General features: G+C 43.1%; 4 protein-coding genes, 1 long non-coding RNA gene and 1 other non-coding gene across 15 annotated transcripts in view; 3 read left to right on the top strand and 3 right to left on the bottom strand.

Annotated features, from left to right (window-relative positions):
- The window catches only part of LOC118287939 (cytochrome c oxidase subunit 7A-related protein, mitochondrial), a 4519-nt gene extending 2006 nt beyond the window's left edge, over positions 1-2513 (bottom strand). Inside the window, exon 1 of the mRNA XM_035613593.1 lies at positions 2335-2513. Within this exon, the coding sequence (XP_035469486.1) occupies positions 2335-2406 (72 nt within the window). The 5' untranslated portion in view covers positions 2407-2513. The remainder of the gene's footprint in view (positions 1-2334) is intronic.
- Positions 2514-3817: 1304 nt separating this feature from the next.
- Positions 3818-8842, bottom strand: kcng3 (potassium voltage-gated channel, subfamily G, member 3). Its single transcript, XM_035613017.2, has 2 exons — positions 7538-8842; positions 3818-5996 (listed from the first exon to the last, which is right to left on the bottom strand). Exons 1-2 carry the CDS (start codon positions 8161-8163, stop codon positions 5354-5356), a joined length of 1269 nt encoding a protein of 422 aa, XP_035468910.1. The 5' UTR covers positions 8164-8842; the 3' UTR covers positions 3818-5353.
- Positions 8843-8969: 127 nt separating this feature from the next.
- Positions 8970-33424, top strand: mta3 (metastasis associated 1 family, member 3). Of its 4 annotated transcripts, none has more exons than XM_035613016.2 (19): positions 8970-9183; positions 11268-11335; positions 12736-12829; positions 15135-15261; positions 15482-15545; positions 16520-16637; positions 16988-17090; positions 17498-17597; positions 17870-18058; positions 19862-19936; positions 21075-21133; positions 21258-21376; positions 21817-21974; positions 23484-23706; positions 25531-25623; positions 25752-25913; positions 26525-26556; positions 26648-26766; positions 32831-33424. In XM_035613016.2, exons 1-19 carry the CDS (start codon positions 9156-9158, stop codon positions 33000-33002), a joined length of 2103 nt encoding a protein of 700 aa, XP_035468909.1. In that variant the 5' UTR covers positions 8970-9155; the 3' UTR covers positions 33003-33424. The 4 variants fall into 4 exon arrangements, with proteins under 4 accessions (XP_035468909.1, XP_047183605.1, XP_047183606.1 ...); XM_047327649.1 differs by lacking the exon at positions 32831-33424 and adding an exon at positions 27979-28072 and having other exon boundaries at positions 8972-9183; XM_047327650.1 differs by having other exon boundaries at positions 8974-9183; positions 26648-26776; positions 32831-32950.
- LOC124849420 lies at positions 23756-30289 on the bottom strand. Of its 2 annotated transcripts, none has more exons than XR_007029827.1 (2): positions 30253-30289; positions 23756-23811 (listed from the first exon to the last, which is right to left on the bottom strand). It is a non-coding gene; the product is annotated as an uncharacterized LOC124849420 (long non-coding RNA). The 2 variants fall into 2 exon arrangements; XR_007029828.1 differs by having other exon boundaries at positions 30247-30288.
- A 4899-nt stretch (positions 33425-38323) lies between the features above and the next one.
- trnai-uau lies at positions 38324-38417 on the top strand. The gene is made up of 2 exons: positions 38324-38361; positions 38382-38417. It is a non-coding gene; the product is annotated as a tRNA-Ile (tRNA).
- A 5284-nt stretch (positions 38418-43701) lies between these two features.
- ppm1bb (protein phosphatase, Mg2+/Mn2+ dependent, 1Bb) lies at positions 43702-64265 on the top strand. Of its 6 annotated transcripts, none has more exons than XM_047327494.1 (6): positions 43702-44120; positions 52596-53438; positions 55017-55134; positions 55689-55800; positions 56398-56455; positions 62472-62696. In XM_047327494.1, exons 2-6 carry the CDS (start codon positions 52608-52610, stop codon positions 62616-62618), a joined length of 1266 nt encoding a protein of 421 aa, XP_047183450.1. In that variant the 5' UTR covers positions 43702-44120; positions 52596-52607; the 3' UTR covers positions 62619-62696. The 6 variants fall into 6 exon arrangements, with proteins under 6 accessions (XP_047183450.1, XP_035467838.1, XP_035467842.1 ...); XM_035611945.2 differs by lacking the exon at positions 62472-62696 and adding an exon at positions 58319-61906; XM_035611949.2 differs by lacking the exon at positions 62472-62696 and adding an exon at positions 62715-64265 and having other exon boundaries at positions 43703-44120.
- Positions 64266-70922: the final 6657 nt, after the last annotated feature.

Here is a 70922-nt window from a genome sequence, read left to right on the forward strand (position 1 = left end):
GCGAGAGTGTGTGTGGAGGCAGATTGAGTGGGAGCAGCGAAATTAAATCTGACAAATGAAAACACAGAGGGCACAGAAAGCAGCAGATTGACATGTCATTTAAGAGAAGACTTAGCTGAGAGTGCACCATATTAAATGTGCGCCTGGCCAAGGAGGGGGGTAACCACAGCGGCTATCGCACTCAAGGTTGGATATTAATCACTTGCATCTAGAAGGCATCAGGCTACCTGTGTTTTTCATTTTTAAGGGCAATGAGATCTATTTGACATCTTAAGTTGAGGTCAGAGTGAACAACCATGACACCCGATCACAGGATAGCTTCGTTTTGAAAGTAAACAGCCTCTGAACGCCAGAAGACTGGTTTTCTAGGGACGATACAACAACCCCACTGCCACTGTTGAGCGCTCATTACTTAAAAAAGGGGAAATCTTTCATTTTACAACAAGCGCATGTAAATCAAATCCGATCACGATGGAGAAATCATGGTCTGTGTTAAAAGTTCGGCTAGTTTAGCTTGCGTAACTATTGTTCTTTTTTTATATTTTCTATGCAGTGGGATTTTCTTTTCGCAAGCGCAGTTCTCTTTTCCCAACTCCTTACAGATTATTCTACACATCCCTCCTCGACCTCATGCAGTTTTCCATCGGGGTCACGATAGTGATAAGGAAAGAAAAGTGATTTTTTGGGGTATTTTTACAGCATCCCAAATCTCTGAGGGCCTTAAAAATTCTCTATTGTATTATTTACATTTGGGTGTTGTCTAATATGGCTCTGGGCGGAAGGTAAACAAAATTGAGTATCGTAGACAATATAGACTAAAAACACACATGATGTGTGGTGGTTGAATCCCAATGGAACATGTTTTGCCAACACCTATGAGCAGTAAACGGACTGAATTGAAGCAGAACACATTATCTCACCACCTGTTGCTGTTTTATTATCAGCCGACAAGAGATTATACTAAACGACCCATATGGCACCTGCACTATTTTTAAACAGGTTTCCCCCATCTTTACTGGTGATAAACTGCATATTAATGAAGAACAAACACTGCGTCATGTAACCTTACTGGCTTGATCTCAGTGAGTCTTTTTTCTTTCTTTCTTACAGAACATACCTTACTCGCTAATTTATTCACTGCAGGGTAATTTAATCTAATCAGCAAGTTTTAAATTGTTTGCCATGAACAAGAGGAAGCATAAAGTACCACAAAAGGGAAGAACTTAGAACTGCAAAAACTTTTAACGCCACCACCTTGGACCCAGAGAAACAGGGATGGATATTTCACAGTGATTTCTGACATACTATTGTAGAATGTTATGATAATATTATCAGCAGATAGTTCAGTCATGTAAATAACTTAGTTGCAGCCGTGTGAATACACAGCACCTCAAGGTTGGGCTGGCTGATAAACTCATTTGGACAATTCCATGAGGTTCAGTTTTCTTTTCTTTTTTTAGGGCGGCTGTGGCTCAGGAGGTAGAGTCGTTCATCCATCAGCCTGACGGTTGGCAGTTCATTTTCAGCTTCCGCCAGTCCTTGGCCACGACACTTGACCCTAAATTGGCTCTGCCGGCTCATCCGGCAGCATATGAATGATAGGGGGAAAACACTGCGGTGAATAGCAGCGCTGTGTGTATGGGTCAATGTGACTTTCCTGTGAAGCGCTTTGATTGGTCTATATGACGAGAAAAGGGCCGTATAAATACAGTCCATTTTAACAACGCGGGCGAGCAGTTTAATAACGAGGAGTCCGCAACACAAAGGACAAGAGGAGCAAATAATAAAGGTCACATCTGGTCGAAGCTCTGACAGGCCATTGAATTTCGAAATTGGCTGTAAAAATTCACGTGAAGGGAAAATCACGTCCACAGATAAGGAGAAATGACCTTTTGGGGATGAAGGTTAAAATGATGCTTCTGTAATAAGACAGTGATGGGAGAAACAGGCAGAGGCCACAGCTTGGATGCCTGTGTTTCTTTTTTTTTAATTTAACGCCACATCGCTGTGTAAAAAACTACACGTGACTTCAAATGACATATTTGAATAATAAAATGGCGGACTTTATTAAAGATGTAGCTGATGTAAAAATAGATCATGTGTATCGTGTAATAGAACACAAAAATATCGTCAATAACTGTTAACATTTCAGAAATGATTGGTAATAAAGACTCTACACAGTAGATCTAAATGCTTTTTAAAGACTTTTGCGTCACTGAAAGTGTATTTTAAAAAGGCCGGACAGCGCACGGAACGAGAATAATCCAACATGGTGACGTGAAGGTCACCGCTTTGCGCTTATTGGCTCGTGTTCCCGCGTCTTTCCGCTCTCACCTGGGGGCTGTAGGCGGCCGTGGGGGCAGATCCCGTCAGCTTTTGGGTAATGCCGCTGAACTTGTAGTACATTTTACTGCTGAAGGACGGGGAAGTGTGTCGTCCGCGGTTAGCTGCTGCGAAACCACCCGTCGAAGGGGTCCGTCCTGCGGCGTCCGGCGACTGAAAGTGACGTAGGAGACAACCGGCGACTGAAAGTGACGTAGGAGAGCAGCTGGCCCCTCCCCTGGCTTTAAAGGAAAATTCAGATGCAGATTATGCACTGTGCTTTATGGGTTGTATGGACCATTTAAAGGTATTTCAAGGGGTAAAAAACTGCATGGGTTATAATCTATGACAGAGCAGGTAAAACAATGCAGTTATAAGGATAATTGCGATCATTATTTATTTTATACATAACTCATTACGATATATCATCATGTTAATTACAGTGTAGTGATATTAGACATACAAACGCATAAAAACCTTAAAAACAATAGGATTGCATTTCCTGTGGGCAAACCATGCCTGATGACGCTATAAACGGCAAACACAACGGCCACAATTGTGATTATTCGCTTACAACAAATGTTAAAGTTTCACAAAGTCATATCTTTGATATTACTATGGACATTTAATTGTGTAAATCTGCCCTTTACGAGAGTTTCAGCCGCAGAAGATCATTTTTTGGCCCCGAAAGTACTCAATTACAAATAAAAGTCGTTGATTCAAAACCCTGTGAATGTGCCATGAATGTAGGGAGTCAAAAGTCAAGAGTGTGGGCTTTTGTGGGAGTAAATCAAGCACTTACAAGCATTGTACTCAAGTATAATCTTTGATGTGCTTTACATGAGAATTTCCTTTTCATGCTACATTATTCTTATCAAAATTTCATAGTGAAGTATTGCAGTTCGTTTTCCAATCTGACAGCATTGTAAATGTTTACTTTTCAGTCTAAGAGTTTACTTTTACAATATTCATTTGAAGTAGTTGTGTTCTTTTACTTAAATAGGATTTTTTTAAATGCAGGATTCGTACTTTTAATGGGGTAGCCTGATCTTGCAGTGTGCAATTGGTACTTTTTAATGAAGTTTCTAAAGAATCATCAGAGAACTTCTTAAAAAAAAGAAAAAAAGAGAAATATGAAAAAATGCAGTTGCCTCCAAATGCACACCTATAAGGCACTTTGTGCTCATTTTTCACCCACGTGTGTATTTTATATAACTAGACTTTGGCACAATGCTCACCCAGTATAAATCAAATGAGTTTGTTGAATGCTTTTGCCAGTGGGCTCCTCACACTGAATGTTATGTTCCATTGTCCAGAGGAGGCCTGGATGTGTAAACTGTCTGTCATCAAATCACATCTTTCGGTCATACCCTGTAACCAATTAGTTTTGTTCATGATGTTTACCCTATAATCAATATCACGACACTGTTAAAACAGTTGATGGAGTATGATAACTCTTACATGTGACCATTTGAACAGTAATTATTCAGAGTCATTTCACACAGTCATTTTTTAATATAAAACCTCATACATTGATCACATTAATTACAAGTAAATTACATAACTCTCTGGTGAAAAAGTTTTGACTGATTTTTTTCAATTAGGCCGGGCTAAAATTCCCTCAGCTATAAGCTTTGCCAAGAGTTGAAAAATTACGTTGTCATACGCTAGGTCATAAAATAAATTATAACACATCAAAATCACAACAAGGATATTGAGATATGTACTGTCAACAAAACATCTTAAACGCATACAAGGTCGCACATTTTATGAGGAAATAACAAATGTGGTCTTAAAATTGAATGAATGGACTTAGTCAATTGGCGTATGTGTGTGTGTGTAAAAAGAGGATGGTTGATGGCAGCAGGAGGAAGAGGAGAGGAGATTCAGAGAAAGACTGTTGTGTGGGAGAGGTGTTGACTTGTTTGTTTGGATCATCTGTCTCTTCAACAAATCATATCATCATGGCAAACCAAGGCCAATGCCAACATTTCTAAATCATGGATGTCAAAACCATCATCTGTGTCTGTTTATACTCCACTGTTCATCCCCCCCCCCCCTTCCTTTTTTTGAAATCTGAGATGCAGAATAAAGATGCTGCATGCAAGCCAGGAGGGCTGCAGGATGTGGCCTATATTTGTGTGCGCACAAATCAACCCGCCATTATGATTGACATGTTGTAGGATGAGGTTGCCTTGGAGACACAGAAATACAAAATGCCTTCCATTCACTCATGATTGAGAAGCAATACATTCTCCAGCTATTCAGCTTGCACTCAGGCTTGCACGGCATTCTGTCATAATTCCCATAATTTTCCCCCCTGCATTTCACAGTCCATCTGCCCTTTCATATCTATCGCCCCTATATTTGTCTGCCACCATGTACTCCTTGCTGACCTGTCACTATATTTAATTATCCCTGGCTTAAGCTACTCCTACACCCTAAGCCTTCTGTGTACCTCTTCTCCATCCACACTTTGCACTCGCTATATTTCCCAGGTTGAACAGAATGCATCTAGGTCACACATCAATCTTGTGTAACTTGTACCATCTGGGTGCAAAGCTTAGACTAAGTGAAGGGCTGATGGTCAGACATTTAAACAAAAACACACACATAAACAAACACACACACACACACACACACAGAGCACTCGATGCAGCATACAAAGAAGCAGCCGTCTCTGACAATGTTGTAACCATGGGAATACAGTGTAAACAGCAGCCACCGTCAAAACTGCACTGACTTTGTCTGCGTGTGTATTAAATAAATAATTATTTGTGTTTTCCTATTCTACTGTTCAAACTGTGTCGTTAAGGAGACGGGCGCAGAGCATGCTAGTGGAAAACCTTGACTGGAGCTCATCAACAAAACAAGCAGGAGCTAGAAAAGCCTAATAAAATCCCGGGCAGGAAACGGGGGCAGGGAGCAGAGTTTATCAATATTTCATGATGGGATCAGCAAATTCCAGCGTTTGTTGAGTTTCTGTCTAGTGAAGGCAGAGCCCCAGCTGTTTGGTAAAAATGTAATTTCATCACAGCATCTCCACTGACAGGCTTCGTGCATATCTGGCAGAGCGAAGTTTGAGTTCATGGTAACACTGTACAAAACTGTGGTAGATGAATGTGATGGGCAGTGCCAGGAGCACAATGCCACTCACTACACACATTCCCCCAAGCACCCGTCCTCCAACTGTCACAGGGTACACATCGCCGTACCCCACCGTCGTCATAGAGATGATGACCCACCAGGCGGCAGCCGGGATGCTGGCGTAATCCTGGTTTTGTGTTCCCAAGTCCAAGCCGTGCTCCAGCAGCTGGGCCAGAGCGCTGTATATCGCCATGGCGACAAAGACAAAAACCATCAGCATGACCATCTCCCTGTAGCATCGCCTGAGTGTCATCCCCAGCGTCTGCAGGCCCAGGAAGTGTCTGGCCAGCTTCATGAGCCAGAACACTCGCATCATCCTCAGCACTCGCAGAAACACCCCGGCAACCCCGAGCCCGGCCCCCGGCATCCCGGCCCGGGCCAGCGCCATGGTGACATAGTAGGGGCTGATGGCAATCACGTCGATGATGTTCAGTGGCCGGCGGAGAAAGTCCCACTTGTCCCTGGCTACCAGAAAGCGCACGATGCACTCTGCAGTAAACCAGCCAATACAAACGGCCTCCACTATCCTACAGAGGAGAGAGGAGAGAAACTGAGTGTAAACAGGAAACGGCAGAGGGGCGACAGAGAAATATATGGATGATATAAGACACTGTTTGATATCATATCATATGAAGGAGACAGAAGCAAAGCAGGCATGATATAAATTATGGGAAAAAGGGTAGAAATCAGAGGATATTCATGGATGACAAGACCAGAGTACAAATACGCAGTGAGGGAGGAAGATGAGACATTTGCTGGGAAACTGCACAGAAGGATGAATCATAAACTGTCAAACAGAGTGAAAGCAAGCAAGCACGCGATTACCCCATTGATTAAAGTAATCAAAGTGAATTACAGTGAGGTTGGAGTGTGTGTATTTAAGCCATGAGGCCAAGCAAACACCACAGAGCCTGAGGATAACTACATCAAAACAATTAGTCCAAAACTAATTATAGAGCAACTGAAAGAGTTCCAATGGCATGGAACTACATTTGAATCATTTCGACCCCGAGCATAAACTACACTTTCAGTTGATTATCTAACCACTGCAATGGATCCAAAAAACTGAAAACTATGTACAGCCTGAGTGAACATAACCGAGCCTTATATAGAAAGAGAGGCCGCCTCAGGCAGACTACACAGAGAACAGGCTGAGAACAGGTCAAAATAATGTGGAAGCAGAGGTGCAGTTTTTCACCAATGCGTCCCAAAAAAAAATTGCTAAAGGAAAAAATAAAAAATCGTCCAAAAGCTGAAAGAAGGTGATCACTGCAAGTGTCTTGAATGTTTGCTTAGTTTAAAAACAGATCCTCAACCTACTATCAACTCATTATCCACTGGAAAATTATGAATCTGGCATTTATCTCTCCAACATTGTTTGTCCTCCTTGTGTACTGTGCAATATAAAGTAACCAAGGACTGTGTAGAGGAGGGGGAGAGATTCTGGATGAAGACTGAGCAAAGAGGGGATTTCTGTGTAATAATTAACACGACACCTTTTTTGTAGATAATCTGGATTGGTTATTGATTTGCTTCCTTGGGAACTTGTCTGACATGTGAGGATCCCACTGTTTCCCACTTGTCATTAAGTTGTATTGACTTGAGGGCGTCAGTTCACTAAGCACAAGGATACATTTCTGCAGCTATAACTGATGCCAATGTTTCCAATCCTGTTCTAAATAAATGGCCTCAGAGAACGGTTTCATTGTGATAAAAAAGAACATCAAATCATAAAATAGGATTAAAAAAAAACATGAAAAACGCCTCCATGTATTTCAACCTTCTGGGAAATAAATGATGAGTGCGCAACGAGTTTGACCGTTGCCTGCAGGCGTTGGCACGAGATTGTCAAGTGGTCATGAGCATGTTCATTTATTTATAGTGTGTTTTATCGGGACAGGAACGCATCCTTGACATGATTTTGACTGGTGAGCCCACTTTACGCAGCAGAATATACCGAGCACAGTCTCACTCTGTGGGATATTCGCCTGAACATTTAGCAGCATGCATATAAAAGGGTATCGTCTCCTCTTTCTAAACTTCCCTGACCCTTGACTATAACGCCTACCTGTGCTCCTCCACAGTATTTCTCTTGGCCGTATCCCAGTCCGGCAGGGTGCTCGCGCAAAGCATTATCATGGACACAATCACAAAGATCACGGACACTGAGGCCAGAAGCTGCGCCACAAGCGACGAGTTGGGCTCCTCGAACGCCTTGCGCATCATCTCAAGCCATCTGGCGCGACCCGTGAGCGCAGTGGCGCGCGCCGACTCGCCCGGGCTCTGGGGCTCGCCCCCCGGCACTCCCATGTCCCCCTCTGACACGTCGTCCAGTCCGATCTCGGACATCCTGTCGTCCAGGCGCTTCTGGCAGCAGGAGTCCAAGTGCGCGCTCTCCAGCCCCCAGTAGAGCATCTCCGTGTAGAAGGAGAGCTCGCACACTCCGGGGACAAAGCGGAGTGTACCGGAGCGCACGTACAGCATGATGAACACGAAAGCCTGCGCGTGGCGGTCGAAGAAGAACTCATTGCGGTCCCGGTCGTAGTCGTCGCACAGTTCGAGGACCTCTTTCTCGTTCGCGCAGGCATGCAGGCGACTGACGCGCCGGAGAGGGAAATCCCTGATCACCTCACGGGTGAAGGCGTAGCGGGTCCCCCCTACGTTGAGCACGCAGATGCTCTTCCCAAACTTCATCTCGCCAACCTGTCACCCCACTAGAACTCCTCGTCACAGTCCATCCTCCCTTCCATGGGAGTTTGGACACTTGGGGAGTAGAGGGGAGGGTGGGATGTCACAAGTCCTCCCGTGGCCCCCGGGGCGTGGTTCCCACTGAGCGGAGGTTAGCCCCCCTGCATCCGCCGAGCTCCGAGCTCCGTGGCTGCTGGAAAAAAAACTCTTTTCCCTCCGTCTCTGACTCTCCTCTGTACTTGTCCCTGCGCAGCCTGTGGAGGAGACTCTCTCCACCCCGGTCGGGGCGAGCCAATCCCGTCTGTGATGTCACATGCGCGCGCACGGACCCACGCACGGCAAGACATGAAGCAACCAAGGCGGGGGAAACTACAGAAAAGTGGATGTGTCACAATAGCCCAAAGAAATAACAAAATAACAAAATCCCATTATACATAAACAATGAATAGTAAACAAGAACAAAAATGAACTCTTTTTATAACAGTTTGAGAGATTTTGCACAAAAGTGTAAAGTGCGCGACAATAAACCACCGCGGTTACAACACTATTAAACTTAATGTTATTTTATTAAAGGTGATTCAGGTCACATACGGGGAAGATTTGCATCACCTCGTGTGGATATGGTCAAGAGTATGTGCGTGTGTTTGCGCGTGCGTGTGTGTGTTTGCGCGTGCGTGTGTGTGTTTGCGCGTGCGTGGCCCCCCTTCCCAACGTCAGCAGTCAGTGGTTTTTCAGGTTGATCCGACTTGTGTGGCTGCTGTTGAGTTCACTGTATTGTGAAGGGTGCCGTGTATCGTATCAGGAGGGGAGGGGGGGGGGACCGAATTGCCCAAATTCTCCCAATTGAGTGCACATCCGGAATCTCGACGATCACACTGTATCGCACCCTTTTGCCTTTTTTTAAGAAGCATATATATGGGTTTTTTAAATTACTATTATTAATTTATTCTATTCCGGGCGAGTTTTATGGTTCACGTTAACACTCCGGGAGGGCAGAAATGGCGGCCAACATGTACCGGGTCGGAGGTATGTATGTCAATGTGGACCTTTTTTTTCTCCCTTCTTCTTATCAAGCAGAAAACCCTTTCCAGCTTCTCGCGTCCTCTCCCCCCCCCCCCCCGCACCCTCCCGGGGGGATAAATGTGACCTTATCGGGGCTCGTTTGCGTTTAATCGCGAGGTGCGTTCCGCGGTACAGTAGCACAGATGCACTAAGTTGGCGCAGGAAGGTGAGAATTTCTAAATATTTGGGATTCAAAATGGGCCAGGCCTCTCGGCGTCGGTCGTGGCCACAGCTGCTAGCCGCTAGCTTAGCTCCCAATGTAAACATTTTTCCCCCCTGCCTGTCGGCACCGTTTGGCTGCGCTTCGGCTTTTTCGCCGACATGTAGACCGGACGGGGGGGTGGATGGGAACCGAGCCGCAGTGGCTCGAGTGGCAGACGTGTGCGTGTTTTGTTTAAAAGGTTGTTAAAACGTTTGCCCCGCAGAGTCGGAGGCTGCCTTTTGTATTTGCCTCTTCTGGCACGCAGCCATTAGTGCGATACCTTAATTTAGCTAGCGCTAGCACCAGCGCTGGCGTCGCTAATTAGCATCACCGCAGCCCGGGCGCTCGTTTTTAACACCGTTTATAACATTTCGTTACTGTACAATATTGGCAACAGGAAGCGCCCGGGTTCGCTCCACTGCCCGCCCACGTCAACTGCAAAGTGACATTAATCGGCACACTGGCTTCGGCGGTTCGCTAGCTCGTTAGCAGTCCGCTGGAATTCAACATCGAATGATTGTCTCGATTCATGGCGTCGTTGCGTCTGGAGAATTAAAACCTTGCACTTTTCTTTTTTTCTTTTTATTGTATTCACACTCATACCCGAGCTTCAGAAGCCACATCGCGGCTTGGAGAGGCACCGGTGCTTGACGTGACACACAAACAATAAAAGTGTGATTTGCCCAGGTGATGTTGCTTTCGCTTGCGACAGCTTTTTTTTTTTTTCCCACTGGAGAATCAGTAAATGTTCGAGTTCATCACGATGTTGTCCGCACGCTCACCTCACCGCCCGTGAAGTGCTCCTGCTGCCTTCAGGTGCTCTCCGTAAACTCCCAACTGCTTGAACTTTAACTTGCGAGTTGCATTCATGTTCTTCAGGAGGTGTAGCACATCTGTGGTACAACACATCTGTTCTCTAAATACATGCAGCTGATCACACGAAGGGCTGCAACAAACCATCTTTTTCTGAAGTGATTAATCTGTTATTATGTGATTATCAAAAAAAAGGCACAACACTTTTTGACAAAGCCAAGAGTGATGTCTTAATTTGTTCAACCATAAGTCCAAATACTCAAATCCATTAGTTCAGTAAGTCATATGAAAAAGGAAAAGCAAACAACTGTCATTGTTTTGCTACTTATTCATGAGAAAAATTACTTAAAACAAACAATCTGTTTAAAAAAAGCGACTAATTGTTCCAGCTGTAGTTCGGTTACTGCCACACTGTGAAATGAAAGGAAAATAATGAACCTGTCTAGGCTGTAACAAATTATTTTACCACTATTAGGATGAATGTTATCTGAATCCAGAGGCAAACAACTGCGATATTTACATTTCCTGAATTTAACTGAGAGGTCCCAATGTGTCAACGCTGATATTTACCTCTTGACTAGGTTGTTTGTGTGTCCGGGACACTGGTAATTACAAATATTGAAGGCAGCACTTGAAGGCAGCATTTGCCATGGACTGAAGTATTCCAAAGTTTCCCCTTAGAACCAGGATGGATTTCGGTGTCCTCAGGTTGAGGTGAATATAGATTACGCAAGATTTTGTTGTCTAACGTAGTGGAAAATAAACAAGTATGAAATAGCTGTGTCCCCTATCCCCAAATTATTAAACTGTCTCACAGTCTGCAGAAACCCTGCAAGCTCACATGTCTATTGCTTTGTGTTGACATTGAAGTCCTGATATATTCTGATATTCTCAGTGGTGTTTGCATATAAAAATTACATATTAATGGTCTGCTGATAGGTTTTTAACCGAAGTAGCCAGCGCTGATTTCGATATTCTATGTGTACAGATATACATGCTTCTAATTTGTAATTTTTTTAATTTATTTTTGCAGATTATGTATTCTTTGAGAACTCTTCCAGTAACCCATACCTGATCCGCCGGATAGAAGAACTCAACAAGGTACTGAAGTGGTTGTGTGTTCATGCTTCTTTAGCCCCGAGGGGTGAATAACAAGGATTCCTCTCTGTCCCTGCACCCACCCCCCCTTTGCAGTGGTGCATGCATTTTGTGACTAAACGTGTTTCTTATTTCATTAAAAGAGACGGGCGTCGTCCCCCCTACTCCTAAACGCCATTTCTATCACCTGAACACGCCTGTCGTGTTGTGTGTAGTTGGAGAAAACTGTTGTGATGATTATTTTAGGAGCTCAGAAAGCTTTCGAGTTAAAGATGCAAAACTGTTTTTTTCGGCGGATACTGACTTTGGAGAGCGACTTGCTTTTCTCTGCCAATGTACGATAAGTAGTAGAGTAGCCTCTTTAGATTTATTTCATAAGAGTGTGTGTCGATTATGTTAGTTGTACTAATTAGAGTCCGTCAGATATGGAGGGGGGGTGCATATATTGATATGTGGTAGTACGTGATTTCTGATATGGATACATCAGTTGATATATAACATTTTAATCATTGAGATTTCGTTATCAAACCTTTATGACAAAGAAATATAATTGAGGCATGATGTTTTAGTTTTACCATAAACTTTATTAGAAATAACTATAAATAAGAAGAAAACACAAATACAACCAAATATATAGAACTTGGAATTTAGAAAATAAACAATTTAATTTCATGTAAAATGTCAACAAATGCAAATTGCATTGTTTATTCTCTGCATTAAAAGATTTCATATTGGTAAAGGGTTGGCCTTGTCTGTGAAAGGCCAACCCATATATCGGTCAGGCTCTAGTACTAATGGAGATAGTTTAAAAAATACCACAAAATGGTTGTTATCAGGCTTGTCAGAAAAAAGCTTTTTCTGTGTTATATTTGCACTCATAAGTGCATGCCATAAGTAGGCGGTGTGGGTGGGAAAATGTCAGATCAAGTCATTATTAGCCTAAAAAAACAACAACAACATGATAAGGATGTATATTGTAACGTATAGCCAGGTGAGATTGTAATTAAGTGACAAAGGTTGTGGGTTGAACCAACAGGAACTCCCTGTAGTGTCAGTGTGCGACCACTGCTGCCTGTATGAAGCTTATAATGTTCACTGAAAGAATGGTTGATGAAATGTAATGGACATCTTTGCGGCTGTTTACCCTCCATCAATAATGGCATTTAACACTGGCTGGTGTTTTTAAGCCTGTCAGCCTAATGACACAGTGAGACTATCAATCAATAATTTGATCATAAGTGCTGTTGTTGCCCTGGTCAGCCTGTCATAGCAGCTTGAGGAGGCTTGACAAGCATACAAAAAAGAAAAAAGCCAGGTCTCTTGGGAAATCAGATGTATACAGGGAGGTGCGGCCACTTCATTCAGTCAACCTCGGATCTCCCTCATCTCTCTCTCTGTTTCAGACGGCCAGTGGCAATGTGGAGGCCAAGGTGGTTTGTTTCTACAGAAGGCGAGACATCTCCCACAGCCTCATCCAGCTCGCAGACAAACATGCAAGTGAGTCGACACAAATCCAGACCCCATGTGAAAGTTCCCGTCCTGTGTAGGACAGTTCAGTGTTATAAACGATGAGGTCTAGTTTCTTTAAAAATCTGCATATGAATCTACATTAAACTTCAATGTAAACCAGGGAAAACAAGTGGAATCACAGATTTGTAAAATATTAGAACATTTATTGGCAACAATTATACTTTTGAAGTTATTTTCACGCAAAAATGGCAAACTTTTGATGGTGAAGTGTGGTGTTTTTCTGCTTTTCTTTGTTTCGCATCATTGTAAAGTTAATATCTTTCAGTGTGGGACTGTTGGTTTGCTTTGAGAAGTGATAGTTATGTACCCAATATACAGACATGAAAACAAACTGCAGTGGCACAGGATGAATACATTATATTGACAAAATTAGAAAATAATTGGCAGATATTTATCTGCTGATAATTGCTCTTTTTCCCACTAATCGTTTCATTCTTGAACTGAAAATCAACCCATCATCTTAAGAGTAATACGGTAGTCAGCCGATTAATAGATGATGAAATTAATTGTTAATTGCAGCTCTACTCAAATGTCTTTACAACTGTATTTAAAAATTGCTTCAAATCTATTATCAAACTTGTGGATCAGTGATTAATGGACATGCACAATTTGCAAAAAGAAACGTTTGTTATCAAGACTCTTTTTCCCCCTCTTTCATTGCAACCACGGCCCCAGAGTGGAACCATTTAGTGACAGCATTTTTGGAGGTGGTGCAACTGAAACATAAATAGGCACACCATTGTGGTTTTTAAAGTGTGCCACTGCTCATATTTATATATCATATTAATCTCTGAATTACTGAAGGGTGTATAACTGGAGCGTGAGTGTGGCTGTAAGAAGGTGTAAGGGAAGAAAGGTGTTGTAGTCACAACAACAGAAGCTCTGTGTAGGAAGCTTTCTGCCCATTTCATCTTGGCCCTTCAACAGAAAGACAAATTGTTACTTAAGGTTAAAAAAAAATATCCCACTGGGCGAGAGTCTTGGCAATTTTCATGAAAAGGATACTTGAAATAAGGGAGTCAGCAAAGTGGAAAAAAATACCAGCTGGTCAGTAGAAAAGACAGAAGCAACAACATAATTTAACACTGCCTACCACACTGTAAAAATAATTAGCACGATTTATGTCTTAGATTAGAGCACCTGCGCTGTTAGTGGAGCTATTATGGAGCCATATCAGCGAAAATGTGCTTAGTCTCTTATGTTTATTAATTACTGCAGAGACCAGAGCTGTAGGCCAAACATTATCTCTACTGTACATGAGAGCGAACACGTCGGGTTCACCCAAGTCAAAAAAAGCAACAACCCACATCTTCCCACCCACCCTCACTGGTATCAAAGCAAGCAGATATTTTTGATTTTATTTACAGAGATTTGAAGTTATGTGCGGCAGAGATTGCTGCTGCCTTGGTAGAGTTGAATAGAATCAAGTTTGTGGTACCCAAAGCACTGAAATAGCGGTTTTGAATAACAAAGCCTGTGAGCTCATCCTCTTTTACTCTTCCCAACTTGTAATATACGAATGGATCCATTTACTCACCCACTGACAGAATCCTGAAACACGTCCGTATCTTAATGCGAAGGCCCATGAATTAGCAACCAGCTGCTAATATCTGTGATGAATAAGAGATGGACTTCCTGTAGTTGCCTTCCAGTACTTTGCCAGTGGAGAGCTTTCAGTTAGGGAGTAGCAGCAATCAAAAACGTTCTTAAGAAAATATATACTGGCAATGTGAAGCTGCACATGACGTCTGTGTAGTAATAATAAATTGCTGATTAAATCTTTACTTATCTTAAGTATATGCCTGAACTTTTTAACAGTGTGTTAAAATGTTTATCTGCTGCAACACACCAGCTAATCCAGCATTTACGGCTGAACATTGTTCTCTCAATTACATTTCTGGTTATAGTCCTGAGCATATTAACTGTGGTGCCTTTAAATAGATGCAGCAATAGTGATTGAGAAAGTCCCCTGGAGACTTTTTTCCCAGCCTATTACTTCATATCTTGACGTCTGCACATATGTAAAACATCATTAAACAGGCTTCATATAAAATCTGTGAGATAAATGGACGAATTTGTCTGAAACCATTTTGTGGCTTAAATCATCTGTCTGTAATTAATCTGTCACGAGTTTGCCATCCACGTATTACTTGTCATTTTTCTTCACTCTGCCTTCTGTGACACGTGGCCATTTAATAACTACACTGTCACTTTGAATATGTTATCAGAGGTAATTTTGAGTGTGTGTGTGTTTGTGTTTGTGCACTTGCAGAGGAGTTGGAAGAGGAGAAGGAGAGCCCAACGGAAACAGACCATACAGAAAAACAGAAACACCAGCTTCGCCACAGAGAGCTCTTCCTCTCCCGACAATATGAGAGTCTACCCGCGACACACATCAGGTACCGTGTACACACACACACACACACACACACACACACACACACACACACACACACACACACACACACACACACACACTACACCCTATTGCTAATCATCCTCAGGCAGTGCTCATGGGTAGTCACTCATCCAGCCATGAACACACTTATCAAACACTGCTCAACTCACGTGTCTGTGTTTTACACAGTGCTTGTTCCCTCTCTCTTTTTTCTCTGTCAGGGGGAAGTGCAGTGTCGCATTACTGAATGAGACTGAAGCCGTACTTTCATACCTTGACAAAGAGGTGAGCCAGAGAAAAGAAAACTTCTGCATCTCTAACGGTGCGTTCAGACCAAACGTGAAGCGAATCACTCGCACTGGACGACGGGAATAACATACAAGCCGCATCATTTGCTTTATTCGCTCAAATTCAAATATTTCAACTCGAGCGAGTAAAGCAAATGATGCGCAATATTTACATGACACGAAACCCAAACAGCGTTGAGATTCTGTGGATGTAACTGACGTCAGCTTCCAAAAGCGAGTGGGTAAATATTTACAGGGTAATGTTTACTTTATGCAAAATATTGCTTCGCGTTTGGTTTGAACACGCCATAACTGGTGTTTGTTTACTGCAGACGGCATCTCTTTTCATACCTCAGATGTCAAAACTGAGGGGAAAATCAAGGTGTTTCGACTAAACCATTTTTATTTTGAATGTTGATTTATCAGATGATTCTTTTTCCTGATTAATTATTTGGTCCATATAATGCAAGCAAAAACATGCTGTACAGTTTTTGAAAGCCCAAGATGATGATGTCATATTACTCGTATTGTCCGGCCAACACCTCAAGACCAAAACTATTAAGTATATCATCACGACGTAAGAGCAGCAAATCTGCAAATTGGTTAAATATTAGTTGTTGTTGCTTAAATAACTATTTGCCTCTTATTTTTCTGTCCAGCAACTAATCTGTTTGTTTTAGTAGTAGAAAAGTCTACAGTCTCTAAGCTGTTATTTACAATTCAAACTAAAACTCTTCTTTTTATTATACTTACACTTAACTGTTCAGTAGATCTCACAGTAGGGACGGTTCGGCTGTACAACAGCTGGGGATTTCAAATTTACTTGCAGAATTTCAAATAGACTCAAAGTTCAGGATTCAATGTGTAAAAGAGAAGATGAGTTTGGAGCCAGTACAAAAACCCTGTGGATTAAATTGTGGAGGCAGGATTTTTTATTTTATTTTATGGTAATTGGTGTTTTTTTTTCTCCAGGATACCTTCTTCTACTCGCTGGTGTACGACCCGACACAGAAGACCCTGCTGGCCGACAAAGGCGAGATCAGAGTGGGACCTCGCTTTCAGGCAGACGTACCTGAAATGCTACAAGAGGGTCAGTGGAAACTGCACACGAGCCGATTCCCTCAACATTTTGTTTGTGAAATTAGGGCCTACGGGTTTTGTAGTTTTAATTTCTGCATGTGTTTGTGCAATTAGTCTCAAAAGATTAAGAAAATAAAGAAAATGGTCTTGGTCAAAAACAACATTCTGTCCGATACAATCATGAAATATGTGACTTTTTTTAACAGTAAGTGGACAATTACCAGCAGTTTCATCGGGGGTTGTAATAATGAATTTAATTTGTTTAGCAGATAACCTGGGATTTAACAGTTATTTCTACACCTGTTGCCCTGTTGTGGCGCCGTCCTGCCGTCTGTAAGCCGCTGTCTCTGCTTCCCGCAGGTGAGGCAGACGACAGGGACCAGTCGAAGCTAGAAGAGAAGCTGTGGGATCCGGAGTGTCCGCTCACCAACAAACAGATAGACCAATTCCTAGTGGTGGCACGGTGAGTGTCCAGATAGTCGTGTGTCATGAAACCTGATTCCTCCAGTCTGCAGCTGCAACAACTCAGCCCAACATGGAGATTGAATAATTTTCAGTGATGGATAATTCTACAACTAGGCCTCATTATTTTCACTTTTACTCCTCGAAGAATATGTGAATGTATCACTGTTTTTTGTACATTAAGAAACAATAAGACAAAGATTGTGATTAAATGTAGTAGTTTTTATTGTTTTCAATTTTTTTGAGCTGTTTGTTGTTGTTTTTACAGAAAAATTAACAGATACAATGAGCCTCACTGATGAGGATATATAATCATGAGAGTACTGGCACACAAATATGATGATTACTTCATATACTGTATATATTCTATGTGGTTGTTCATGTTTTTTTTTGTTGTTTTTTTTTCAGGGCTGTTGGGACCTTTGCTCGAGCGTTGGACTGCAGCAGCTCAGTCAGACAGCCAAGCTTACACATGAGTGCGGCTGCAGCCTCACGAGATATCACACTGGTGAGTCGGACAAACACACACACATACACACACACACACACACACACACACTTTCACCCGAAGGTACTCGATTGTGATAAATGATAGATCGTAGCTTCTCAAAGTCCGAATCTCAGTCCGGGCGCAGAGGGAATGTCAATCCGGAGCAAGTCCATACCTCATGTTATGTACACAATATCCTATCAAGTGCAATATTTTCAATTTTGAAATAATACATTTAAGAATCCCTGTGACTGTAATGTAACGCCCCTTCCTGTGTCCCTCGGTCGCAGTTCCACGCGATGGACACGCTGCATCGTCATAACTACGACCTGTCCAGTGCGCTGAGTGTGCTGGTCCCAGCGGGCGGCCCGGTGCTCTGCAGGGATGAGATGGAGGAGTGGAGCGCGTCAGAAGCCGCCATGTTCGAAGAGGCACTAGAGAAATACGGAAAAGACTTCAACGACATTCGACAAGACTTTGTAAGTGTCAGTCTCACATCAGATGGAATTTGTGTGGTGTCAGTTATCTTCTACAGCTCTGGTGACTTGAATAATGCTAACAGCAATCCATGCCGTTTCCCATCGGCTGGAAGAGCCAGGTTTGCTTGGACCATGGCAGATTCTTACACTGATGATCGAACACTGACTTCAGAACAGGTTCTAGTTGGCTAAAAGCACAATCGCTTTCCACTTTTCACACAGAGGAATTCGCCAACAAGGCACCTGACAGCGCCTCATTTAAGACCAAATACGCCTGTGGGCGCAACTGTATGTGCTATTCAAACAGGACAGGAAAAGGAAAACCACAACTGTGTCAACACGACACCAATATTGCTACGTTTACGCCTGTCGTCCACACTACTCTGGAGTTTTTGAGCTCCCATTACGGAGAAGTTTGGAAATACTAATCGCCCAGTTTTAGTTTGAAATCTCTGGGGCCATGTGGTAGTATGGCTAGGCAAAAGCGGAGACTTTTAGAAACGACTCAGTCACCCGCATTTGTTCCTGATTGGTTCTTACCAGTCACCACTTGAAATACATTTTAAAATACTTACTTAAATCCCTCATCTTACTTTTCACCATTGTTGTTTCTCGCCCGTTGTATTTTCTGTAACTAAAGTAACCAACTGCCGAGTCGACTATTCGCCCAGTGTACTTGAATGGTCACGTGATCCCACATTTTCAGGTGTGTTAGTATGGATGTGGATTAAAACTGATAAGGAGCTAAAACGCTTGTGTGGAAGAAAGAGATTGTGTCAGTTTTAAAACGTAATTGTATGGATGTAGCCTGCAACTGGCAAAGACAATGGCGTCATGCTTTTTGATGTTTCGGCGCCATCTGCAAGAAAGGTCCATGAATCACGTTAGCCTGAGTCGCGTTATGATTTCAGGCATTACCGACTGTATGTTCGGCTGTGCATCACGTGACCCCGAAGGGCACCAGTATAATGACCAGTATGATTCCTTAACTGTAGGCTTGTTTTGGCTAAAATATGAATACACTGTATGCGCGTGTGCGTATGTGTGCGTGTGTGTGAGTGAGGAAGAACAGCCGCAGTAGTCTGCTTTAATTTACTCAAATAGGGTCCAGATTTTATTTTATGAGATATTGACACATCTTTAAATCACGCGTCCGGCTTCGTCGCTGTCCAGTCTCATGCTCATGTACACCGGTCGATGAACGGCTCACATGGTGTGTCGTTAATCTAGTCGGAGACCAAAGTACTGTGGAAGCTAAGGGGAAGGGGTACGTTTATATGTGTTTTAGTGCAGGGGTTATTGGAGAAGTTGCCGTGGACTTTTGATATTACGTGCTTCCCCCACAGAGGAAAACTTGTCACACCGCAAACACGTTGTAATTGGCACGAATTCCAGCTGACCCAGGCCGCTGCTCTGCGAAGGACGAAATTGCCAATTTTTAACAGCCACCTCTCAAGCCTACAGGGGGGTGACAGTGTGATTCTGTTGACCCCCCCAACATCTACCTATGCTGTACAGTGAAGACAGGACATGGGTGTATGCGGTGGCACCAGGTGCTCATGAATACTTATTAAATGTGTGAATCACCGTGTGTGTCTGAGTGTGTTTTTTCGACCGAGGCTCAGAACCAGGCGAAGCTGGTTGCTTTCAGCCTCTGTGTTCACGATGCCACTGGTTCGTGAATATACATGACGGCTTTCGCACCCAGATGGCAAGAACATGAGATATTAATATCATTAATTTACTCTCTGTCTCCACCCCCCCACCCCCATCCCCCTCCTTCAATCCTTTTCTCCTGTGAAGCTGCCATGGAAGTCTCTGACCAGTATCATAGAGTACTACTACATGTGGAAGACCACAGACAGATATGTGCAACAGGTGAGACCAGTTCAGGATATTTCAAAACACAAAACATTCAGTCCGAAAGTCTTTAACAGGTAAGTTCTAGATTTTGATTTTGAAGGGGTGTCGGCCAGTCTCAAATTCTTGAAAAGCAATGAATTCAGTTCTCTCAGAGGCCCTCAGAATTTTAATCAGATTTTTTTTTTCCCCCGCTGTCGACAGAAGTATTATTATTTGTTTTCTCATTTCTCACAACATCTGATTATCAGACAATCAGCTGATAAATTCATCTACTTAAGAAAAAATTGTTGGCAAATTCTGTAGGAAGATTGTCTCTGCTGGTTTTCCATCATTCTTTGGAATTGTTGACTCATTCTGTTTGGTAATAGAGAGAATTTAATCTGAAGAACAAGGTCGAAACCCTGCTTTTGTTTACGTTCAATCTTTTCCACTAAAGTGTATTGTGTGTGTTTGCTTTTTTTATTTTTCATTAGAAGAAACAAAAGTGGGACCCACTCATGAAAACACTGCTCCATAGTGTTTCCAGTGGGGCAAAAACTTCACAGGGTACTCTTTTAATTTGTCTAAAATAGATTTTTTTTTTAAAGCAACTGAAAGAAAATGTTATTGGTATACTGAGTTATTATAGTTTGTCAAGTTCATTTAGGATTTTTTTTGTCCTTGTTTTGTTATAAGTTTATATATTATGATCATGTAGTTTGCTACTTCAGTCATAGTCATATTTTGTCTTCTGTTATTGCTGCAAGTCAAATTTTACTGAAAGTGTTTTTTCCAAAATTTGTTGTTGCACCGTTAGTTGGATAGTTTGAGTCAAACTTATAAAGTGTTGGATCCTACAATAACCATAATGCAACTCGGCATTTTTCACTAGAGCTTCCTCGCGTGTTAAATCCCATCATCATTTTGGAAACACCGTGCCCCTCCTGGAATATTATATTTATTAAAAAAATGCAGACTATACACAGTCTCAATGGAAGGTGTCTGCAAACAATCACCTCAAGGAAAAAGAAGACGGCGCCTTTTGAAATGTGTTGATACGTTGAAATGATTATATTTTTATTCCAGCTGTGTCAAATGATCCAGACTACTGTCAAAGGGCGAGTTTCTTATGTGATTGTACTAATGACTCTTGTCTCTGTGTTTGTCTGAGCAGAAGAGACTGAAGGCAGCAGAGGCCGAGAGCAAACTGAAGCAGGTTTATATCCCCACTTAGTGAGTAACACCGTTTTGACACTTTTCAATATTCAGATGTCGGCGTCGCTGCTGCAAGATGATAATATTTTGATAAAATTCAAAGATCTGACGCAGTGCTTGTCTTCTTCTTCTTATCCGACAGTAACAAACCCAACCCCAACCAGATCTCGATGACCAACGGCAAGATGGCAACAGTGAACGGAGCGGGCCCCGGGGCCTTCCATGCAGCAGGCGGAGGCAGAGCCTGCGAGAGCTGCTATTGTGAGTTTTGTTCATATGTGTGTGTTTGTCTGTGTTACATTGAAACACAAGGGCAGTGAACACGGGTCATTTAGAAATAAAAAGGGAAACAAATAAACCTAAGAAAGTCTAGAAGAGATGGTTTCCATTAAAATAATTTTTACCTGGACAGTTGTTACTACTGTAATCCTGTGTTGAATATCAGCATATTGTGGTTTAAAGTTAAAATGCTAAAAATTGGAATCTGGATTTGATAAGAAGCATTTGTTGAGCAGAATCATAATCAAGAAAATTAAAGGAATGTAGGCCCAACGAGGTAAAAAGCCTCCACCGTGACTCCTCCTTGCGTATGGATATTGATGAAATCATTCAGGCAGCGGCCGGAGACGGTGATAAAGAGATCTTTATCTTACCGCTCGAAATGCCTCTAACGAGCATTGATGCATTTTGTACGTTAACAGCCATGCAGTCGGCCCAGTGGTACTCATGGGGGCCGCCGAACATGCAGTGTCGCCTGTGCGTGTCCTGCTGGATGTACTGGAAGAAGTACGGCGGCCTGAAGATGCCCAGCAGAGCGGAAGTCCCCGAGGAGAGGACCTCCCCGAGTCCGGCAAGCAATGTAAGCTCAATCAGAAAAGCACAGATGTGGGTTAAATGTGTCTGCGTGTTCAAATGTTTAGGATCGTTTCGTGGTTCTGATGGATCACGGTTATATAAAGCATTTTAAAAAGGACATTTACAAAAACGAACATAGAAGATTTAAGAGTTGTTGAGCTTTCTTGATTCCACAGTAATAGTAGATTTTCTCATGTCCCAAACACGATCCACACGGCTGCTGCTCTGTCGAATGTAATATCTATGGCACACAAGCTGTGAACATAAATAGATCTGACCGCTGAACTCATCACATACAGTTTCTCACATGAAGTCTGTTAACAGCCTCCCTTCACTCATCGTCCACTTTTGTTGTTGGATTTCATTTTCTAGTTGAATGTGTGTCTTTATAACTGGCAATGAAATGGCCACCTAGGAAAGAGCGGTAACCCTGTGACTGTAGTTTACTTTTTTTTATATCACGTTGATGAAAAATGGAATTATAATGTAAGAGATTAGATGAAAGAAATTAGACAAATAAATATGCCAAGGTCCATTTGTGGACCAATGATTTTTTTTATCATCAGAGATCGTGTTTCTGGGTCAGACAGCCATTTTGGCAGGACAAGCATGTTTATTACAATATGATCTAAACGATTTTGCTGATTAATTTATGTGACACTTTTCATCCGAGTCCTGGAGTCGACTAATAGAGGAATGGGAGTGCAGCCGTTCATAATGACAGCTGTTCACCTCCCATTTCACAGTGTCTGTTCACTTGCCTTTTTTTAATCTAATGTAGTTTTATTCAATAGCCTTGCGATTGAACTCTACGGTCAAAGACATTAAACCGTTGCGGCTTTGCTGAAGCTGTTGTTAAGAGACATTTTGATTCAACTTAACGACCAGTTCGGAAGCTGCAGTTACCTTCATTGACTTTCACCTCCTACTGTAACGTAATACAGTTAGATTGCACCTGTTTTATTGGATTGTGTTTAACTGGCAACTGAGCACATCTTTTTGTGTATTTAAAATACTTACATTTTCCATAACAAATTGAGACATTAACTACTCACCCGATAAACACTACAGCTTCCACAGGTCTTTGACATTAGAGTATTCGTTAAAACACCTTGTTGATGTGAACAGAAAGTGACCTGGAAGTGAACTGGAACATGGGGCAAATATGTGTTTTTGTAACATTTGAAGCCCCTGAAAACATTTTTTCTCTCCAAATCCGACATTATATAAAATATTCATCAAATGAGCAAAAATAGTATTTACATTTTGGAGAAAGAGTTCCCTCTGCTGTTTTTTTTTAAGTTTAAGACCTCAATAATCCAAAAACAAAAACAGAAATCCCATTAAAAATAACCGAAATTATTCAAATTTGGGCAGAAAATGTTGTGTTCTTGTACGACTACATCTATTATAGTAAAAAGCTGAAGAAAATATGTTTTTAAGGGCTTTTATGGGTCAGTATGTTTGTATTCAGTTGCCTCTTCTCCGTTTCCCCCCCTCTCCCCTTCCCCAGGAGTCTCGCTCACGAGGCCACGCCCCTCGCCAGTCTAACCACATGGTGCCGATGCGAAACAGCGGCAGCCCCAAGTCCTCAATGAAGACCAAGCAGGCCTTCCTGCTGCAGGCCACCCGCCTCACCAAGCTGGCCCGGCACATGTGCCGTGACATCATCAGGCTGCGCCGTGCCGCGCGCCGGCCCTTTGTCCCCATTAACTGTGGGGCCATAAAGGCAGAGTGTAAGAGCTCTTTCAATTCCTCCTAAACTTCCGCCACATGGACACACACACACACACATACACACACACACACACACACACACACACACACACACACACACGCACCTGCAGACAATACACAGCACATGCAGACATATAGAACCACACAAACACACATGCACACCCACCCTTCTCACTGACTGCCCCGCCATCAAACCCCATCTCTGCCCGTCTCCGCCCCTCCTCCCGCCCACCCTGTCTGTCTCCCTTTCTGTTTTTATTATTATTGTTATTATTATTATTTTGGTTTTTGTATTCTCCCACCCCCCCCCCCTTTTTTCCAATAAAGACTGCCTGTCCTCATGACTATGAGTTTTGATCATCTTTTCATTCATTGATTTTATTTTATTTTTTCTACTTATTTTGCATGTTGTGATGTGTTTTCTTGGTCACTGTGAACTTGTCGGACTTGTACACAAAGCTTTATTGGTTTAACACGTCCATTCATACACAAACACACACTTTGACAATACACATGAAGATAACTGATTTTTTTTTTTTGCCCCTGTCATTAACAACTAGACTGCAATAGGATCCAATATACATATATGAATAGTCATAATCTAGCCTGAGTCGTATATTTGCTGAAGATAGATGTAGAGAAGATGTATTTTACTAAGAGAAGCTCTATTTTGCACGGCGCCCACTCCCCCTGGTAAAGGCGTGCCCACTCTCTGCTGTCATGGCCGAACAAGTTGTCTCGGCCAACAAATGTTTATTGCAAATACTTGAACTTGATCTTCACTGTTTGCCATCACAGAGGTTAACGTTTTGTTTTTTTATTGCATTGGACGAAATGAAAGGATTTTAAAAATGAGCTTTGGACTGATGAAACTTGAAAGAAGGGAGGTTGAAGCTGAAGTTTTTGGTACGAGAAATAACTTCGGTGGTCGTACTTCACTTTTTTTGCTGCGTCCCCCCTCCCCCGACTGTAGATCAGGCTCAGGCCGTGAGAAGTCATCTCCTGGACCTTGGTGTCTTGCCATACCATCCACCCAGCTGTTCTCCTGTGTTCAACTCATGCCGTATTCTTCTGAATCCATCCTGTTGTTGTTCGTCAGTTGTGTTGTGAATCCTGTGGATCCAGGATTTGCCACTCAGAGCCATTTCCTCCTCCACCTCCTCCGTCCTCCACTTTGCCTTTCTCGTCCTTCATTTTTTTCTACCAACTGCTGCAATATTCTCATCTCACCTTCTACCTCTTCTTTTTTTCTTCATTTTTTGCTCTTTTCTTTCATCACTGTGTGAATGTTGCGAGTAGACCACCAATAAAGTCGCACCTGAAAGCATCTCTTCCGAGTCCTTGTGCTTCATGTGTCCATGTTATCTGTCCATCAACTCCACCACACTCGGGAGGGAACCACAGCGCCACAACCCCCTTCCCCACCTCCCACCATCCACTCAACGCTCAGCACCTGCTCATATTACCTTCATATATTGATGTGTGTGTGTGTTTACAGCATGTTTCTTTCGAAACGTAGATGTGTAAGCATGTATGTACAGTAGGAGAGATTTTTTTTTTCTCTCTTTAGTGGTCATGCATACCTGGAAGCAAGTGACGATTTTGCTCACGTGCATCTAAATTCATTTTTAACATTTCCACAAAGACATCCTTGTTTCAATCATAACCGCTTAAGCCGTCTTATCAACTGACTTATACAGATCTAAATGAACACTGACTGTATGATTCTGCATTTCAGTAAGGAGAAGGGGGAACTTTTGCAGTCTGAGAAACTCTGCTCTGGTTTTGTAAAATGTGTGTGTGTGTGTGTGTGTTTGGTTTAGACATGCTAAGGGCCACAGAGGGGCAGGGGACCCGCCTACCCAAAACCAGAGCCGCCCAAAGGAGCACTCTGACCAGCGTTGTGCAGTTTTTAGGTAAATCAATTCACTTAATAATCTGAAGCAGTACGTTTGTCCCATTTTACTGAAAAACAATAAATGGAGGATATCCAGGTGGTCCGTAGAAACCAGGTGATGCAGCTCCAGTGTGGTGTCTCTTTCAGAGTCCCGTCCTGCAGCCCACGCCCCTCGCTCCCACCGCACCCCGGGCCTTCAGACGCCTCCCCCCCGACGCCTCCTCTCCTCTCTCCCACACGGCCCCCACGGCATGCTGGGAAAACGCAGCTACCATCACCACAGCAGGGCCGAGCCAGACAGGCGCTCAGGTAGACACACACACACACACACACACACTTGAATTTCTTGAAAAATAAATAAATAAACCTGAAGCCTTGTCGCAAAAAGTAATTTTGACTCGTTTCTCAATAAAGTTGTTATTGCTTAACTTAATCCTGCCCAGAGGCAAAAGTCATTACCATTTCTATTTAAAAAAAAAATGAAATTCATCCCTTCTTACTTTTAACTAAGTTACTCCTGATGTGAATGAATCTTGGGGACCGTGCAGTGTTGATATCTCATGTTCTTGTTCATCAGATTGCTTGATAAAATCCAGTTAGTGGAGATTCGCCCGGAGCTGATAACCTTTTCTGCCATTTCTTATCTAAACTAGCTCGTTGGAGAGAATGACAACTAATTCTAATGAAAACGAATCAGCAGATGGGGGACATTTGGATTATTTGGATGGTTCAACTTCATTCTGACACTTTGTTTTTTTTTGGTAACTTCACTACTTCTACTGAAATTGAAACACAGTCATTTCTGTTGCACCACTTGTAGCTAGGAAAAGTGACAAACTGATCAATACCTTTCAACGCTGGCAGATTCCCTCATGCGTACTTTGCATCTTTCTCTCACTGCTGTGGCTTTATTTTCGCAGAGAACCCAGGTACAACAGGTGGACCCCTCCTGGTAGGTGTCTCTAAACCTTTTATTTATTTAAAAAAAAAAAAGCTGCACACTGCTTATTGTAATTAAACAAAATCAAATTGTCTCTTTGCAGCACAACGGCCGCAGCAGCAGCAGTGGAAACACCCGAGGAGGAGTGATGATCCGCAAGAGGCGCCCGAACTGGATCGATGCCCCCGACGACAGCTTCTTCCTCGTCACCCGGGAGACCAGGTAAGCAAAGGTGACCCCTTTCTGACCTCCGATTGGCTGACTGTGCATGTGTGTGTGTGTGTGTGTGTGTGTGCAAGTGAAGGAAAAGCAGGAGATGTGGTGGATTCAATGTTTTTTCCCCCAGTAGAATTTCGTTCCCTTGGCTGTAAGACCTCCTTGTTGTAATGGTAACTGACCTCAGTTTTTTTAAGAAATAAACTAGCTACGGCCGTGACGATAGATAAACCGAGCTGCCCTTGTTTTCAGGCTGACGTCTAACCCTCAAAGATCTTATGTTTTCAAGATGGTTCCTTACTGTAAAGTTCACATACATGTAATTAATGCTGCCAAGTTCAATACACTTCTTTTTTTTTTTCTCACGATGGCCACACGGCCATTGTTGGTGTGTTGGTAGCCCCATCTTTAGGTTCGTATTTTAATGGCTTTTTGAATTATAAGACATTATATCTAACGATCATAAGCGTGTATTATGACGAATAAGATAAAAGTCAGATATCAAAAAGCTGCCCCAAACCATTCAAGCTGGTCTTTGCCTCTGACACACACACACACACACACACACACACATAACACACACACACACACACACACACACACACACCCACCCACCCGTCGTGCACACGATGAGTCAAAGTTTGCGTGTCCGTATGTGAGGGAGAAGGATGTTCTCCCATTAAGCCCGTGTCTAAATGAGCCATGGCACCCGGCCCTCACAGCCGGCCTCAGACCGCCGGGACTAAAATTAGAGCAGCTAACTGGTGCAGATGGGCCAGCGAGGAGCCAGCCACCGCTGGTCCCTGCGTGGAAATATCATTACCACATTAACCATGGCTGCACTCACATGGCTGCACTCACATGGATCACTCACTGACCACCAAGACAACATGGCTGCGTGTGTGTGTGTGTGCGCGAGGGAGATAGCATCATTCTGTTCTGAATACTCGTACCCTTTCTGTTATATCATACTGCCATCCGCTCTCCTGGTAAACACAATTAATGGTTTTCCCAATGAAAGACATTAATAGATCTGCTCTGAAATGCTGCTGCTAATGAGCGATGAACGGAAGTTTCATTTTCTCCCCCTTCTCCGTCTCTTTATGCTCCTCTCTCTCTCTCTCTCTCCCTCCCTCCCTCTCTCTCTCTCTCTCTCTCTCTCTCTTTCTCCCTCCCTCTCTCTCTCTCTCTCTCTCTCTCTCTCTCTCTCTCTCTCAGTGTGATGAAGAGCCACACAGCAGAGAGAAGGAGTGGGAGATCACTCCCCCTTATTCAAGGAGGCAAGAGAGACTTATAGAGTAACGACCCTTTGGAGTAATTTAGAGCAATAACACTTGTCCTGGCATAAAAAACAAATCAAAACCCCGAAACGGGACTAATGTGAGATAATAAGTAACATGAAAAGTGGAGGCATCGACAAATTACTGCAGGTCATTCTGTGGGTAAACAAATTTTTGTGTCAGATGTCGTAGCAGTAGAGAGAAAGTCAGCGCACCACGAATATCTGTAAAAAAAAAAAGAGAAAAAAATCATCCCTCATTGCAATCAGTGCATTAGTTATTGAGATATTTCAGTCTGGACCAAGTGGTGTGAATTATGTACTTAAGCACATAAAACATTAATGCTTTATGTAGGTATTTCAATTATATGCTATTTCATTCTTACACTCATAAATTTCAAAAGGGGATGATTGCACTTTCTTTGACAGGTCCAGTGTGAAATTACTTTTCAGACCAAGATTTAGGAAAACACCTTGTAATGCAGCCTGTGATTTACAGTTTAATTTTGGTGTATGAATCAGGTTCTAATAAATAACAGACATAACAGTAGAGTGAAATTTATTTCTCCCTTTCCCCCCAGAACTTGTTATTCCTTTACTCGCCTTAGCCTTTATTTATTTTTTTCTGCGCTCACATTTACCCAAAAGAATCGGCAAGTACTTTGTTAGTGCTCACAGATGTAACGTGAGAAAACACATGATACACTTGATACAGTACAATGCTACATTATGATTTGTGTTTTTGAAAATTAAACCCAGTTGCACATTAATAAACATTGCTGTTAATACAACAGAGTTCGCCCAAGAGTCTATTTTTCATCTGTTTTCCCCGGACAGATGCTACAGACGTCGCTCCGCTGGAGATTTCAAAGTTATTGAGATCATTTACACATAAACACGCAGAGCCACAATAAGAAGAGAGGAGAATATTAAAGTTGATAAAAGTCTCATTCGGAACTAACTCTGTCGGGTTCTGTGTGAGGCACGGTCTCATCATGCGAGACGTGCAAGACGATCAAATGAAAGCTTTTAGTGTTAATAGAAATACATGAACCAGCTGAAACACAGACATAAAGTACTTTCACGATCGTTTAAATGCATACGGTGTATTTATTTGTCTTGATAAAAGCCAACCACAGAGTCGACATGTATGCAGGTACATGAGGAACAGACTGGGAACAGTGAGGTCGTGACAGGTGACAGCAGATTTGGGACTCTTTTTTCTGAGCGGAGTGATGCATTTTTATCTTTTTTTTCTTCTTTCCAACCCCCACTAGTTGTATCTCCTCATTTACATTTACCGTGTGTGATTTATCTACACAAACTCTACGGTAGAGCTTTCAGACATCCGCTTAGCTTCCGACATTTTCCCGGAGAGGCTGTGTGTGAGAACGCAAATGATGCCGCTCTGTACAACGCAGCAGGAGATTGTCCGGGTCACGCGGGCTCACAACAGCAGGGAAATTCCCGGAACATTGGCTCTGACTCAGAAAATCTCTAGATGCATTCGTCATATGTGAAAGGCAAACTCTGCAAAAAATGTTTGCGCCAACATTTTCCAGGACATTTTGTGGAGTTCATGTCTGAAAACTGTTAATGTAAAATGGTTACAACGCTAAATTGCTACCTAGGCATCAATGCACCTTTATCAAATAAAGTCAAAGTCAAATATATCATCGACAGAAGTACAATTTACTTATAATATCATTGTACTGTCAAGCAGGATTTCTAATGCAGGGCTCACTTCCAATGAGTGCAGGATCTTAAACGTTCTTCCACGACCCGTGTCCAACATAAGACACGGACAAGTTGGATTTGGACAGAGCAATGACAGGAAGTGGGAACAGAAGTGAGAGAACGAGAGAAAAAACTGATATGTAAATGCGACAGCTTGATATGTTTGAGAGTGGATTCACATGTTTGCTTTTCTCCTCCCGAAGGCCAGCTGAACAGACAAACAGCGGAGCTGTTCGAACGACGTGCCACCGGCGAGACAAATCTGTTCCTCTTTCCTCTCCTCTTTCCGGTTATATTCCGCTCTGGCTCTCTATAAGGGGCGACACACATCATGCTGTGTTCAAGTGCACGGCACAATGCAGAGGGTTGTATATACGAGAGGCCCCTTGAGAGATAATTCATTCTCGGTTTCACACGAGACATCATAATCTTAGTGTCTTACATGGTCAATCTCTCTCTCTCTCACACACACACACACACACACACACACACACACACACACACACACATACTATAGTAGTGTATGTAAAATAGATTAGATAGACATGTCTGACATGGTTTGGTGACAACGGTTGGATTATGCTATTTACGAGGCCAGTGGCTTCACTGAGTCACTCCCTCCTGGTCCGCCAAGTTCTCACACCAGTCAGTCACGACGGAGAAGGTTGGGCCATGTCCCTGATACACCGCTTCCCCTATCTCCATTAAAGAAATCCAATCAGGAACTGAGAGTCTATTACGATATGCGTTTCACACACTCTCTCTCGCTCTCTCTCTCTCTCAAACAAACTATTCCCCGTTCACACAGCTTAGCATTCTGTCCAACATCCACTGTCGAGTTTCAAGAACAATTCTATTTTCTCCTCCATATATCAGACCTTTATCTCACAAACACTCTGAACATAATTCACATAAACCGCCACATTTAAACACACGCGTTGCTAGAATGTACCGGTATCGTATGTGTGCCTGATAGTGAATAAAAGAAAAGTATGATGCTTGCGAGCGTAGGAGGACGTACACATAACGACGTTATGTGTGAAACCAAGTGGAAGTGATCTCTCGGGGGGCCTCTCGTAGTGCTGCGTGCACTTTCAGACGCTACGCCCGTCGCACTTGGACGATGGGGCACATATTGCACGTGGAGTGTCCACGAGTGCTCTGGCGCTCATTTCATCAACAGCGGGGATCTGGAGGGGATTTGGCGCGTTTCCCCAGTTCCCGGCAACAAGAAACGAACATCCTCGATGCGGCTGAGAGAAAAGTGAACGAGGATAAAGACGAGAGCACGCGTCAGGGACTTTCCATGACCGCCCTGAAGGGAACGATGAATTATCAGCCATACATTTCGTACTGCACATCGTCTCCCCGGAATACATTGAATGCTCTTTTACAAAAACTCGTGAGCGTGTCACGCCACGGCCATGGGGTTTATAGTGCCGCGGCGGCTGTGAGAGCCGTCCTCTCGCATCAAAAAGCCCCACTGCAGGCTGGGAAATGACCACCGAGCCCATTTACAAGCCTGGAAATCCTGCGGAGAGGTTCCCCTCTCTCACTTCATAACACAGATAGACACTGATGCTCGATACAGGCCGAACTCTGCCTCGGTGAAGCCTTCTGAAATGAGAAAGGAAAAAAAAAGGGCTTGTTCCTAATTACTTTCTCAGTACGGTGTTCTTAAAGTGAACCTCCTCCGCTCGCTTTCGGTCAACTCAAAGATCACGGATTTCTCTCTTTATTACTTTCTCCATCTGGTGTTTCTCAAATGCGTCAGGGTTTTTTTTTCCGCTGGTGAGGCTGCAACACAGAAAAAACAAACAGTGGTCTCAGGATGTATTGTTTGAAATAAAAACAGAATCCAACGTTGACTAATGATGGAAGACATTTATGCAACAGTGCAATCGTTTAATAACCACCAGTACTTCAGCGGCGTTGTCAAAACAATAATATACATGACAAACTAGCAGCCAATGGCCGCAGTAATGAGAAGTAGCTCGATGAATTAGAGGAATCAAGGCTGCAGACAGCCACGTATGAATAATTTATTCAGATGAACATTATCCGCAGGCTTCGCCATATACTCACTGAAACAAAGAGATGCAGTATTGATTTTTTGGGTTTTGTTTAGCCACTACCACATTTTGAGCTGTAACATTTCAAATATCAGGCAAACACCACGTTCAAAATATGTTTCGGGGAAGAATGTGATGTGCTCATCATCAGGCGTCCCGTGTGATGAACCTCATCTGTCACACTTCAAGAAACTAAAGGTTAAAGAAAATGAAAATGAAAAAGGCCAAATTCCCCAACTCATGAACACGCAGCTAAGAAGAGAGAAGTTGTTTCGACACTTTTGAAAATACCCTTCTGTAAAGTAAATTGTTTTTTTGAAACCATGAGAAACCATATTTGGGGGAGCAGGGGTTGGGGCCTGACTGGGAGCTCGTCCACTGACTGCACATCCACCTAAACCTGTAACCATACACCTATATATATATATATATATGTATATATATATATATATATATATATATAGAGAGAGAGAGAGAGAGACTTTTATAGAAACAGACTTCTTTTTGCAACCAGTGGAGTCGCCCTCTGCTGGTCTTTCAAGAGAATACAGGTTTAAGCCACTTCCGCATCGGCTTGACTCTCCAGAGATTTATATATACCACTACTAAATAACATAGGTTAGGGTCAAGAATTTTCTTTTCAAGATTCAAGAGTCAATATTTTACTGCCATATCAACAAAGTTGATTTGAATTTGTCTTGGCGACCTCACCCAAACATAGACACTCCGGCAAAAAGAGACACAGATTTAAAACCCAGCCATTAAAAAGAATAGAATAATAAATCCGAAAACCATTTAATGAAATAAATATTAGAATAAATATTACCTCGACAGGTAATCAGCCGCAATTAATCTACTATAAGCAAAAGAGCATAATAAGAAATAAAAAAAACTGCATCTTTTAACCAGTAGTTTTTCTTACAGCTCCACATCAGTGTATCTTCTTCTGCACTTATGCCCCGTCTTGTCTCTACGTCCCCAGGAGGGCCCGGCGGATGCTGTCCCGCTCCCAGCTGAGGCACGCCTGCCGGCAGCCCTGCGAGCAGATCACCCTACGCAGGGCCTCCCAGGCGCCTCCGCAGGGGCTCGTCCTGGCGCCTCCACACCCTCACCCCAGCCTGAGGATGCGGGGCCCCATCGTCATCCACGACTGACACTCCGCACCCACCCCGCCTGCGTACACGCTAACAAACTCTCCCCTCATATTCTCTCTCATTAAATCCCAGAGGCCTCCTTTTTTGCTTTTAGTCCCGAAGTTACATTTATGATCCTTGACGACACTCGAGCTGATGAGCCGTGATGCAATAGAGACACCTGACCTGACTGCAAGTTCTGCGTGTCTTTAATCCCCTTGGGAATGTGTAAAAGGTGTGTGTGAGTGTGTGTGTGTGTGAGTGTGTGTGTGTCTGTGTGTGTCTGTGTGTGTCTGTGTGTCTGTGTGAGAGATCATTGCCAACAACACGCAAGAGACTGAGGGGGATGCTGATCTCAGTTTTTAATGGAAGGACATGAAGGCGGAGCTTTGTGTGACCTTTGTGTTGATGGTGAATTGTCGTGAAGTTTTATCATTTTGTATAAAGTCATATTTGGGAGGGGGCTGGGAACGGGGGCATGGGCATCAGGGTAGGATGGGGTGGGATAAAGGGGCAATGTGGGTGGGTTTTTTCATTTGTGGGGACTGAGGGTCTTGTAACATCGGAGGCTGATGTCTGACGCTGACATGAAAAAAAAGAAAGAAAAGGTGAACGCACGGAGCCAGTGACCCTTAGACAAATGGCTGCTTTATTAATTGACGTTTCACCTGCAGTTCGGAGCCGTCGTTGAAGAACGACGGCCTGCCGACGTTATCAAACGAACCTTCTATAAAGCTGTCAGTCATCCATGACAAATCTGCAGGGTTTGGTAAAACAACAGGGGCAAAGAAATGAGAGCATATAGAGCCGAGCCTCCCTCACGAACCAGTGTATAATATGTTGTATATCTCATTACAGAACTGTAAATCTACTCATCCTATTTCTATGGGCGACTGTACCTACCTAGCCCCAACTTGGGTACTGAAGCACTTCCTCTGCAGCAGGAAAAGGGCATGGATCTGTCATATTTCACTCAAGGTTTGTGATGCACCGGCAATATTTTGAGGCACAAATGAGCAGCTTCGCCAGCCGCTGTTTGCAATTTGCTATTTACAACATCTGCTTCCTTCATTGCATTTGTTCTTTTTAAGCTATACCAGTCAGGTTTCTCCTGTTTCCAAAACCTCTTTCTCTTTCTTTCTCTCTCTCTTTTTCGTTCTCTTTCTCTTTTTCTTTTTCTCTCTCTCTCTCTTTTTCATTCTCTTTCTCTTTCTCTCTCTCTTTCTCGTTCTCTTTCTCTTTCTCTCTCTATCTGTCTCTTGGGGGCCTCAAAGAGTTGCCGGTTGCATCGGCCCTTCAGGTGTGTTCAGTTATGAGTTTTGAAACTGGCATCGCCGCCGCATGTCTTCGAGGCGAGAGCCTCCACTGGCCAGTGGGCCACGTGATTTCTTCTCTTTCATTCAGAATGTTTATGTTAGTGTTTGCTGTACGTGTTGTGCTGACTTATGAATATGCTGAGAACAATGATGATAATAAAAAAACCACCACCACCAACAACAACGACAACAAAATGCCAGATAATGGTGTCCAGTCTGAGTGAGTCATTTCCTCGCGTTGGATGCTGACAGCCTGCCCTGTCTCCCGGCCTCCTGCTCCTGCTCCATCGCTCTGTCTCTGTCTGTCTTTGTGTTGCTCTTGAGGGGGGGGGGGGGGGGGGGGGGGGGGGGGTGATCGATGGGGCCTGATACACACTGTGGGCCTGTGCGGGGGAATGTCGTAAAATACCCCCAGAATATATGCCAATTTGACACAGTGATGAGGAATGAGAATCGCTTTCAGAATATAAATCATGTTCGTGGAAGCTTCCAGCCGGCCTCAAGGTACTTCACTGTGTGTGTGTGTGTGTGTGTGTGTGTGTGTGTGTGTGTGTGTTTACATGTTGACATGTTGACACAGCCACAGTTCTGTGAAGAAAGGTTTTTAATTTGCCGCTTACCCTCTCGTCGCAGCAGGCAACTTGAAAAAAAAAATGTGGCCGCAGTCAACTGCACCAGCTGCTGAGTATTTTCCACACAACCTGTGACTTCCACCGGAGTGAGAATCGGAAGCAATGTTTAGATTGAGCCGACATGTTGAAACTGGTCTTTCAGCAATAGGCATGTAGGAAAAAAGCAAAAAACCCAGCGGCATCATGTACTCAACAGTGACCAGAAGGTGTTTCTTGAATAAATGGTACTATGACACCGTCCTGCGATCGTCACAATTTCGGAGCCTGAACTGAATTTTCTCCCCATTTGGCCACAAGAGCATTGGTGGGTCAGGACGCTGATGGCGGTGCAACAAGGAGTCCATGTTGTAATTCATCCCAGAGTGTGTCAAGGGACCCTCCAGGGCAAAAGGGACCGGGGCGGGGGCCCTTCATCGAACCAAACCAAACCCCACCCCCACAAAAGAAACACATGATGATACCAAACCACATCATTCCAATCATCAAACTATTATTTTCAAATCAAAATGATTAAGTGCGCACTGTGCACCATCTCAGGCACAATACACACACACACACACACACACACACACACACACACACATATTTAGACACCCTTTAACAGTCTTTAACCACACCTTTAAGTTTACAAATTTGTCTTAGTCAAACCGTTCCCGGGGGGGGGGGGGGGCACCTTCTCAGCTGGAGGCCCCCAGGCAATTGCCTGATTTGCCCACCCTGTTGCAACGCCCCTGGCCTAGAGGTGCAGGGGTTGAGATCTGTTGAAGTCCCCCAAATTAGCATTCAAAAGATGTATACAAACATTTCATATTTGGTGTATAACACATTGGAATGTAATTGTAAGAAGCTATGACAACACGTCAAGTTCTTTATTCATGGAAATGTATATTTCCTGTGACGACATAATACACAGATAGTACTTTAATTCACTATCTGTGTATTATCCTGCAGCCTCCACTCATGCTATTTGCCAACAGCTTAACATTAATAACTAATTGGATCTGCTTATACTTACTGTAAATGCTGAATAAAGGGACTTACAGTAAATTCCCTCAACCACATGCAACCCTGTCAACATACTTTGGGCCATAATGTGCATCTGCATTGAAGCACCTGTAGAAATCTGCTGCCTTCAGTGGTTGTCAGAAATATTGAACTTCAGACATATTAAACTCGGAGACTTGGGCTTCAACAACCCCCTCCGTCACTGGCTAATGGACTTTCTGACCAACAGACCCCAGTATGTTAAGTCAGGACACACCTGCTCCACCACCATCACACTCAATACAGGCGTACCACAAGGCTGTGTGCTGAGCCCATTCCTCTACTCCCTCTTCACCCACGACTGCAGACCTGTACATGGATCCAACACCATCAACAAGTTTGCGGACGATACGACGGTGATTGGCCTCATCAGCAACAACGACGAGACAGCCTACAGGGAGGAGGTACAGCATCTGGCCGCTTGGTGTGCTGACAATAACCTGCTCCTCAACACCAGCAAGACGAAGGAGCTCATCGTGGACTTCAGGAGAAAAAGAGGAAGCACGCACAATCCCATTCACATCAACGGGATGGCTGTTGAACGTGTCTCCAGCTTCAAGTTCCTGGGGACCCACATCACAGAGGACCTCTCCTGGTCCACTAACACCTCCAGTCTGGTTAAGAAGGCCCACCAACGCCTATTTTTCCTGAGGACACTGAAGAGACACCACCTGTCTTCAGCTGTACTGACTAACTTCTACCGCTGTGTGATCGAGAGCATCCTGACCAGCTGTGTCACAGTCTGGTACGGAAACTGCTCTGTCGCAGACCGTAAGGCGATACAGCGGGTGGTAAAAACTGCCCAGCGCATCACAAGGTGTCCACTTCCCGCCATTGAGGACGTCCAGAGGAAACGCTGTCTGCGTCGAGCCCGCAGCATCCTTAAAGACCCCTCCCACCCTGCCCACGAACTGTTTGTCCTCTTGCCCTCTGGTAGGCGCTACAGAAGCCTTTGGACCAGAACCAGCAGACTGAAGAACAGCTTTTTCCCCAGAGCTGTTTCTCTATTGAACTCTGCCCCCCGAACTCTGAACTCTGTCTCCCTTCCGAACTCTGCCCCCCGCTGACCCCCCTGCCCCTGCATATCTCCTCACACCCATCATCCCCCCACCACTCCTCCTGGTCACACACACACACATCTCTCATCCACCTGTATTATTGTCCACTGCAACTAAATCTGTATAGTATGTTCATATCACCTCAATAAGTTATCGACCTGTACATTTGTCCATATTCTGTATATTCTGTATATTATCTGTTACCTAGCATAGCATGTTCACTGCACCTTAATCTGTATATTATAGTCTGTAGAATACACTTATACTTATATTTATAGTATTTATTTATATTTATAGCATCCCATTAATCCTATCTGTAAATTCTGTAATTACTTTTGTACATAGCACAGACTCTTGCACTATCTGCTTATTGCACTTCTGGTGAGATGCCAAACCTCATTTCGTTACTCTATACTTGTATATGTGTAATGACAATAAAGTTGAATCTCATCTCATCTCATCTCATATTCAAAACAACATGTCGAAACTGAGTTTTTATGATTCATATACATAATCAAAGTGACAAACTGATGATGAGCGGTGACTTCACTGGCACTGCCTCTTCCACCGCTTAATTTGTTCATGAAGTTTGCCGTCATATTTTTTTTCCCATTGTCCCTTGAATATATGGATCATATTTTCTTTTATTGATTTTGTTGTTTATCTTTTCCTTATATAAAAATATTTACAAGTTGTGATGGGGTTTGTGTTGAGGCATTTTAAATGAAAATCCAGTTGTAGCTGTTTTTTTCTTTGCTTTAAGATTCCTCAACGATTTTTTTCACCTCACCAACGGAAATCCTCTTGCATTTATATTTCCTCCCTTCTTAAAATAGATGTTGGCCTGTAGCAGAGTCACCAGAACGTCTTCAGAAGAAGAAGTAACGTCGTTTATTTGTGTGTTGTTGTTGTTGTTGTGACCATTTGAACAGAAAAGCTAGAACAAACAAAAGTTGTGCACACTTGCTGTTAGCCTAGCAGAGTCATCTGAAATGTTTCTTTTAGAGCAATGATCACGCCGTTTTTTTGTTTGTTGCTGTGCCATTTGAACAGGAAACGCTTTTTGTTGTTTGTTTTTTTGCGTTTGGAAGTCGGAGCTATGTGAGGGGTACGTGAACGCAGCACGTGAGTTCGTGCGACGCTTCGTTATCATTCACTCTACTGCTGCAACTGACTGAAAACAGAGAACAAATAATCAAAATAAGGATCAAAACAAGCGTCACGTTATGCTCTCCATGTGTTCTGTACCGTGTGTAAGTCTTATCACGATTTTCCGTGCGTGTGACGTCGGAGCTCCAGTGGCGCAATCGGTTAGCGCGCGGTACTTATACGTCAGTATGCAGCGGAGCGATGCCGAGGTTGTGAGTTCGAGCCTCACCTGGAGCAGCGTTTTGAACACGACACTCACCTGCGGTGAACACACACGGAACACAACTTGAGAAGTGAACTTCCGGTTCTTTACGGTCATCATGTGTCACACAGTTTTCCCCTTCTGCCGTCAGACCCATCAACAAGGCCCGGGACCCCCACTGACACCCCCCCCTCCTTCGCCATGGACATTACACCTTATGTATTGTAAATAGTGTGAATTTTATTTCATTTTGTCTTATTTTATTCAATTTTATTTTTCAAATTCTGTGTATATATGTTGACTGATATATTCTTATATTCGTTATATATATTCAGGTTGCACTATAAAATGTAATACACGGATTTCTTCTCCGTCCCTGTAGCAAAACTTGATACCTTGAATATATATAATGAACCCGTGATTCTTCCGGTAATATATTGTGAGAGACGAGTTTTGGGACACAGCCTATACATCACATATTCAGTTAGTGATATTGTGACTATTCATCGCAAACACACCAGAATATTTTGGATTATTATGTGGAATATTTCAAAAGCTTTTTACATAAACTTTCACCGACAATGAGATGTATGCTTCATCTTCTTTCTTTTCTTTTTAAACACGAGAAACACTGCACAGATTAAATAGTAATTTTCAATATGAAAGCTGTTCCAAAGTTTTAGCCTACATAATGTATATAAAGACACAAAAGAAAGATAGTAAAAATAATACACAAATATTATAAAGTATAGAGTACGGTCATACTCTGTCCTATGAGTATATAATTGTAATAATAATAATAATAATAATATAATAATAATATACTTTTAATTTGGTTAAGCGTTTTGCTAGTTTTCCATTCATGTAAACATATTTGACAAACATCCTTGTAGATTATTTTTATTTTTATTTTTATTTTTATTATATCAATAACATTTGACTTCCATTTGTTCTAGCTTTGTGACATCATAATACAAATTTGTATAGACTGTCTTGGATTATTGATTCAAACAATATAGAAACAGCAGCAAAGCAAGATATTCATCTTTTTTTTTAAGAATTTCTTATTTAGAGTTGCTCCTCGTTGATCCTCCTGCCTTGTTGTTTTGTTGTTCAACAGCGCCCCCTGTCAGCCACACGGTTGAACTACCACTCTGTTGTGAAACCAGATTTCGACCACTAGAGGGCGGTGTGACAGCGCCAAACAAATGTATTTAACTTTATTTAAAATATTTTGGCAGGTGATGGCTGCAGGGCATGTTTTTTCTAGTCCACCTCTGGCACCGACTATGATAATTTATATTCACAAATATATATCAGATATTTCCAAAACAAATCCAACTTCCCATACACACATCTTTAAATAGAAAACACACTTTCTTTACTGTACTTTAACATCAAACAATCTTTGACTCAAGACATTGATCATCATTTTATTCTTTTTCTTCCAGACGTGATTCATGTCACCGTCTGAGTCTTACATGCTGTATAGTATGTCTGTGTGTTTGTGTGTGTGTGTCTGTGTGTTTGTGTGTGTGTGTGTGTGTGTGTGTGTGTGTGTGTCCTGCGTGAATGTTTGTGTGCAGGCCTGTCACTCTAAGCCCCGCAAAGCTGGGAATGAACAAGCAGAAGATTGCAGTAATGATGTGACCCAGATGTCCCGGACGCAGATCTCCAGGCTGAAAATGAGAGTGCAGATCAGGGCCTTGTACCTCCCGTCACCCCCGTCTACCCCGTCACCCCCACCAACCAGGACCAGCCTCCTCCTCTATCCACCCTTCCCTCGGACACAATCACAGAGTATTTAGCAGCAGGGAATGTGTGTACTTGAATGTATGCAGTGTGTGTGTGTGTGTGTGTGTGTGTGTGTGTGTGATTTGAGAGAGAACGTGCATGTGTTGTTGACAGCTGAGAGTGTGTGTGCGTGCGTGTGTGTCTAAGCGCATGCAGATCCATGTAAACACAAGGGATCAGATTTTGGAGCGTGTGCCACTTGTTCTTGGTGCTCCGGATTAGATGTAACAGTTTTTTTAATTTACTCTGCTCAGCTGCCTCCATAAGACGCTAAAGCCTTGCATCGCCGGACCAGGGACCCCCCTCCCCACGTCCCCACGTCCCCACGTCCCCAGCCCCGTCCACCACCTCCACCCTCCTCACCCATCCCCTGAGGAGACCAGGTGGCTGAACAATCACACAAACCTCCCTGACAGTAGGCTCAGCGGGCCACTTTCCTCAATGAGAAGCTTGGCAGTCAGAGTTGTGCAAGCATCTGTGTGTGTGTGTGTGTGTGTGTGTGTGTGTGTGTGTGTGTGTGTGTGTGTGTGTGTAAGGGATTCAGGGGACAAAAGACAGAGAGTTTAATATTTGGGATAAGCTGTGATTGAACATCCTGCATGAGATCAGAGCAGAATGATCAAATTCAGCCAGTGATAATCCCTCATCTTGGAAAATTAAATACCACTCTTCTGGCTCTCTTCGGCTCACTCACACTCTCTATCTTTCTGTGTGACACACACACGCACGCACGCACGCACACACATACACACACACACACACACACAAACGCACGAAGGTCAGAGTATTTAAACGGGGACTTAATCTGACCTGTGTCTCATAACCCTGGTTGGTTCCTTGGGGAGCTGTTCTGATATCTGATGAGTTTTTCATTAATAAGACTCAAGTCTAATCCTGAGGGAGAAACACAAAATGACAACGGATAAGCTCTGCTTTCCCCCGCCTACCATCACACACACACACACACACACACACACACACACACACACACACACACAAAGACACACTGATTTCCTGATACACTCTCTAACTGAACATCTTTATACATGCACTTATACTCTAGTTTATGCTTTAATCTCCAAATCCCAGTTCTACTCACTCCAGCCTACATTTGATCTCTTTATTTGTCTTTGTTATACAAATCTTTATTGATAATCTGCAAGTGCAAGAATTGGTCCAGGCTTCGCAAAAACCAACCGACCTTGAAGTCCCTGTATTCTATTTTCCTGTGTTTAATCCTTTTAACCGTGTGTTTTTTGTTTTGTTTTCATAAACCCCTTACAGTGCATAGCAAAGGCACCAGTACCCTTCATCACAACTGCATCAGAAATCTCCCTCTCACACTTTCCCAGTGTCATAATTGGTGGGTTCCGCGCCTAAAAACTACCACTCTCTGAAACTGACAATCCAACATTGACACCCATGTCACGCAGTGATTGGCGAGCTGTGTGCAGGGCGAGAGAGGAGCCAGGGTCTGAGTTGTGCTCTTTCAAAAATCTTCCAGGAGATTTTGTTGTGTTCATTAGTACAGTAGAACCATGTGAAGGATGAACAGTGTGACCTTTGGAAAAAGGGTCAGACCCTGCCTCACATCTCCAGTCACATCTCCAGACACACGGGCCTTGTTTCACAAAGAGACTCTTTGACATTGTTTTGTACCATCAGACTTCAGATAGACGTCTGAATCCACGCGTTGCACGAAGCGGTCTTGTTCTTAGGAACTAGATTAAATTAAATCTTCAAACTGCAAAACATGGCTGACCATGCAACAGCTTGCAGGTCCACTGTAACAATCTCATGTTGCCGTGCCTTTTACGGTCATATCTCTTGTTGTGAGACCAGGCACATTACTCATTACTCATGTCATGTGGGGAATCACCTGAGCGACTGCAGATCTTTGACCCAGTTTGGGATTTGACATTTAGCATTTTTCATGAAAAACATCCTCATTGTTTCCTATTTTTCCAGACAGATTGCTGGATCAGGCAAAGCAAGCATGTAACAGGAAACTCCTTGTATTGTATTTATCAGAATGACTCTGGTCTGACTGCAATATATGATACGTGGAGTTTGCACAGTTACAGAGTAGCTGGCCTCCCATTAATCCCCCAATCTCATCTGCCCATCACTACCTGTTGGCACCTCTGCAGCCCCGAGGGAAGTTCCTTGCTGTTCCCAGTTGGTAATGCCACTTTGGGCCACGGTATTAAGTTTATTGCAGGTATGTGTTGTAAGCTTGATTAAGCATGAAGTTTCTGTTTTGCTTTATTGGCTTTTTCAACCTGACTAGATTTGAAGTTGGAGTTCCTCTCAAAGCGAGATCCAACAGTAGAGCAGTAAATGTCTGAGATAACACTGTGATTCCTCATGACATGCAAAGAAAAATAAACGTGTCAGTACAATAAGGCAGGGGTCAATGTTCAAGTATCAGATTGACCCAGTTTTTTCTTAGCTGCACATTGTAGACAAGACAATGAGTAAAACAAATCATCCAACAATAAGGATATTGAAGACTACACGTGAGAGAAGCATGTGATCTTGTTTCAAGTCATTCAACCAGAGAGAAAAGTGAAGGTAAGAAGAATGTTTTCAGTTTTGCCTGATGAAAAACACAGGGTATCATGGATTAAATTGAAGTGGCTGAAGAAGACTCCAATCATCATCAAACATGAGCCTGAAGCTGAAGGCCACGTCCAGCCTGGCTGAAATCCTGCAAACTGATTGAAATTTGCTTGAAGTGGATCCCTGGACACGGCTACATTTAGTTTACCGACAGCCAATGTGTTGGGCCTGGACAGAGAAGTGGATGAGGGGGATTTGGGTCATGCCTAGAATTAGTTTCAGCGTGCGGAGCTGCCTCTAAAAAGGTAGTGGTATCAGTGAAACCTAATCGTTGTGTAAATTCCATTTATTATCATTATCATTATGTCACCTACTGGTTTGTTAATGGTAGTCATGTGTTTATGTTTATTCATCTTGTATATATTGTTGATCCATGTGTTTGTCTTCCTGGTATTGTGTACTGTGTAACTTCACTCGGAGCCATTGGAAACCGAAGTCAAATTCCTTGTATGCATTAACAATTATGTTTCAGATTCTGCTTGAGACTCTTGAGTCCCTGCTGTACTGGAGTCAGGTGGCGCTTGTTGTTCACCACGGGGCACTCTGTGGTCAGTGTGTGGTAACTCCCTTTTGAGGAAGGACAAGAAAAACATTTCAATATAGTATACCACTTTTTTTCCCTTTATATCTCGCGCCTTCGCCGTCATGTTTAGGCTCGAATGAGTCCCTCCGCGGCGTTAAACGCTTCATATTTCAAGGCTGACTCCGCCCCTCCTAAAGTAGCTTCGGCGTACGCTCGTATTAGTTACAAGTGTATACCTACAGATCCAGCGCGTCACAAGAGCTGCGGCGACAGACCAATGGAAATATAGTCTCGGACAGGGGCAGAGCTAATTGACACGAGAAGCAGCCAATTAACCGACGTGTCGCCTCGACGTTGTAACCAATCGCCGGGCATATGCCAAAAATAACACCTCCTCTTGTTCAGCACCCAAAGTCGAAGGATAGCTCTGAGCTTTCAATGGAAGAAAGTGCTAGATTTGCCAGTGTTGTATAATATAACCAATTCTCAGTGTCCATATTTGTTTTGGAACCATCGAAACTATCTTCTTTTAAAAGTGAGAGACAAGAACTGGCGTCAAACATGCGTAACAATCAACGCTGTCCTAGCAGGGAACCGCCGCGAAAGGAATTATCGCCGCTCGTCTGAGGCCAATCTCGATTATTATTATTTTTTTTGTCAAATAAGGAAACATAACATAGCTAGCCGGCTAACGTTAGCACCGTGGGTTTAGCTAGGTTTAACGACACATCTTCACACAGACAGCGGACTCCAGCAGCTGGTCAAGATTGGATCTGCGTTCGCACAGCAGCAGGAGAACGTAAGTAGCATGGTTGAATGTGCGCTAACGTCATTAGCTTAGCGTTTGACAACCGGGGCTAGTTGCGCTCGCTCCAACGACGGCTAACTGTTAAGTTAACGTTAGCATGCGAGCTAGCGTGCGCTCGCACTAGCGAAACTAGGCCCTTTCGTGGAGGGAGCAGTGTTGTGAGTTCAGCATGTGGTCAGTGGATTGGTATTTTTTAATTTCTCTTTTTTAAAACACAGAAACGCATTTTTTTTTTAATTTATTTTTTTTACATTTAACAACCAAGTCTTAATGAAAGGAATGTAATGAACGGTGGTGTGTAATAACGTTAGCGCTCAAACCAAACCACTGTCAGAATTAAAAATAAACCAAAACAAAAAAAAAACACCGACGGTCCGGCTGAAGTTTCAAAGTCACTCGGTCAGTCGAGCACAATTGTGTACGAGGCAAAACAATTTCAAAGTATCACTGGCGTCAACGTTCAGTGGCCGACACGTTGGTCTCCAGCGCTTAGTCGGGTCCCAAAGCGAGCTAAGCTAGCTAAGCTAGCACGGCGGAGGCTACACACCAGCCACACAAGCAGCCAATGAGAGCTCAGCGGACTCTGTCATACGAGTGTCAGTGGGGAAGCTCGGCCGCCCGGTGGTATTTCTCACGACGGGACATGATGTGTTATGGAACCGCCAGTCGGTGTGATTCATTCCAGTCGGTAGCCATGGAGCGACATGGACGTGCAGAGCCCTTCTGCAACCTGAGTCAAACGAAACTGCGCGCAAGCGCCAGTCGGATGGCCACTGTGTGTCTGTGGCGACCTGAGGAGGAGGACGACTATAACCGCAATGGGCCCCGGTGTCGTCGTTGAAGTCGCCCAGTTCACGTGAGCTGTAGCCCGGGCAGTTAGCAGCGCAGATGTGGCTGGTCAGATGTTTATCAGGGAGTCATGTTTTCACTGCGGAAGGAGCAGCAACGCTTCACCCGTTCTCCCTTTGCTCGTTTTTACACCTAAAATAGTTCAGATTGACTTTTATTCGGGGGGGGGGCGGGGCTTAGAGCTTGTCATAATTATCCTATATGAAATCAACTGTCATATGAAATACCTGAGACCTTGTTTTGCTTTAAAACTTATCAAGTGTTTGTAAGTTTGTGCTTCCTGTCTCAGTCGATCAATGGTAAATGGTAAATGGACTATATTTTATACAGCGCTTATCTAGTCATATAGACCACTCAAAGCGCTTTACAGGAAAGTCCCATTCCATTGTTTCCCTTAGGTTTATTGGGGGGGGGGGGTTTCACAAATCACGTTAAGTTTCATCCCAATCTTTCATACAGGAATGAGGAGTAAGGTGTATAAGTAAAGTGACCTGAAAAGACTTCTGCTTCACATTACATGTAAAATACAACAACAACAACAAAAATTCAATTCAATTCAATTTGACATTTTGGGGGGCGGCCCTCCCAATTCAATGGTAGGGGAGACACTGCATTTATCCATTCACACACATTCACACAGCGTTGCTATTTGCCGCGCATTTTTTTGTCACATTCACACACATACACATATGCTGTCGGAAGAGCCGTCCGAGGCGAGTTAGGGGTTAAGTGTCTTGCACTACGGCATGTGGACTGACGGAAGCTGCGATCGAACCGCCAACCTTTCGGGTTGGTGGACGAAGGACTCTGCATCCCGAGCCGCAGCCGCCCCTTGATGGTACAGCAAAGTCAGATGCTACTGTATGCACTGTGTGATTATTTATTTATAGTATATTTTATATGTATTGCCTATAGTCCAGGCGTGCTCAGGGCTTGCCTGTGTGAAATGTACAGGGTTTGGCCCTGACCATAAACATGGGCTTGGTTGGTGACACCTAGCTTTACTTTAGATATGCAGCAGTATAGGTCTATATGAGCATATGTGATCAACCATAGCTTGGAGACTACTTAAGAAATTTTTTGCTGATATAATTAGAGCCTGGCTGATAACATCGGCCAATATGCAGAAAAAAATGCAGAAAAGATGTGCAATTTATTTTGACATTCACTAAAACATTTTGATATTCCAGTTCTATATATTTGATTGTACATATTTGTGTTTTCTTTATATTTTTTATCATAATGTTTATGGTTAAACTGTAGAATATCAAACATTAGCAAGAATTACAACACCTCTTATCACTGATTTAACCTATCAATCACCCCTATTAATTTCTTCCCCAATATTGTGATAGGAATGTCTAAAGTTTTTCATGCAGCCAGGGCTTATTCCTCGTTTTACTCTACCCAAACAGCCGTCTCTGTCCAAGTCAGTCAAAATGAAAAGTTCAGTTTGGACTTTCCTTATTATTGAGCAGCCCCCCCCCCCCCCCCCCCCCCCCCCCCCCCCCCCCGCAATGTAAACAGTACTTCTGATGCATGTGTCCTCTTTTCATGGCAAAGAAAATATTTGCTGGGATTTTACGTTTAAAGTGAGGCTCTTGACTTGGGCCAAGAGTGTGGGCAGACTTTGCTGCCTCTTTTAATTATCAGGAATTTTATATGATCCTACACGATGGAGTCATTTTAAATTGCCCCCAACATTGTATTGCAGAGACTTGTCATCCAAACTAAGCTTCTGGTTGATTCACATTTTTTCATGAATTTTGTATTGTGCTGTGTTGATATTGAGTCTGGCAGCCTTCCACCCATGCGCAGCTATATCAGATTGCGATAACATGCAAAGTTGACCAGTATACGACATCGCTTGGTGTTTGGCTGGTGCCCTGCAAGTCGGGAGGAGTTCTATTGCTGATAATCCTATCTGAGTTAACCATCTCTGTGTAAAGACTAAGGAGCAGATGAAACACATCTGTGTCAGCGTGAGATTGAGACAGTCATCAAACTTAGTTTAGAGCTTGACAGATCCGAAAAACGGCCTTGGCTATGTAGCGATGGGTCTGTGGGCATCGCAAGGTGCTTCACTCTGTGCCGTGTAATCAATATGCCTATTTTAAAATAGTATAAATATTATCCCATACAGCGACACATGGACTGTCAGTAGCAGATGCCTCATCTAAGAACAGACATCCACTTCAGTTGACACTGTGAGCGCTGACAGGATAGAAACTGAAAGTCTGCTCACTTATTCGTCCGCACTGTTTGTGTTAACGAGACGTCGGCACAATATCTGCAGACAACTGTTATCTAGTGTTTGCTGCCCGACATCAACAGACGAATGAAAGAAGAATCCACACATGTTTCGACGTCCTCGGTCTCGCATCGCGTAGCCAAAGATTGTATCTCCTCAACAGAGACAAACCCAAGAGTTCGGTTCAGTGTGCAGTTTCTTCTGTCATTCCCTCCCGTAGATGAAATCTCTAGATTTGCTACGAGAAAGCCAGTCAGCTAACCATCCCGGGTGATGAGAGGACGGTAATCTGCGGTGGGTCCTAAAAAAGACAATTATAGTTCCTTGCAGCCCTAAATATTCTCTGCTACACTCAGAAGAGCCATCAATAACTCCATATGTATGGCAGTGGCTAATTTATATTTCCTTATTTTTGACTGGGAAGTAGCTTGAGTGCGCAGATAATTATCTTTTATGTTTTAGTTTGTAAGTCACTCATTAATGAAGGAGATCTTGGATCTAGGAAGGAGAGTGCAGCCCAGATCCCATACAAAGCAGAACCTTTTGTTTTAAACTGTGTTTGATTTCCTCCAGAGCTGAAACTGTTAATTAATGTGTAAGCAAACTCATCTGCAACAATTCTGATAATCAAAATGGCAAAATATTCCTTGTTCCAGTTTTTAAAATATGAACTGCTTCGGCTTTTTTGTTTTTATAAAATTTTAAGATTTTTTAAAAGTATTTGGGCTTTGAAAGTTTGATCAGACAAAACGAGACATCTGAAGACGTAACGTGGAATCAGAGATGTTATGATGGGCACGAATTATTGGTCAATCAAAAAATTAACAGCAGATATGTCGATTATATTGCCCTAATTGCCTCTTCCACTTTTACATGAATCTTTGAATTTGGAGACCAAGTTATAAGTTGTGTTGGTGGTTGGTTTCCTCATTGGGCACCTTGATGCTTTCGTCCCTGAGGATTACACAGAGATTTCTCAATGTCACGATTAGCCTAGCATTGAAAACTGTCTTTACACCTGTCATGTGTCACTTTTTATCCATGAAGCTTCTGCTTTAGTGCGTTTGAAGTGCGTCATAAAGTGAAAATCATATTTACTATTATGCTGTCAAAGAAAGAAAAAAAACTGCGTGAGAAAAAGTGGTACCAGGCTGAATTCCGTCGACAGGTGTGATTCGGGAGTTGTACGGCTGACATTGGAAGCACTTTGCTACAGATCAGTGCACAAAGGGGAGATGAAGAAATGGAGGGTCAATAAAGTACATTGACGAGCCGCATGTTGGATCTATGCACCTTTGTTCTGTGTATAATAAAATAAATGTAATGGGGAAACAAGGTCAGAGTTGAAGTATAATAAACGTAAAAAATTTCAGCAGGAGCTTTTTTAGGATTAGATAAGATAAAAAAAAATGAATTAAATTCATAACAACAGATATAGGAATGTGTGGCTCTACAAGTAATCACGTTACTCAGGGGATCAATTACACAACGTGGGCTGTGTCCCAATTCAAGGCTTGTCTGAATCAAAGTCTCTTGCTTTCAAGACAGAATACGTCATAACAGTTGGACAGGACTGTTCCATTCCAGAGACTTCTCCAAATGCGGCTGTGAAATGTGACCCGGCGTATCCTCTGCAGTCCTCACTCGCTATCCCACAATCCACTCTGGGTGCGCGGGCTTAATGGCGCTAATCACGTGGCACTTAATGCAAATATGGGGAAATGTCACATGACTGTGACGTGTTCATCAGGTGTTTTCCTTTATTCATCACTCGCTAAATCCATCACATGGAATGTACCAATGAAAGAGCCAGGGCAAAGTGTGAACGTTGTTAGACAAACCTCTGATTAATCTTGCAAACTGCCTGGATTATTTGATAATCGTGGGATGTTGCAGTAAATATAATTTTTTTTCCTTGCGTCTTTCATATTTTCATTTCTTTTTTTGTTGTTGCTGCTGATATCTACTGCTGTTGGTTGTTGAAAGGCAACATCTTGGTAATACATTTGAGCAATTTTGAGTTAACAAGTTGACAAGAACTACTAAAATGCTTAATTTACTTGGTCTGCGTGACTCAAGGTTATCTAATCCTGATTTGGGATCTAGGTTAGTCTTCATGTACACAAAAACTATGCCGATATCAATATAAGGGAGTAGAAGATTTCCGATACGGTACATCTGCCGATATATTTATTTTAATCTGTCAATGATTCCTAAAATGCCGTTATCAAACCTTTATGACAAAGAAATGTAATTGAAGCTTGATGTTTTATACATTTTATCATAAAAGTAAATAACTGAATAAAAAGAAAACAGATACAACCAAATATATAGAACTTGAATTAAGAAAATAAGCATACTGTATTTTACGTAAAATGTAAACATAAATACATTTTTTTTCCTGCATTGTTTTTTCTGTACAATAATAGATTTCATATCAGCTGACAGCGCTCAGTCGGGCACTAACAAGATCCATCACGACATGATGACAAAGTGGAACTGATTGGTTCTTATCAGACAATTAGTGACTGATAAGAACCAATTAGAAGTCAATATGGTTGACTGCATCATTATTTCCAAACCTTTGAATATTTTGTATTGTCCCTCCATACTAAAAGGCAGCCCTGGAGTTTTTTTTAAATTAAAACGGGAGGAGTAGCGTTTCCCAACATCCCTGTTTTAGGTGCGTTTTTAAATGCCAGTAGCATTTCCAAAAGTCTCAGTCTTAGGGGCTCGAAAACTCGCGGAGTAGTGTTGACACCTGAGAAGTTCTTATTGAAATGTATCTTCTCAGACTCTCTGCTCTGACTCGTATGCTGTTATCAAATTAAAATCGAGCAATCAACGAACTGTTGAAACCAACAGTCCCAGTGACTTGCAACATATTGATGTGTTCACTTGAAACTACGCGTTGAACTTGCGGCTAAGATGTGGCTCCATGCAGCATTATGTCATACCTGACCTTCCTCTTTGCTCTCCGGAGCCAGTGGTTCATGGCAGGCGTGCCTCTTAGCATCGGTGGGCACCTGGTTTTGACCTGTGATACCAGCAGCACGGGTGAGGGCAGTTTTAAGTGGTTGAGACTTCCTGGTTCCAGTGTGACGGCTCAATGGGAATATTTTCTGGGCATTTCCGTGTGTGTGTGTGTGTGTGTGTGTGTGTGTGTGTGTGTGTGTGTGTGTGTGTGTGTGTGTGTGTGTGTGTGTGTGTGTGTGTGTGTGTGTGTGTGTGTGTGTGTGTGTGTGTGTGTGTGTGTGTGTGTGTGTGTGTGTGTGTGTGTGTGTGTGTGTGTGTGTGTGTGTGTGTCAGTAGTCAATTGTAGTGTCGTCAGCCACAGAAAACTCATTGTATCTGCATGTGTTATTGCAGTCTGCATGTCTCCTTTCAGGGTCTCGCTGCTGCGACTGCTTTAATGGATGGATGATGCAACTCCCCTTTCCTCTCTTTACCAGGCGTGTGTGTGTGTGCGTGCGTGTGTCTGTGTGTGTGTGTGTGTGTGTGGGGGGGGGGGGGGGGGGGGCTGTAGTTGAATGAAGCTTAGCCTGGATGTTTGCACTGCAGGGTGGGTGGTTGCTAGGCAATGGCAGTGTGTTTGTTTTATTTTTAGAGAGAATCACTGCCGGTGAACAAAACAGATTTCTCTTTCCTTCACACACACACGTATATGTGAACCTTCTCTCTTGCCTTACATTAACATTCAGGCTACATTTGAAGCTCGGTCGCTGGTGGTTGAGGGGAGACCGTGAAAGAGGGAATTCTGTTGATATGATCATATAGCACGAAAGCAATAGAAATGCCAGTGGCCCACTGCCCCACCCTGGACATGAAATCTAAACTGGCCTGGCGTATTTATAGAACGCCTCTTTCTTGCACATAGACTATGACACTGCACACATGCGCAGACACACACACGTTCCTCTGAAACCAGCTGTAGTCACCCCCTGCATGTACAAGCCTTTTTTGGGCACACGCTTGTCATGCCGTGTATGTGTTCATGTGGGAGTTAATGCAGGGCGAGAAATCAAAATGTTGAGAGAGAGAAGGAAAAAAAAAAAAGACGCGCTGAGGGTGCTTTCAATTTTCATAGTCTTTTACTGATTGAGTGCTGCAACTCCTACCAAGCAATGCATACCGTAAGTAGCTCCATACTGCAGACGATTAAGTCCGAGTTGGTCGGTGTGATGGGAAAATGTGGTGCAGGTCAAAAACGCCAGAGATATTTGAATACTTCTGTGTCTAGTGTTACTGCTTCTGGATGACAAAATATTTACCAAAATAAAATAATGATACAAATATATTTGTGTAAAGTTTTGTTCCTTTTTCAGGTAGGATATTCCAAGCTCTCATTTTAAATTTCCCTTTAAATTATAGCAACAATAAGGCTTTTTAATTTTTTTTAATTTTTTTTTAATAATTTCTATTCTTTAAAAAGGCTGTTCCTCATGTTGGACTCTTACTAATGGTAATTTAAATACCCCCACATATTGACGGTTTCCTCCGCATTCCCTCGGCAGGTGAACATATCAGACCCTGCTGGTTCACTGATGATTCTCTCCTTCCAAGTTAACTAATAGTATTAGTTACTGTGTGAAAGCGGTTCTGCGCTCAAAGAAGCTTAACAGCTGCAGTGTAATCCTCAGCTCTGTGGTTCCTCCACTGCTATCTTTGTCTTGTTGTCAGTATCTCTGGCTCTCGCCATCCATTAAGTAATTAAAAGCACCCTGTAATAATAGTAAGAAGCAGTTTACTGAACTAGTGACACAAAAATAACTGTTGAATTACAGAGTAATTTATAGAACCATCTTTTCTTATATATACAGTTGTTTACCCGTGCAGTTGGGCAATGCTCCCTTCCTTCCCTGAGTCATTTCTACTATGAAAATAACTAACCACATTTAAACCAAAAATGTGAATGAGAGCCCTCACACACTGGAAGATCCAACTTATCGATTTTGAGTTTCGCAATGCTATGATGATATTTTAACCGATTGTAGTTTTCTTACGGAAATAGCAAACCTGATACAGCCCTAGGAATTTTTTTTGAAATTCTTGTGACCATGATATATTTGGAGAAGGACTTTCAACTTCTCAGTGCTTTTGGATATTCAAACTATGTAGTGGTGACACAATTTTTTTTTTTTTTACATTTACCTGCAATTTTTATTGTTACTTCTCCGCTGAATCCCGACATATATCTGCTAATACTGGCCAATTTTTCAGTCTATCTATAATTTTAATTGTACAGTATATTCAATGTACAGAAGAGCATTTGGGGAGGGATAGATTATCATCTTTGTCCTTGCTTGTGATGGTTTAATGGTTCCATTTCTTTGTTTCATGCTTCTCTTTCCGCAATTCATCTCCAGCTATAGGCAGCAATGGGTGCATTCCTGGACAAGCCGAAGACGGAGAAGCATAGTGCCCACGGTGAGGGCAATGGGCTGCTGTATGGCCTGAGCTCCATGCAGGGCTGGCGGGTGGAGATGGAGGATGCCCACACAGCCGCGGTGGGTCTCCCCCACGGACTCACCGACTGGTCCTTCTTTGCCGTCTACGATGGCCACGCAGGCTCCCGGGTGGCCAACTACTGCTCCGGCCACCTGCTGGAACACATCTTGACAGGAGGGGTCGACTTCGGTTCAGGAGCCGGCTCTGTGGATGGCGTGAAGGACGGCATCCGCTTGGGCTTCCTGAACATTGACGAGTACATGCGCAGCTTCACTGACCTGCGGCAGGGCCTTGACCGCAGCGGATCGACAGCCGTGTGCGTGTTGCTCAGTCCGACCCACCTCTACTTCATTAACTGCGGCGACTCGCGGGCCGTGCTGAGTCGAGACGGCAAGGTGGGCTTCTCGACCCAGGACCACAAGCCCTGCAACCCCCGCGAAAAGGAGCGCATCCAGAACGCTGGCGGCTCGGTCATGATCCAGAGGGTAAACGGCTCCCTGGCTGTGTCCCGGGCCCTGGGGGACTACGACTACAAGTGTGTGGATGGTAAGGGCCCCACGGAGCAGCTGGTGAGCCCAGAGCCCGAGGTGTGCGTGTTGGAACGAGCAGCCGAAGGAGACGAGTTTGTGGTGTTGGCGTGCGACGGGATCTGGGACGTCATGTCCAACGAGGAGCTGTGCGAGTTTGTCCGCTCACGACTCCTGGTGTGTGATGACCTGGAGAAAGTCTGTAACTCGGTGGTGGACACCTGCCTGCATAAGGTTAGCTCACTTCTCCCCCCACATACATTCTCACATGTTGAAGGTGAACGAGTATACATTCATAGTTACCTGCTTTTCAGCTTTTCTCCAATTTTACAGCTATGGAACCTGACTCCAAGGTTAAGGGTTAGAATTTAAATATATAAAAAAAATAAAAAGTTGAAACAAGTTGAAGTCCAGTGTGGATGGAGTATTGGACAGAGTTTGATGCTGTCTTTTTTAACATTATCCTTGTTATACTAATTTTAATGTTTCTGAGTATTGATTAGTTCGCTCAGTCGTCCTGGTTACTTTGAGACAAATTAATAGTTTGCTTTCATTAAATCTGTGATAAAGCTGCTGCTCAGTTTTGCTGGCGCATCAGATATCGCCTTCAGCATCATACTACAGTCTTTTCTTATCCATATATTTTATGCATAAATTTCTTTAATCCCAATTTTTCTTGCGTCACAATGTAAGAAAAGGTGATCTAATGTTTCAACAGAACTTAACATCTCACAGTGAGTGGTCAGATAAATCAGATGTTGAATAATGCATCGCGGCTTTCAAATCGGTGCCAGTCCACTGGCCTTCTCCGTCATCGATCCAAGATAGAGCAATCAAATCACTCTTCGCCCTCATCCACCAGTGCTCATCTTAGACAGTTGTCTTTCCGTTCATCACTTATTATTTTTTGTCTGGAGTTCTCCCAAGAACCTACAAGTGAACAGCAGCCGGGTTATTTTTACCTTACTGGAAGAAAGGTTATCTCAAGTAACAGCGACACGCCATCATAAATCCCCTCTGCTGCCACTGCCTTTTGTGATGTATGTGACATTGTACACAACCAAAAAAAGTTCCTGTCCATTGGTTTAAGGCTGGACTTCATCTTGGCTGTAAATGCAAGCTAATGTGATTACTCATGTTTAAAATAGTTGGCAAGTTTTTTAATAATCCAATAATAATCATCTTTATTGTATTATGGTGAATCTGGCTTCTTCGCTGTAAGGATTTACTCTTTCTTGTGTGTTACATTATTGTAAATTATTTTATTTAAAATGAAATACAAACGAACACACTTTCTTTCCCCCCCAAAAAATATTTCATTTGAGTTTTCACGTGCAAAAACAATACAACGTATTCCCACTAAGCCTCTACGTATTATACAGACAACATAAAACAAGGTAAAAGAAAAACAGAGACGCCTCAACCAAGCCTGGATATTAAGATTTCCTCCCTAATAAAAAGATTACATTCTGCTTTGTTTACGTCCATGTTCGCTTCACGCTTACAGTAGCCGTCTTTGCCGGTGCATTGCTGCGTCATGTTAGAGCAACTCTTCATCTGCCCAAAAAATAACCTGTCTCCAAAATGTTGATATTGTACTTAAATAACATTCTGATAAACTTCAAATCTGTTACTGCCTACTACTGCCAGTTGCAATCAATCACTATTTACACCATCTGCGGCCCCTCCTCGCCAAGTTTTTATATTTGTGTCAAAAAGTTGTCAAAAAAAGTGTCACTACACAGTAAACAATGACAAGATGTTTACTACATAGTTAATGTTTCCTTGTGTTTGTTCCCTCTCATCCTGCAGGGGAGCAGGGACAACATGAGCGTGGTGTTGGTGTGTTTACCCGGAGCTCCCAAGATCTCAGAGGAGGCTGTGAAAAAAGAGGAGGAATTGGATAAATACCTGGAGACCCGCGTTGAAGGTCGGAACGCTTGACACACGTGTACAGCCACATCTTGACACATAGAAAATAAAAATTGACTGACGAAAGGCATTCATCATGGTGTTTAATTGGGCACAGTTACATAAATCCAAAATTTTAATCACTAAGACTTAAGACGATGTTGTCAGTGAAAATTCATTTTGTCGTACTTAAAGCGTTGAGTGAATTTTTTTAAACATTGAACTGTTCAGTGGTAGTTAAATGCTTACACTTTTCGTGTGACCCAGCAGTCTATCAACCCTTTTTTTTTTTTTTTTTTTAAAGGTTAGTGAAACAAGTGGCCATATACTGTGCTCAGTTTCCGTGTACATAACCAGGACAAAATAAACATTCTTTAGAGTAATCCAAATATTTGAAATCGGTCTGCTACACACTCTGCGCTGCTGCAAATGGCAAGTAGATGTGTATCTGATGCGGGTGATTTCTCAGCCTCTGCAGAGTAAAGTGGTGGTTTTATAATGCACAACAACCTTGCCTCAGTAGACAACACAACCTCTCACAAACGCTTTGTCCTCTTTTGTGCTCGCGTGCAGAGCTACTGGGAAACTGTGGGGATGCGGGAGTCCCTGACCTGGTGTCTGTCCTGAGGAGCATTGCCACAGAGAACATCCCCAACCTTCCACCTGGTGGCGGCCTGGCCAGCAAGTAAATATCCAACTAAGATTAATACAATGACGTCATTTTCTTATGGTTTAGTAACTTCTTGGGTTGGACGTTAACACTCGAATAAAATCACAAATCACAGGTTCATGTTTTGAACTATCGATTTTGGATCCATAATTTCACAAGTTGGGAATAGTAATCATAATTATTTGCATAACACTGTTCTTATCGCAGTCACACATTACAACAAAGGATATGCCAGATGAGAGGAAAAATTTAAAATTCTTTCTAGAAATCTCTCGTTTATTCACCTTGTCTCTAAAATGTCAGACAATGCTGAAAAATGCAATCATTTTCCATTTTATTTGGCCAAAGATATTTGGAGTATCGTGAGACATGACAAGGAAAAGCATGAAAATCCTCAGCGCTACAAACAAACACAACACAAACACTCAGATCAGTAGAGACTCCGTAGCGTCTTGGTGCATGAATAGCGGATACTCAAGTATTGACTCAGTCGCCTTCTTGATTCCATTACAATCCCAATCAATATACATTTGCAAAGAATGAACAGAGTGTTTTATATACTGTCAGGAGTCGTTCTCTTTGCTCAGCTGTGTGCGGTTCATGTGTTTGCAGACGCAGTGTGATCGAGGCGATGTACAACAAGCTGAACCCTCACAGAGAAGAGGAAGGCGTAAGTTGATCTCCCTCTAAACCCCTCACCTCTTCAACCTTTCACCCCTGCCCCTTAACATGACCTCATAAACACACACACCAGCCCAGACAAGGATACTCTCTTTTGTACGCGTGTGTATGTGTTGGAGTGAGAGAAAAATGAAAATGGTTTCAAGTGTGAAAGAGGGTGTAGGATGTACTGAACAACACACAGCCTTGGGAATCTTAGTGAAACTCTGTTTGCCGCATTCATGTTGAAAAGCACCGAAGGGCCCCTGCGGTCAGATTCAATTTTGTATTTATCATTGAAACAAGATATATAGCAGGACCTTGACAAAGCTTTTGAACTCTTGGCATGAACTCTTTAAACCAACCGGCGCATTGCATCTAACGCCTCACCACCCTGGATTGAAAACATCCTGACCGTAACAACTGGAAGCCTGTGAAGTGCAAAATGGATTGAATAAACCAACTGTAATATTCCAACTTCCAACTTGTACCAACAATTTAAAACACTTTAATGATAATGTTTTTATACTTCTTGATGCTGATAAACTGTGAATAACTGAAGCTTATAGAGTCAGGAAAAATTAGTCAAAACAGTCAATCATCATCATTGTGAAATTTGTTGACCGACACAAAGCCAAGTAGAAAAATTTTGATATTATAAATACTAAGATACTTGTCAGCTACTCTTATAATTGATCTGTTTGTGATGCATTTGTTCCCCGTACAGCGAATAAAATAACTTTTTTTTTCTTTTCAAATCTTCAGTTTATTTTTTAATTAGATGACCAGTAGGACAATTTAGTTTGACTTCATTGCAGTTTTTAGGAAGATCACGCGGCAAGCATCATGATCATTCATCAAAAATCTTTTGAAACAAACTGTGTGAGTTACTATGAAGTTCCACATTGTCATTTCCCTATATGCATAAAAAAACCCTTCTAATTTGGTAATTTGGTAATCTCCTTCTTTACTGTATTCACAAACCTCTAAATAATATTAAACGTTTAATCATAGCACACTAAACATTTTAATCTAAAAGACTACAAAATTCCTGTGTGATTTTAAAGTGCTTAACTTAGTTCTCATGGTGGCTATCAAGAAGTAAATAATAAAAAAAAAGAACATGGTTCCAAATCTTGTTTCACCAGACCTTGAAGTAAGTGCAGACTGTAACAAGTACCTCAGGGCACTGGAAAAATACTGAAATCCGTGTAAGCTAACGTCATCTTTAGAAGTTTCACATGTAGTTGTTGGAGGAAATGTCACAACCAGCATCTTAAAGAAATAACTGTGAAGGCCACAATTTTTACAAATGCTGTTGTGTGTGTGTGTGTGTGTGTGTGTGTGTGTGTGTGTGTGTGTGTGTGTGTGTGTGTGTGTGTGTGTGTGTGTGTGTGTGTGTGTGTGTGTGTGTGTGTGTGTGTGTGTGTGTGTGTGTGTGTGTGTGTGTGTGTGTGTGTGTGTGTGTGTGTGTGTGTGTGTGTGTGAGCACATGAGCACATGAGCACATTTGTCACATTAATGTCAGTGGAGTCTTGACTTGCAGGCTCTTTTCTCTGGGCTGTGTGGGTGCTGACCAACCCCCTCCTCTCTGTTGCACCATGCAGCGAAAATCACAAAGGGTTGTTGGCCACAGGGTCAGAGGTAGTGCTTGCATGGGCCTGTTCGACTGGAGCAAGAATGTCTCTGACATTGTCATGCTAGTGTGTGGTTGATATTTGTGTAACTGTTGTGTGTATTGTGCCACTGCTTGTTAGCCGTATGTATGTATGTATGTATGTATGTATGTATGTGTGTGTGTGTGTGTGTGTGTGTGTGTGTGTTTGACAATGGAGCGTGCCTGCAGAGTCTGACCCATGGCGTGTCACCTCAGGCCTCTGCGGGGGGAGAGGAGGAGAGTGAGGAGGGAGGTGGCAGTACAGCGGCTCATCTGCTGGAGGCTCTGCGGCAGTTCCGCCTCCACCACCGGGGGCAGTACCGCACGGTGCTGGAGGAGTCCCTGGTCGCCTACCACCTGCGGGGGGAGAGCGCCGCAGAGGGAACAGGGGAGAGCCCGAGGACCTCGGACAACAACGACGGCCAGGAGCAGCCCGCCTCCCCTCCCTCTCCCCCCTCGCCCCCGCCCTCACCTGCCACTGCAGAGCCGGAGGCCAGCCAAGATGCGCCCACCCCCGAGTCCGATCCCTCCTCTGATTGAGCACCCCGCCTGCATACCCAAGCACCCATCTACCCCCTCCGACTCCAGAGCTCTAGTCAGACGTGCTATGACCTCTCCTCTTTCCCTCAACGCAGAACTTGAATTGACACATTGGCCGTTTCTGGTTTTTTTGTCATCATGTGCAACTTCAACTGCCATTTATGAATATTTTTACAATGTGTTAGAAATACAAATGGCCCCTCTGTCTATTCAAGTTCTGTCTGCGAGCCACATCTATACCATATACCGAATGAGGACTCCTTTCTTTTCCTGATTTGTCTCCCCTGTCCTATCGCCACCTTGGCTTTGATTCCCCAAACTTGCCAGGCCACTTTTACAACTTGACCACACAGACTTAACGTTTACAATAGCAGAGAATCAAGGTTAATTATTATTAAGTGTAAAAGTGACTTGTGAAGCAAAAAAAACATAGCACTCCATGACCCACAATTTCCAGTTTTGGCTTCTGGCTGATTTCCTACTTGACCCAACCCCCCCTCTCTCTCAGCCTCACTCCCCCCACACCTGCTTACAGTGGACAAAGAAAAGGAGAGGGAACACTCTGCAGCTGTGTCTCCGACCTACTCCACGTACAGACTCAGAACACACTCTTTTGTGTATATGTATGTATGTTTGTATGTATGTATGTGTGTGTGTTTGTGTGTGTCGGCATGAGTTTGAGAGACCAATCACCTCTACACAAATTTTGTGAATTCGCGAGTGGATGATGCTTGAGTGTTGACCAATTTATCAGCGTACTCTGCGACGTTAGCTTGTTTGAATCACTGGCCCATACAACCACAGAGGGATGCTTGTGTGGGTGGGTGTATACTTTTAGTCCTAGCGACAGTAAATGTAAATCATTCCCGAGTAATTCCACAACATCACCGTTTAGTACACTGCCTCAAAATCACGCACATACAGGTTAAAATAAAACATTGTGAGTCCAGGCAACCAATGTGGTCATAAGATGTAAATATATGTATCAATGAAAATAAGACTCAAAGTCTAAAGCCCGACTGGTGGCCCTCAGGCTGTTCGTGTCGCCAGATGAAAGTTAACATCGCTTCTAAAATCAAAAAGGCTTTGTCCTTTTTGTACAGTTTTCTTTCTCAGATGTACAGTATTTGGCACGACACGGCGTGAAATTGACTAAACTCGTTTTTCAACTTCGCCAGCTTTCGTCAGAGTCGACTGTAAACCGCTGTCAGCAGCTCAAGTCACTTCCTCTCAGTGTGGGAGACATGATCCTAGATGGTTCCAAATTTCAGGGAAGCGGAGTTTGAAAACATTTCTAATCGAGCTCGAATCTTACCCAAGTGTGGAAAATGTTGCTCTTCCTATCTGTCCTCCAACTTAAAAAGCCTTATAGGTCCTTTATCCTGGTCACTTCTGCACCGCTCCTCTGTGTCATGGTGACGATAACAAACCTGCGTTTAAGGTTGTCAACAAGGAGGCCACAATAGGTCTGCTTACAATATAATGTAACTATGGGACCTTATGTGCTGTCTCGAAAAACACCTGCTACACGCGTGGTTCTCACCAGTAATGTTCTTTTTTCCCGGCTTCCTTCGCCACACTGAGGCAACTAAAGCGACACAAATATGAGATTTATTCATCATACGAATTCTTTTCTCCAAACAGTATTTTTCACACATGCTCCCAGCCGCTTCCCTGGGCTTTTTCTTCTTCAGTGAACCCGTCCAGGATCGTCTCCGATGCAGCCGATGAGACCGTCGCCCACCACAGCTGCCGTTGTCATGTGCTAATGTTTGCATTCCAAAATGCCCACACGCTTGTTAACAATGCTATCCAAGACTTGTAACCGTGACAACTTCAGCTGTTTTGAGCTGGGCACTACTGTCATCGTGCTATTGTTAGAGGGGTTCATCTCAAAACACAGCACAAGAGTGTAAGCTGCCCTGCCAAAGCTCAGTGCGGACAACATGACGGTTGAGCTCAAGTTCACTTTGAAAAGAAGAAAGGTGTCCATAAACTTTTTTACTTTTTGTGCTTTAGATAACAGCGTGGCCTTAAGCCTGGCAACACGCTCAGGCTAACGCATTGTCAAATCTACGTGCAGTTAGCGCGTTAGCACACATGTTAAACGTTAACATCGCTTACATGTAGTAGTTCACTTGTGAGAATCCTAGCAAACAGTGTGTAGTGTTTGTCCTGGTGGCTTGCTCACACGGTAACGTGTATCATGTGAACATGCTAGCGTTAGCACTCAGGTGTAGGACCGCAGTGGCTTATGGACATGCTGTAGTTCATTTTTAGAGGTTTTTTATATCATAAACTGAAGTCATAGACAAGTGGAATATTTGACCTGATCATGGCACTAGATTTGGGGATTGGGACCATAATTCAAACATACATACATAATTCACCTTTTGACCAAAATGTTGGACCTGGCCGACCAGTGTTAACATCCCTAAGGTCACACTGCCACAGTCGCGTGGCTGACCACATCCAGTCCAAGCCTTAAACACCTGCTTCAGCACCTTTACACCTGGAGAACCGTGAATGTGTTTTGTGTAAGTTGGCTGTGTGTGTCTATAAAGGTGCGTTAAAAAAATTTTCCGCGTTGCCAGCGAGAGCTCATCTTATTTGTGTGAATAAACACAGCCCCGCGAGAGTTCACCCGTTCCCTTTCGGACGCGGACGTCGGTGACTAATTGTTAAGACATTTCAAATCGACCGAGTGAGGCGAAAACTGATCTATGCATATTTGTATTTACTTTGTAAATCATTTCAATTTTGCGTTAGGTGCGAATGCACCAAAATTGAGCTAAAATATGATTGTACCTATCTTTTATTAAATATCCCACTGCTTATTGCTGCCAGATGCTGCTGTTTAACTGTGGCTTGATGAGTTTCACAGCTTGATAAAAGCCCGTTACTCAGTTTATTTAATTCACCAAAGGTTATCGCATTGTTCATGATGATATAATCTGAAACTGTTAACCTCATCATGGACATTTGATTCAAGCTATAGTGTTTATTCTTCTATGAAAGCAGGGCGAGCGAGACTATAATGCCCTGCACCTGGTGATAATGCATGCACTGCTATTCTATTTTACAATATCTTAAGGCACTTAACTTTTCGGGAGGGGAGGTTATTCTAAACACTGAGTGTGTGTGTGTGTGTGGGTGTTTGTGTATGTATGAGTTGTATTTGTACGGGGTTTCGTGGGCCAAATCAGTCCTGCACAGTTAAACATGACAAATGAACAAATAAAAATGATTTGACGTATAATGCTGCGACTTTGTCAAGTGTGAGTATCTCTCGGTGGGAATTGGCCGTACAGCTGTGTTTCCTCTCTAGTCTCTTTCAGTCCGGTGCCAAGTGAGTCGTCTTGCAGATGTGTAGGTCGGGGTCGTGTAATTAGGGGTTTAAAAAGCAGAACAAGTCAAATTTCTTGTATTACATGTCACGAAAAAAAGAATACGGTGACACTTGATGCAGGGCATTCCCTCAAAAGTTACAGGGATTTTGTTGTCCTTACAATATTTATTGTGTTGTATATGTTCGTGTGAAGTTTTTGTGAACATCTCAAGCGGAACATAAATCCTTACCTTCGTCGCCCTCCTCTGTCAGCTTTCATCCCTCGCACTAGACTTGTAATTTCGTGTCGGCTGCTTAAAGACATTTTAATATCTGTCGTCTCCTTTCAAAACAATAGCAGCTCTCCGGTTTGAAACGTGTCAAACAAAATAAATGCCTGCCACCGCCACCGCCACCACTCGAGCTGGTGGTGATGAGCGGGAGGGAAGGTGCGCAGTCTTGTAGGGACTCCATTCTCTCCATTTCTTCCCTGTTTTTCAGTCTGACAGTTGGCCTCGTGATTCTCCGCAAGGTGAGTCATCAGAGGTCTGGGTTCTGGTTGTCATAACGTGCTGGCTGGGCAGGGGGGGGGGGTCTCACTGTCTTCACCATTACGCATTCATTTTACAATATAACAGAGGGCAGTAAGGTTCAAAATGTACCATCATTCAAGACGCTAGGAGTGGTATTCAAAGATACTAATGCAAATCTCTCTCCCGTCTCTTTTGCTTTTTACTCGCCCAGAGTGCCGGTGAGCTGGAGGACCCCTGGTAGCCGTGGCAATAACCCCCCCCCCCCCCCCACATCTCCTCCCGGTGACCGGAGCATCCGCCCACAGGAGGAGTCTCTCTCCATTGCGCCATGTCTTTCTCCACTAAAAAAAGAGGACATGTGGTGTGTCTTGGAGTGCGTGAGTGCGTATGTTGGTTGTGCATGTGTGTGTGTGTGTGTGTTTGCAGCAGTGGGACAAAGATGACAAACGACAACTACACACACATGCATACTGCTTTATACCTGGAGGGGAAAAAAAACAATATCACTTTTCAGACATGTCAAGGTTTTATGAACTGAAACAATGTGATGGTAGAGATGATTTTTACCATTGAGGTGTTGTATTTTTTTTGTTCTTTTCTTTTCTTGAATGTTGACAATTAACACCCAACTTCACAATGACATGAGGACCTATAGTGTGTGTGTGTGTGTGTGTGTGTGTGTGTGTGTGTGTGTGTGTGTGTGTGTGTGTGTGTGTGTGTGTGTGTGTGTGTGTGTGTGTGTGTGTGTGTGTGTGTGTGTGTGTGTGTGTGTGTGTGCGCGCGTGCGTGTGCGTGCGTGCGCGTGCGTGCGAGAGAGAGAGAATGTGTGAGAGAAAGATGAGGTTGTGTTTCAAGGAGGGCCAAGAGAAGACAGATGGAGGATAAAGACTTTGTAATTCTTCTTCTCCTGGACATTTTTTGTGCTCCTGGGTCTGATAATTGCCTAACACCCTTGCTTCTCCCCTCCTAAAAGACAGACACACACACATACTCTCTAACACACACATATACACAACACACAAACGCTCTAACACACACAGACACCAAAACCATTAACCCACCCTACACCCACCAACTCCCACTTCCACCTGTGCACATATGTGCCACCACTGCAGGGCACTGCATGAGGACTTTGGTTCTATAAGTACAGCTACGTGGTTTTCTCGTCGACCCGGATGGACAGCCATTGGTTGAGACTGACTGTACCCGAAGGACCTCTGGGCTCTTGATTGGCTCCTGCCAAGTGAGAAGTGGAAATGTTTTTCTTTTTTTTTTCCTTTTTCTTTTTCTTTGCTCATACTATTAGGATGATGACGATGATAATCACGATGGGGAAATGGGAGGTTGTTTAGTTTACCGACGAGCCGAGGGCAAGTTGGACTCATGGTGGCGGGTCGGGTGGGGTTAGGCTGTTGTATCACTGGTTGGACTTCCTCTAAAGAGGAGGGGTTAGGGCCGGAGGGGTGGAGATCACACATGCTCCCCCACCTCCTTCCTCACCATCGCAGTTGGAGGTACACATACTGGCGGACTGTCCAGACAGAGGTGGAAAGTTTTTGTTTTAAAATTAAAAAAAAAAAAATGTAAAAAAATTGTCCATGAGGTTACTAGCCGCTCGCTGTGTAGAGTGAGTAAACTCCCTGTTTTAACCCTGTTCCTGGTTCTCAGACTGCATTGGTAATGTTTGTATTGCTGTTGTTTGATTGCACTCACATTTGATTACAGAAAGCGTCTATATATGAAATAAAATACCTGCCAAGGACCCAGTGGTGGCTGCATATTTCAATAAGGCATGTCCTGTCTGAATGTTTGTGGCGCAGCCTTCGACTTCTGTGATCTGCTGATGTTTCTGTCACTTTAGGTTTACAAAACACAACAGGATTTGGTTTTCAGTCGTATAGGAAGCCGCAGATTACACAGTTTCCATTTCCGACGGTTTGTTTGAGCTTGTTTTGTCTCATGTTTGTTATTCCTTCTTCTTTTATAGGATGGAGTGTGTTACTGCGAGGGTTGTGTGTCTGTCGCCGCCCTGCTGGGATTACAAATTCCTACCGTCCTTGTCGACCTTGATGTTTGACCTCTGCGTGAAGTAGAGAATGTGCAGAGACTTTCCTGCAGGTAGTAGGGAAAATATTTTATTAATTCCTCCCGGGGGAACTTGAAGCAGCTTAGAAAGTAATACAGAACAAAATAATTCCCTCTGCATCTCAAAACAAATGAATTGTTGAAAACTTTTCCAAGAACAGCAGATGTTTTAGAATAAAGACAAAGAATAAAGATTTTATGAAAAAAGCATCTAAAAATTCAAAAAATGTGCATAACATACAATGTTACAGTGATGTCATCATATTCAGCCAGGGACCTTGGTTGAATTTCATTCTCCTTCTCTCAACCTTTGTCACCTGTTGCCTCTAAACTTTCCTCTCCACATTAGACCAAGGCCAATGATGCCCCTAAAAAAAAAAGTAAAAGATTGTGTTGTTCATTATTTTCAAGAGAAAAGAGGAGAATGCAACCGCAGCAATTGATTTAGGATTTCTCCACCCACCCTCTCCTTTTGGATGACTTCAAGATCTGAGATATGTTCAAGGTGTTCAGCACACCCACCTTATTCAATAATAAGTAGGACTTTTTTAGGTAGGCTTCGGACTGTAGACGTCGGCCTCTTCTCAGTTTCACCTTTATTGACTGACTGGAGGACATTTGCATTGAGAATTTGCTGATATTGTTGTTGTATTAACTCCATTTCACTACAAAAATCACCAAAGTAGGTTCAGTTACCCTGCACACACAACGAGCAATGTGCATAAAACAATATTCAAAACAGTATTTAAAAAGTACAGAATAGACATGAGGTACAACACAAACAAACACTTCAAACTGGTACAAATTCTGGATGATTGCACATTATCCTGTAACACTTCATTAAAGCACCGACTCTGTGCATCTGCAAAATGCATCCACACAATCCTTGTTATATGAACCAGTTTTGCGGAAGCATAATATAACTGTATAAAAAAAAAAAAACGTAGGTTAAAATTAAATCTGGGTTGTTTTTTTTCTTAGGACCACGCCGGTCGAAAAACCAACAAATTATGGAAAACATGCACATGGCATGTCTAGATGTTGGAAATTAATCTCACTACACATTTGAAGATTTAAAAAACACATACAAATACATACACTACATACATGTACAAAGTGAAAGAGAGAGACTTATGTTTTTCAAAAGGATATTTCAGAATCTTACATGCTCTGTGCGAAGGGATGATTTATTTGATTTTTTGGAAGTGATCCAGTCCTATAAGTCCGCCTGGTAGACGACGACTCCTCTGGAGAACCAATTTATGCACTTCACTCAGACGATCCTTTTTTTAAATTGTATTCCCTCAAATATTTCTTTCACTCTCCTCTATAAAGTGTAAATATCAAATTAAAGCAGGAAGCTGCACAGAGAGAAATCTTCATAAATTAAATGTATGTGCTGCTTTGATGCCACCGTATATCTCCTACACACACACAAACACACACACACACACACACAAACTCACACACATACATAACCCCTGTCTAATCTGTCACTCTGTCATAATTTGATCATAATCCCTAATCATAATCACATCGTATCTTAAAGGTGTTCTCAATCTGGACTGGGATTATGGGATTGCGAAGCGTGTGTGTGTGTGTGTGTGTGTCAGAGTGTGAATGAGCGATCCAAATATATCACAGTGGTGGTGTGTGTGTGTTTGGGGGGGTGAATTTAATTTGATGATGGTGGCGGGGTACGGAGTGCGCCCTCTCGCTGATTCACCCGCTGGATCCACATTAAGCCTCATATTACAAAACAATAGATACACTGACCTGTTAAAACTGTGTCTGTGCGCCCCTGCTCGCTTCATCTTTAATCTCTTTCACTTTAATTTGTTTTGTTTTTCCACTGAACTACATGACGTGAAAACAACAGATCTGCTGCCTCTTCCTTCCATCTCTGGTCAACATGCACGTTCCTTTTTTTTTTCAGTCAAGCTTGCGTGTGTGAGGCGATGTCGGCCGGTCGGTCGGTCCACCGCCTTCTGTCCCGGACGGAAATATCTCAACAACTATTGAAATTGAATTTTGTACAGATCTGCATGGTCCCCAGAGGATCGATCCCAGTGACTTCAGCTCTCCCTGACTTTTTGCGGTAGCGCTACACTGAGGTTGATGTTCTTCTGTGATCAATGATCCACAGAGAGTAAATATAGAAAAAAAAAATGTATATATATTTTCTATAAAAATATAGAAAAATTAAATATCTATTGCTATGTAAAGAAATATTAAGAGGGAAGGATTACAGTCAAGTCTAAGAAAGAAAGCCATCAATGAGGAGGACATAAAGATAATGTCGCGCCCATCGGCCTCAGTAAATGTCAGCACGCTATCAGGCTAAACTGTGCTGATGATGAACATGATTCCTGAAAAACGTGAACATCCAGATGTTTGTGTTGCTTTGTTTTCCTCCTGTGCTGCTCGGCCTCACGGAGCTGCTGGCATGGTTGGCTGCAGACTGTTGTTATATCTTCTTCCGACCTGCCTCTTTCTCATTTACCTTTTTTCTTTTTTCTTTTCTTCATTTCTCCTCTTATTTGAATTGATGGCAGCTCCTGTGAAAACCCCCATGAGCTCCTCGGCCCACGACCTTACAACCCCCGCAGATCCTGCTTACAATATTTCTACAATGTATTCGTGTTGCCTGTGTTTATCCTCTCCTGAAAGGACAGTGAAGGTGTTCGGTGCCAGCGTTGTGCTCCCTCACATCTGCCGGGTCGGCTGACCCGGCTGACCTCCGCACACTAAAGAACGTGTGCCAAAGAGAAAAAGCAACATCTGAATTGCTTTGTCAGCGGGTAAGAAGGGAAGTGTTTTCTCTTTCTCGTTGCTGTTGGTTACCTTCCCTTCTTTTCGTCTTTCACCTACTCCTGTGCTTTCACTCGCTAGTTTTTCTTGTCTCTTCCACCCACTCTTGTCTTTTCACAGTGAGGCTGTGACAGTGACCTTGGGTGAGAGCGAGTGACCGCGTTACTCGAACGAGACGCACACCGCTCCGCCGAGTCTGATTTTAACGCTCCGAACAAGAGGTCAAAGGAGTGCAATATTCATACACGGTGGAATATAAATACTCATGGCTCCCTGAAATCTGTGTGCACGCACGCGCGCGTGTGTTGTGTGTGTGTGTGTGTGTGTGTGTGTGTGTGTGTGTGTGTGTGTGTGTGTGTGTGTTGTGTGTGTGTGTGTGTGTTGTGTGTGTGTGTGTGTGTTGTGTGTGTGTGTGTGTGTGTGTGTGTGTGTGTGTGTGTGTGTGTGTGTGTGTGTGTGTGTGTGTGTGTTCCAGCATATGATTTTGAGTGGAGTAATTTAGCAGATGAGCGGGTGGCCATTGTTAGAGGGATAATCTGGCTCTTGCTGCTCAGATAGGTTAACATGCAGCAGATTAGACCAGATTACCCCCAACCACACCAGACAGTACAGGGGCCAGCCTCCCCTCCCTCCCTCCCTCCCTCCCTCCCTTTCTTTTTTACCATCCTCCTCTTTTCACTCATTCTTCATTTCATCCTCTCTTGTCTTTTTTTCCATTCCTATGTCATTGTCCCACTTTCGTTCTGCCTCATCAGCCTTTCTCTCTCTCTCCTACCGTAGATCCTCCAACATTGACTCCTTCCATCCAACTAGTCATTTCCTTTATTGTCTTTATCACTATTACAGTAGTAGAAACACACGCACTTCTGATTTGTCCAGTCTATACAAACAAAATCATAGCTACATAAGTTCCTGCGCTGAGAAACGTTTATGTTATTTCATCTTGTGTATTCCATAAAAAAGTACAACATTTTGATCCTAAACATGACTCAGTGTCAGACACAGAAGTGTGTGTATATATATAGATATATGTATGTATGTATGTATATTATTTAAGATGTGTCTCACTCCCACAAAAAACATAATTTCACTAGTAAAAAATTAAATTATAATATCAAATGTATGAAATAGACAGTATCATTGAAAAAAATAGTAAAACCAATTGGGGATATGGGCTATATTTGTATTATATATGACAATAAACTATTTATAAATGGGTTTTAAAAAATCATGGGATTGAGGAAGATGAACATTTCTGAACTAAGTATCATTTTGTTGTGAACATGAGTTGTTTGGATTTTAAATATGTGGGTTTCATTTTGATTTTTCTTGCAATATTTTTTAGGTATGTGGTGTTTTGAATAATCTATCTTCCGTGGGTTTCTTTTATGTCTCCTCCAGTTTTATGACGAACAGTGTAGGTAGATGGACGTGGTTACGAAATGTAAAAATCTAAATGAGAGGCAAAAGCCGCACTGAGTTGAGGAACAACTGTTCTACAATAATAGTAAGAGAAGAAGTTTGATGTGTCCCTCCTCTCGGACACAGTCTCTCCTTCTCTTGCCCGAGTCGTGTAACAGGAGGTTGTGTATTAGCCGTGTGTTTGTGCCATGTTGACGGTCACATCTGTATGATCGTGTGTGTGCGTCATGCCAGACCTTTGCTCGGGCTCCAGCTGTTTGTATTTTTGGCCGCTGGTGTTTGTCTGTCTGCATCCCGAGTGTTTGAGACGACACTAAACAACACACAGGATAATGATGCAATTACTTCCGTTATATCTGGCCCAGCTGGCCTCGACTATAGTTTAAAAAAAACTAAAAAACACCATGAAAGCAGCTGAGGAATTATTACGCAAAATCATCTGATTATTTTGTTAATTCGTCTGCAGTGTCTGCAAGGTGTTTGTGCTTTGTCACCCATCTGTCATATGTGGATGCTTGTTGGTGAGCATCTGTGTGTGTGCGCGTGTGTGTGTGTGTGTGTGTGTGTGTGTGTGTGTGTGTGTGTGTGTGTGTGTGTGTGTGTGTGTGTGTGTGTGTTTGTGACGACACAGACCTGGTTATGTTTTTGCACAATTTTTTTTGTCCTGCAAAAGACTTCTCCTCTCCAGCTGTTTCAGCACTCACACAGCTGGAGCAGCACCGCACCAATAAAAACAGGGGGGGGGGGGGATTAACTCGGAGGTCTTGGGTTACAAACCAATCAGGGGGCAGGATTAGTTGCTCAGGTACAGTTGCTTGAGTACCTGTCCTCCTCCTCTGTTTTTGTGTGTGACACAAGGTCAAGAAGTGGTCAAATGGTGACCACACACACACTCGCACTCACCCACACACAGACACGCACACACACACACACACACACACACACACACACACAACACAAAGCCCACATCCCTCTGTCTACATGTGCCGCCATCTTTTTCTTTCCTTTGGACCAATATGACGACGAGGAAGACGCAAACAATCTCCCGCTTTGTTTCAAATCAACTCAATTAAAAGGCGCGTTGAATCAATTCGCTGCCGCCCAACTAATTGATTACCTGTCCAGCTCCGTTCGGGATCATGTTCTGAAAAGGTGACGTCCTCCCACTCTCTCCACGTCCTAATTTTCATCCGTCTCCCTCTGCTACAATTTACCTCCCTCCTTCCTTTTCTTTTCTTTTCTTTTTTTTTCGGCGGGGGTACCATTGTGCACCAGACTCTCCTGGAACCCTGTAAGGGCACAAAAGCACAACAAAGACTCAGGAAGTGATTAGTGGCTTAACGAGGGGGAGGCTTTGGAGGGGGGGGGGGGAGTTAGGGGCGGGGGGAGTCGGTGCGGCCTCTTCCATGAGGCAGGGTGAGGGGGTTAAAGTTTCAGGGCTTAAGAGGTCAGTATTAAGTTGTGGAGAGGTTAATTAGGAGCAGGGCTTTTGTTTGCGAAGGGGGGACAAGGAGACGCAGAAGGGGATTCACTTCCTCGCTGTGCCCCTCCAGCCACCCTGGTGGTGTCATCCACCTTCTTTTAGGCAGCTCCGCTTTCCCTCCTCCTCCCCGCCTAATTGTTCTCCCGCTGAAAGGAGATGTAGCTGAATTGACTTAATTGTCACCATTACAACACACTCGTCCCCTAATCATCATCGCCACCACACACACACACACACACACACACACACACCTTGAGGATGTCTCCTCGGCTGTGTTCGGTGTGTCCTTCCTGCTCCGATTGGAAGGAATGTCTTTTCAACTTGGAGGAGCCCCTGCATGGCCATGACTGTCACTCAGAGACGGTGGTGTGTGTTTGTGCTTTGTTCTGCTGTGACAACACACACAGAGCAACATGCTGCGCTTCTCAGTGGACTCCGGCATCTCAAGTAGAGCAGGAGGAGCTCGTCGGTCTGAGTGTGTGTGTGTGTGTGTGTGTGTTTGAGTTTGAGAGACAAACAAAACTGATGCTGAAACTGAAACAGCTTTCTTGGCTGCACAACACATCTGCAAATCCTTTCGTTTTTGTTTGCAAATATTTCCCTTTAATGAACTCTTCT

Source organism: Scophthalmus maximus, chromosome 16 (assembly GCF_022379125.1).
Source record: "Scophthalmus maximus strain ysfricsl-2021 chromosome 16, ASM2237912v1, whole genome shotgun sequence".
NCBI classification, from domain to species: Eukaryota; Metazoa; Chordata; class Actinopteri; order Pleuronectiformes; family Scophthalmidae; genus Scophthalmus; species Scophthalmus maximus.

Excerpts from the sequence above, each read along its gene's own strand:
- kcng3 (XM_035613017.2), bottom strand. The coding sequence starts at position 8,163 with ATGAAGTTTGGGAAGAGCATCTGCGTGCTCAACGTAGGGGGGACCCGC. Across the intron at positions 5,997-7,537 it reads AATACTGTGGAGGAGCACAG|GATAGTGGAGGCCGTTTGTA; the intron begins GTAGGCGTTATA and ends TCTCCTCTGTAG.
- mta3 (XM_035613016.2), top strand. The coding sequence starts at position 9,156 with ATGGCGGCCAACATGTACCGGGTCGGAG. Across the intron at positions 17,091-17,497 it reads CAATTCCTAGTGGTGGCACG|GGCTGTTGGGACCTTTGCTC; the intron begins GTGAGTGTCCAG and ends TTTTTTTTTCAG. Across the intron at positions 21,134-21,257 it reads CAGGTTTATATCCCCACTTA|TAACAAACCCAACCCCAACC; the intron begins GTGAGTAACACC and ends CTTATCCGACAG.
- ppm1bb (XM_035611945.2), top strand. The coding sequence starts at position 52,608 with ATGGGTGCATTCCTGGACAAGCCGAAGACGGAGAAGCATAGTGCCCAC. Across the intron at positions 55,135-55,688 it reads CCTGGAGACCCGCGTTGAAG|AGCTACTGGGAAACTGTGGG; the intron begins GTCGGAACGCTT and ends GCTCGCGTGCAG. Across the intron at positions 55,801-56,397 it reads GGTGGCGGCCTGGCCAGCAA|ACGCAGTGTGATCGAGGCGA; the intron begins GTAAATATCCAA and ends ATGTGTTTGCAG.